This window comes from Apteryx mantelli, chromosome 1 (assembly GCF_036417845.1).
Source record: "Apteryx mantelli isolate bAptMan1 chromosome 1, bAptMan1.hap1, whole genome shotgun sequence".
In the NCBI taxonomy this organism is placed as follows: domain Eukaryota; kingdom Metazoa; phylum Chordata; class Aves; order Apterygiformes; family Apterygidae; genus Apteryx; species Apteryx mantelli.
In genome coordinates, this window is record NC_089978.1 from 173097256 (window position 1) to 173169344 (window position 72089).

Below are 72089 nucleotides of genomic sequence, written 5' to 3' on the forward strand. Positions count from 1 at the left end.
TGTGTGATAATCTTATTATAAAGAGCAAAAATGATGTAATCCTGCTAAAACCTATATAAAGTATTATGGGCTTTAGAAGTAATTAATTTGATTCAAGATGAAACCATTTGCTTCTTGCCTATAACATACATAAATATATATACTTTTACTGCATTGGAGATGGATTCCTTTCAACCCCAGTCTCCAATCCCTATTACAATTCTTCAGCAATAAGTAGCAGTTCTAAATCTTCCCAGTGGTATTAGCAACAGTTCCTGCTGTATTAATAGCAACTTTCATCATTCTTAGTTTTTCTTCGTATGAAGATAAGCTACATATCTGGAGGAAATATCCAACCAGCAAATTGTGGCATCCTATGGTAAGCTGCAAAACCAGGTGACAAATTAAAACATGTCTCAGGACTAAGGAGACTAGCCAGGCTTAGGCCAAGAAAACTTCTATGCCATAACATTATTAATGCATTTTGCATACAGATTAAAAAAAAAAAAAAAAACACTCCAGTCAGGGTTTTGGAATTTCCAATCTGCTCTTCACACCTATTAGTCCATGTATCAGCACTGCCAGCACTAAGGAATTAAGGACTGTTTATTTTAACATATCTTTTAAAGAATCATTAAAATCACTGAAGCTCCTAGAAGCCTCAGAGAATGCAGTATGTGTGTTTACTATTTGACAATTAGTTCTGATGACTGGCTACCTGTCAGCATGTTAGTCAAATGACCATTAGTAGGCCTGTCCTGTAGCTGAAAAGAGGATACCCAGGGAACTGGTAACACTCTACAGAATGATTATGCCGGTAAGGTCAGTTGTCCAAGTAAACATGTTAAGTCTACCAGCTGTCTGGTGTCTGTCAGTTTGAAGAACTGGCCATGGCAGAAGTCAGTTTTGTGTAAATAAATATAAGCAAAATTTTGAAAACATTGGGCTTCTGAACTCAGATCCAGATAATTTAAAAGAGAACATCTGAAATATGTAGTTAAAATAGTCACTTTTATCTTTGTTTTAAGGCTATTCTTGACATTATCGTCATCATCACTGCTCACAGTTTGGGATTCACAGGATTAAAAATGACTGTTTTGAGAATGTGATTAATATGGCTTTGTCAATTAGTACTTTCATGACACAAGTAGGAAATGAACTGCTGAAGAGGAGCCTTTAAAACTGTTTACCAAATGAAGACTCTTGTTGCACTGAGATCTGACACAGCCATACAACCTTCATTCACAGTTTTCAGGGAACTTTCATCAATTTTCTGCTTCCCCTTGCAATTCTATATATGCATTTTCTTCCTAATATAACTTAATTTACACTGTGCTTGACATAGGATAAAAAGGAAGGTCTCTTTTGCTGTAGGTGGCAGCACTAGCTTGTCATAAATGTTGATGGATTTCCTTCTCTTGAAGGAAATAGATAAAAAGATACTTGGGCAGATTATGACTTGCATGCAAACTAATTGCGTTTAAAATTTACAGATGATCAACTCTGTTGGTCATATAGCAGGTTCCTATAATATTTCCAAGTGATTTAAAGATTTGCTGGGCAACAATGAAGTACATTTACAGTGCCTGAGGCCATGACTGTAAAGGTAATATATAGCCAATAAAATTATAAGTTAGCATATTACATTAAGAAATAAACTGAACGCTTAGTAAACTGACAGAAATAAGACCAAAAAATGCACTAAGATTATTCATTTAACAAGCTCAGTAAAAATGTTCTTAGCTTGTTTGGCCTGGAGGCTAAACTAATAGTCAGGTTTTCCAAAGTTATTTCCTTAGGTAAAAGTAGGAACAACATATTTCTTTGAAGCAACCATATTTATTTGCAAAGAATGGATACTGAATCCTGTTTTCTAAAATATCACAGGTTTGGGGGGGAAAAGAAGGAGGAATATTTTTCTTATTTCTCACAGCTTCATGAGCATTTCGCCTAAAAAACTGTTTCTTTTTGCTTTATCCAGGTGTGCTTGCATGTTTTATTAATTGCCTGGCTGACTTCTGCTCACAATGATAGACATCCGCTTCCCTCCACAAAATAATTCCTAATGATACCCCTCCCCAATCCAGCTCAATAGCTCAAAAGTTTTTTATGTGAGCTATGATTTTGGAATGGGTCCTATTGTTTCAAGGAACTCTGAAATTAAATGTGTCTTCTTCTTATATGAGTAATTACTGTCAAACTCACAAGCTTCAACATTGCTCAATGTCTAGTATAATATCACTCCTTATTTCAGTTCCCATCACTGTGCAGAGGCAATCCAAAATGACAGTGTTCTGACCAAAAATCCAAGAAGATAAATATTTTACATATTATGATATTATGATATAAGTTTAGCTAGCTTTGTGTTATGTGACATATCTTTTGGGATATCTTTTATTAGCTCTCATCTCTGTAAGGTTTTTTCTCTCTCTTTTTTTTTCCTTTTTGCTTGTCTGCCTTTCAAAGAGCAATTATATTTATACAGTATCTATATATAAATATAGATATAAATATATCTTTATACATACAGATATATGTATATATACATATATCTGAACATGTACATTGGTTTTTTTTTCAAATTTTAGAGTAGCAATTTAGAAAATTTTAAGTTCTTAGAAAGTAAGCAGCAGGAAGAAGAAAAAGGCCCTATTAATGTTCTAATGGAAGAGAGAATGTCATGTCAATGTACCCTTACTGGACACCTGAGAGCCCATGCAAGAGAGATGTTACATATGTTCTAACTGCAAGAAAAGCAATAAGCAAAGTTTCTACTGTAGTAGCCAAATGAGAACCCATTCCTCAGTCAGTGTTTCTCACATTAATTCTCTGGTGCATAGTAAAATGCAAAATACAACCAGTTTTTTCCTACTAGTGAAGGTAATTGTACTGTTTCCCTCATGTACATTTTCTGATGCTTAGTTGGGGTGATTAAACTGAAATCATGGCTACAGTTTTTGTTAGATTCATTATAAAATATAAACCAATCAGGAGACACAAATCTACTGGAAATCAGACTACATTAGGGGCTTGGGGAACTATTTGCTTTTCTAACAAGAAATTCTTCCAAACTTAGCTTCCACAGCATCAGTTTCTAGAATACTGAAATTCTGTCCTGCTGATATAGATGTTCATTACAGATTATGGTGTGCTTTGTCCTGGCATTCAATTGTGTGCTATCACTGCACTTTTCCAGGTCAGTACTATAAACAAATTCTACTAAAGAAATCAGTCTCTAGTTCCTATTCCTTTTCCTCTTTCAGTTGTGTTCTAAAAACACAGCCTTTCCTTTGAAAGTTTCCTCACCTAATAACCATTAAAGATTCTTCATTGTATTGGAAGTTATTTTCCTATTTCTTCTAGCAGAGGCATTAACTTTCTGAATGTCATTATCCTATATCGCCCAAATTCTTTCATTCTTCCTTAGGTATTTTAAGTAAGAACTATATTGTAGTCTTTAACTTTTGACAAATACAGGACATCCGGGGACACACTGTACCACACTAGGGGCCACTGCTTTATGAACCATCAATGGAAAATAAGTGTTCCTAGTACCTTTGATAATGCTTTACAAGAGTAGAGAACTAAAATTATGACCATCAAAGCCAAGCAGAGAAATTCTGAGCAGAATTCATTTCCTGAGTCACTGCTTGATACTAAGAAGGAAGAAAATTTTAAATATTATTGTTGTCAGACTTTGACTTCCATCATAAACCATGATTTACATGGCTGTTAATTTCCATTACTCTTCTGCATCAGAAAACATGCATCTGCAAAGCAAATACATTAATAAATTCACATTCTCTGCTATTTTTTCATATGCAGTTGCACCTGAGATAGATGTCCTATATACACTAGCAAACCTATGCCAAGGAGATAGCAAGATATTGCCATCACAGAAATTGCTACAGAAAGGCACAAAAGAAGGCTATGCAGCTAAGAGCCAAGATTTTCAAAATTAAATGCCAATTGTTAGGCTTCTACATGCACATTTAGGATTCCTGCCTGGTTTTTCAAAAACTGCTGTGCACCAACGACTCCCATTAACCTCAATTAGAGTAGCACTTAAGCTCTGTTGTTCCCTAGAGGAACAAGACCTTTACCAGGGGGTCCCTGTCTTTTCAGATATTTGTTACATTGTTGCTACGGCTGGCATAGCTCAGTTGCAGTTCTGTGTAATTGCTAAATATGGTGGTTAAAAGTGAATGAAAAAGCAGATGAAATTCAAATGTTCCTGTTTTTCTCTCCCTTCTTTCACTATATTTTTCCAGAGACTAATGATAAAAAAACAAGCAGGCATTTTAGGAGTTCATTTGAAAACTCACCCATAGACTGAGATTTTGATGCAAAACAATGGCATATTTTCATCTCAAAGAGGATGATTTTTTTCTCTGAGCATGTATGTGGTGCATGCAAATTCTGCTATTAAAATCTGAAATGCTACAATGGAGAAATTCTTTAAATACATTCTGGTTTACTGCAGTCCCTGCCAAAATTCTCCTTTGCAGCTTTATACCAGGCTGCTGTCAGATAAATCTCCAACTTGCCTTCTTCCAGAGGGTCTGTGCTGTACCAGCTACATCCACCCACTTTATCCTCAACTCCTTGACTCTGCCCGCTCCTATGACAGTTCCGTTAATTTCCATCTCCACTCAGGCTTAAAGCACTTTTTGTCCTCCAAAAAATTTAGCCATTACTTTCTCTTTTTCCCCGTATTTGTTTTAAAAATCCATCTCCAATCCTTTCTCCCATAGCCATTCTTTGACCAAGCAACAGATAAATTTAGAAAATTATTGTTGCAATTATTAATTAGGGCTTTGCTTAGGGAAGCAGGGAGTTCAATGAGGCACTGCTGAGAATCATTTAATTGACAGTAGACTGAAAACTGCACTAAGGCTAAAATGCAATTGCAGTTTAGGCCAAAAATGAAAGTAATGTTGAATCTCATTCTAGCTTGCCATTCTCATACAGACTTTTTTTTTTTTCCCCAAACCTCAGTGTTTTTGTCCAAGAGCTATGTGAAATGTGTTCTGTTGAGAACTGAGCAAAATGCAGTGCTGGAGCCTTGATAGTAAATTCATTTCTCTTGCCTTTCTGTATTTATTCTAGTCAAAGTTATAAGCCCTTTCAGGCAATGAATTTATTATCTATTACAGAATCACAGAATCACAGAATCACAGAATCGCTGAGGTTGGAAGGGACCTCTGGAGATCATCTAGTCCAACCCCCCTGCTCAAGCAGGGTCACCTAGAGCACATTGCACAGGATTGCATCCAGGAGCGTTTTGAATATCTCCAGAGAAGGAGACTCCACAACCTCTCTGGGCAACCTGTTCCAGTGCTCTGTCACCCTCACAGTGCAAAAGTTTTTCCTCATGTTCAGATGGAAGTGTCTGTGTTTCAGTTTGTGCCCATTGCCTCGCGTCCTGTCGCTGGGCACCACTGAAAAGAGTCTGGTCCCATCCTCTCGACACCCTCCCTTCAGATACTTGTACACGTTGATAAGATCTCCTCTCAGCCTTCTCTTCTCCAAGCTAAACAGGCCAAGCTCTCTCAGTCTTTCCTCATAAGAGAGATGCTCCAGTCCCCTAATCATCTTTGTAGCCCTTCGCTGGACTTGCTCCAGTAGTGCCACATCCCTCTTGTACTGGGGAGCCCAGAACTGGATGCAGTACTCCAGATGTGGCCTCAGCAGGGCTGAGTAGAGGGGGAGAATCACCTCCCTCGACCTGCTGGCAACACTCTTCCTGATGCACCCCAGGATACCATTGGCCTTCTTGGCCACAAGGGCACATTGCTGCCTCATGCTTAACTTGGTGTCCACCAGCACTCCCAGGTCCTTCTCTTCAGAGCTGCTTTCCAGCAGGTCAGCCCCCAACCTCTACTGGTGACTGGGGTTATTCCTCCCCAGGTGCAGGACCCTGCACTTGCCTTTGTTGAACTTCATGAGGTTCCTCTCTGCCCACCTCTCCAGCCTGTCCAAGTCTCTCTGAATGGCAGCACAGCCCTCTGGTGTATCAGCCACTCCTCCCAGTTTTGTATCGTCGGCAAACTTGCTGAGGGTGCACTCTGTCCCTTCATCCAGGTCATTGATGAATAGGTTGAACAAGACTGGACCCAGTACTGACCCCTGGGGGACACCGCTAGCTACAGGCCTCCAACTAGACTCTGTGCCACTGATCACAACTCTCTGAGCTCTGCCATTCAGCCAGTTCTCAATCCAGCTCACTGTCCACTCATCTAACCCACACTTCCTGAGCTTGTCTATGAGGATGCTATGGGAGACAGTGTCGAAAGCCTTGCTGAAGTCTAGGTAGACAACATCCACTGCTCTCCCCTCATCTACCCAGCCAGTCATTCCATCATAGAAGGCTATCAGATTGGTTAGGCATGATTTCCCCTTGGTGAAGCCATGCTGACTACTCCTGATCACTTTCTTGTCCTCCACATGCTTGGAGATGGCCTCCAGGATGAGCTGCTCCATCACCTTTCCAGGGATGCAGGTGAGTCTGACTGGCCTGTAGTTCCCTGGGTCCTCCTTCTTGCCCTATTATTTCTCAGTAAGTTACTATTCATGTGTAGCACTGTGAATATCGTAATCCTATGGAGTCCCCATAGAGTGAGACCTACTGTATGTTATGTATGATGCTACTTTCCCTGTATGCCTAAATAATAATTTGTCTCATTGAAATTTCAGAGATTCAATGAGAAAAATCCCAGCAAAGACAACAATAAAACTCTTATTTTCTTCAGTGGAGCCATGATATTATCCTGTATCAAAAAGAATGGAAAAATCAATGGCTTGTTCAGTGGGGAGAAATGAGCTTTCCTTTACTGATGATTAATATGTAGGTAACTGATCCCTGAAGAGACTTGGGCTGCAGAGTAACAACGCTGGAGCAATTCAGTTAAGATCAGTTGTTAATTCAAGTGTGATAGCAGCCTGAAATAAAATTCATCTCTCTCTGTCCCTTCCAAGGTCTTTTCTCTTATATTTGTTAACTTTCCTGTTGTTATATTAAATATTAGTCATTGTGATAAGCTTCAGCTCACAGTTTCATTAATTATCACCTAAAAGCTTAATCTTGACATGGGTGGAGTTTTTTTCTGCTCACTTTCACAATGCAGGGAGAAAATTGGAGGGTATTGTATTTTTCTAATGCAATATAAAGTGTGATACTGAACCAACCTTTCAGTTTCTCTTCCAAACGTTGCTCTGATTGTTATCTGAGCTCAAAGGGTTAACATCTTCCCAGGTACTTTATCTGAGAGTGTGATATAGGTAAACAATAGGCTAGCACGTTTATATCCTATAGATAGGTCAGTCAGATGAATGAACCGCTGAGATTCATGTATATTTGAATAGGCCTACAAAGGCCATATGGTCAGTGTGATAAAGAAGGAGCCAATCAAGATTAAGTGGCTATAGATTTTGATCAACTGTTGAGACTGATCAAAGACTCATCCGAAAAACTGATATGGTTTGAAGTAGGTTTCACTAGCCACTTCAGAAAGACTGGAAATTCACTGACTACAGGGAGAGGGAACAGGGGAAAAGACAGCTAAAGAGGATGATCTTGCACAGGGGAAAAGACTCTTGACAAAGCCCCATACAAGACTCAGAATTGCAAGGAAACTAGAGAAGAGGAGGCTGTGTAGCTTTTCCATAGATTTTTCTGCTCTGTATTTTTGTTCTGGCTGTAATTATGAACAGCAGTGGTAGAAATTGTTGAGACTCCTGGCTTCCTTGAGCTTCAATTACTCTGTATCCCTGGGGAGGTGTATTGTAAATCATAGTAATCACATGCCTGGACCTCTGGAAAATGAGTGTCCTCAGGTTATACATCTGGAAGAGAGACATTAGTCCCGGGACATTGGTAGTCAGATTAGAAATTCTTAGTCCTCAAGACTGATGTTAGAGGACCTTCAAGAAACTGTTCTCAAAAGGCCTAAGTCAGAGTCAGTGTTTGGACTTCACTGAGATTCAAAAAACTTAAAAATTCATGTGTGTCCAGTGGGAGAGGGAGCCAAACAGCAGCCTCCTGAATGATTAAAAAATGCTGCTCAATGAGGGCTTTGACAAAATGATGCAGTCAAATATCTTTAAAACAAAGTGTAATGATAGAAACATTATTTTAAAAGGAAAAGCAGCAGTTCAGCCTATGATAAAATAACAAAGCCCTTAAGCTCTGGGCAGACACCAAAGACCTCTGTTTCATTTTTTGGCTGTCTTCATTTTCTTTACTGTAAAACTAGCCTGTCTTCTTGTTTCTCCATTTGAGCCACAGCTATTTTAGAAATAATTGCCTCTCATAAATCTCTTCCTGGTATTCTATTTTTGCTCCCCTCCTTCACTGTCTACAGAACCATAGAGAACACTTTCATTAACTCATCATGTAAAAATAAAGAAACAAAAACACCAGCCTTCTGTTTACCAGTTTTTAAAAACTTACATTTTCAACATCAGGTATCCTCTTCCTTTATGACATTGCACTTTTCCCTTCTATCTATCTGCCATATATGGGGGTGGGGTTTGGTGATAGTGTTAAGCAATGGAAAGCAGTCAAGCAGAAAATGTAAATCATAGAAACAGTATTTATGGTAAGGCACTGGTTACATCACTTCGGAGCTGGTTGCATTTCTCCCTTGTGTCAGTGCGATGTTTCCTGGTTGTTTGATAATGTCAGGGAGCAGCAAGGGCTGGCTGCTCCCTACGGGATGGGAAGTCAGGAACCGAGCAGTGACGCCTCCTGGCAGGACAGAGGCCAGTCCCACAGTACCCATGCAAGGTGAGCAGGGCACACCCGGAGATTGCAGCCAGGTTCAACCAACAGTCCAGATCAGCAGGAAAGTCTGTGGTGATGGGTCAGGTCTGAGGTCAAGCCAGGAAATCAATCTGCAGGTCACGGTCAGGATCAGACCTGGTAAAGGTAACCGGGGTCAGACACAGCCCATGATGGCCAGACAGGACCACAGGGATGGGGACAAGCTGAGACCAGACCGGGCATTCAACCTGCTGGTTGGGGTCAACAGGACTGGTGGCCGGGAAGGGGCAGGACTGTGGGGGTGGGGGGTGGAAATCGGCAGTGCTGTGGCTTTGTGGGGCAGGGACTGATGGTCCCAGACTGGGCTGGAATGGGGCCTGGGCCAGGGCAGGGGTGGGGGGAGGCCCCAGTGGAGTCTGGGCAGAGCTTGGTAGTGCCCTCAGGGCCCTGACAGGTAATCCAGATCAGGATACAGATCCAGCTAAAATGTAACTAGATCACAAAAAGAAAAAAAAAAGTTGTTCTCATGACCTTCGTACTTTTGTTTGTACAACTTTAAAATTTGCTTCTGAAATATTACTCTTGGTGTGGCATATACGTATTTGTGTTGCATGCAAACACAAAGTTGAAGCATATTTTTGGGCACTTAAAGCATGCAAATTACCTGTACGTTCATTCCCTGAAAAGAATAAATAAATAAAGTTAACATATAGTTGCTAAATTTCCAAAGACCAAGAGATTCAAAGAATAATCTAAAAGTCTGATTGCCTGTTTTTAAAAGATTAAAATAAACATAAAAAATAACATTGTCAAGCAGATTCTGCTGGATGTCTCACAGGAACAGGCTTTCTCCTGTGTTTCAATGCCTCTTGTTTTAATCTGCTCAGAAAATTCAGTGACAGAATCATTTCCATTGCATTTCTGCCTGTGGCTCTTTCCAAAAAGCAAAAAACATTTCAGAAGCATGTAAAGGACACTTAAAATAAAAACTCAAAACATACACAAGTTTCTATAACGTCTGGAAAGGTCTGGGGGTTACTCTCTAAACCCTTTAAAAGCTTTTAATGTGAAATAAAGATTCAGCAGGCCATTTTCATTTGGGATAAAGAATTTTCAAGGCAAATATCAGAGCTATTTGTACAAGCTAAACAAATATTGGAATGTATAAGAAGAAACAGCCCCAAGGGAATCAAAGTTAATGTCATGAACCGTTACGAATCTGGAGGGAATAATGAGTGAGAATCTGCAAAAGCTCATTAAAGCTAAACATCCTCTGAATGTACTTCTATTGGACCCTAATTAATTCTGGATCTTTCAGAAACTCTCAGGAAACTGTCATCAAGCTGTCATAAAGAGGAACCATAAAGTTTAAAATGTCAACAGAATGATAAAAAAAAAGAAGCAACATACTGGTTCAAAGCCTAACTTAATAATAGAATGCTGGGACCCAGACTTCACCAAAATCTCCATTTTTACTAACCTGGTAAGGTCTGCGCTTTGAGTCTGTGTTCATCGTGATAGAGAAAATGATAGCTTCAGAAATAAAAGTCAGAAAGACACTGTGATTATTTAAAGATTTGATGTCATCATTGTTATTTTCTTTCTAGAATAATTGTACCTGGTATTCCCCTCAACATGCACAAGCAGGATTTTGGATTAGCCACAGAAGTGACTGTAACCATAGAATCCTTTTGTGACTTTACAAAGTCTGTTTTAAGAATTCAGGCGGCACCCTTCATCATCCCTTTTGAAATGAGATGTGTGGGGCCTGAACATGGTGAGTCTGCACTTAAGATGGCACTGTATTTTATACCATAGGTGTATATTTGGGATTTCACAAATGCTGAGTAGATATCTGTGTATGCATCAATGCCTGAGTCATACAGACAAAGCAGTACACAACATACACAATGCAGGCTCTGTCAGTAAAGCTCATGGTCACAGCAGACATCCCACTGCTTAGTCTCAGTATTGAGAGATTTTGCATTTGAACTGAAATACTGGATTAACTCCCTCACTCCAGCAGCCCAAGATGACAGAACTGAGGCTTTCTGCTGCGGCTGAAGGAACTTGGTTGAGACTTGGAGGACCGTGTCACAGCCTCAGAGAAGTTATTCCCAGACACGAGTCTCAGAGAAAGCCCAGACAGCCCAGAAGGAAGGAATGAACCGGGAAGGAATAAACACAACCTGCTCTGGAGAAAAAAGTCTCTCTTTGTTTCATTCTTACAGAGCTGTGGATTGAATTTAAAGGTGCCTTTTGTATTAGGACAGTGCAGTAGCACCTGTATGTGCCTCTGCCCTTTCCTGGGTTTAACTCCTCTAGGACAACTCAGTCAGATTCTAGGCTTGTAGACATCCCTTCCCTCTGTGTTTTGGTGAGAGAATTTGCATATTTCTTTTATCTTGACCCAGGTTAAATAAATGAAAGAGGTGCTTAAAAAAGAACTTAAGTGGATTTTAGGGGTGGACTTACTCTTGGCCCTCTCTGAGTAGACAAAGAAAACAGTTATGCCCAGTAAACTATCAAGGGTGGCAAAGAGCCATAGGTATTTCATCTGTTGTGAAGTCCTGGGACACCAAGCTCACTGTTGCTGCAGCTGAGGGAGGACTAGGTTGGCAGCTGCTATGGGAGAGGAGAGAGTAGCCCCTTTCAGAAGCAGAAGTCACATTCTCACTTCTACCCCTCTAGCAGCTCCTGGATCTGCAAACTCTAATTGCTATTATCTTTACTTCTTTTCTCCATTCTCTGGTTACAGAGACCCCCTCTGTTGTTAGGCAGCAACATTTAGTTCTGTATATCTTTAGAGATGCCTTGGACTACCTCTGAATTCATTGTTTTTGCCATATTAATTATAGGTGTAAGAAATTATCTTGGCTCCCACTGAGTACAATGGAAACAAGCCATTCCAGAGCTTCTATTAAGAGCCCCATCCTGGGGATACTCTGTGGGTTATCTCATCCTAAGGTCACAGAATCACAGAATAATTTATGTTGAAAAGGACCTGTGGAGGTCATCTAGTTCAAACCACATCTCAAAGCAGGACTGGCTTGGAAGTTGGGTCAAGTTGCTCTGCACCTTGTCCAGCAGAATTTTGAGTATCTCCAAGGCGGTGTCTAAGATGGGTGGAATGAAAGTGATGTTCTCTGTTCTGAGTATACAAGGATCCTAGATGGCTACCTTAGACTATATGTTAATTTTGAAATGGCTGTAATAAGACGAATTTCATTCCAGAATTCTAACTCCTTTATTGTACCCCTTGTCTGGCTGATGCAGCGCTCAGAATAGCAAAAAATGAAAATGTGACCTGGAAAAGCAAACACTAAAGAGAACCTCTTTGTGTAGCATAACTATAATAGAGGTGGAGAGTAAGTAATGTAAAATTGATAGGAAAGATAAGGAAGATTTCTCTTCATAGAAGGATTTGGCTTTGGGCTGAAGACACCCTGATTTCCCATTTCCTGGGCAATGTTCTAACAGTTAAGCTGTTAGATAAAAGGAGAGCACCTTCTTCTACATTCTATTTTGAAGACAAACAGTGTAACCAGTTCAGATCTTTGAAGGATTTTTTTGAGCCATTTGCACTAAGGATTCAAAGCTCAGGATCCTTTGTCAGGAATTGGTATTATTCTTTAGTTCTGCCTTAGTTGTCAAAGGCAGAATTTCAGCCACAGTTAGCATTTCTCAGTGCTTCACACTGGGCAGCTTCCTTCTCAGTGTGTAAATTTTTCAGATTGCCATTTTCAAGAATCTATGTTTGCTCATGCTTTTTATAAAGGGTCCTGGACACCTAGTTCAGGAATCAGGATTCTACTCAGGGCATTGCAGCATTAATTTACAGAGATGCTGAAGTCTTATTATATGCAACCCTTGACTATGAAATATTACAGTCTTCAATTCTTAACTACCAATTTAAAGTTTCATCTAAATTTTATCAGGATCATAAACAGTTTTACATTGCTACCATTGTTTTATCATTTCAGAGATTTTTAAAAGAACCTTTAATGCTATGACAAAGTAATTTATTCTCTATTGATGAATTATTTGCATCTTTACCAATGCTAAAGCAAGCGAGTAAGTATTAGAAGGATTCTTTTCTGCTAATCTGTTTCTTTAACTTTAAAGTAATTATCTAAGCTGGGCAGCAAAATGGAACATTTCCTGCAAGGGTCCATAAATGGACTCTGTGTAAGTGCAAGGGCGGATTACTTTGATATAAAGAGGGCCATTATTCCATGCACCTCTGGAAAGCTGCCTAACTTGGAAGTCTTGTAATCTGATTTTTATAAATCCTATTTAACACATTATTATTTTCTTTCTAACAGGCAGCACCTAAAGCTGTATCACTCTTCTCTCATGTTACCCCTTCTTTCTCATAACAGAATCACACAGTTCTACTTATGCATAACTTGTGAAATTGTCACCAAAATACTATATTATTATACATGCTATATTTACTATAAATCTAATCTTACATTCATTTTCAATCAAGAAGAATTAGAATCAAGAGGTGTAAAGGTATAAAGGGGTATAAAGTTTAAATGTTACAATTGTACCGACTCTCATATTTGTGTCAGGGTTCTTAAGATCCTTGGTCCTAAGAGATTCCAATTCTTCTTTTCCAACAGATCGTGCCTCTGTAAGATTTTGGGAGGTTTACTCTTTGGGCTGAAGGGAACTATGGGGAAAAAGAGAGAATGAGAAACTGGTTAACAGTTCATTGCACAAAGGTCCAGTGAACTCTAGTGTTATCAAGGTACAAAGGGCAGGCAAGGGAGGAAAAACACACATTAAAAATAGAAATGGAAAATAAGTTTTACATGTAATTCAAAATAAGTGATTTTTCCCAACTTAAGAATTTTTATATATCCTGAAAAACAGTTTCCAAATGATTTTTAGAAATGCATAGCTTCCTTAATTTTTTTTAAGAATCAAAAGATGCAGACATTCAAGATTCTGCTTCACAAAAATCCTTTTTTTTTTTTTTTTGGAAAATGCTTGAACAAATCTATTTTTAAGTCATTTATTTTCTCTGTGTATCTCTGGGATAGATCCTTAGAGTAAATTATTTTGTGCTTTATCCAGCTGTATTTTTAATGTCATAAGCAAATACATTTTCCCCAGATTAAATTTAGGACTGTTATGCAGTCTATTAAGAATTAATGCTAACAAGTCTCCCTTTATATTCAATGTCAATGTCTTTTGCTTAAGGAATGCAGAGTTCCAGATAGGACTCACAGGGTCTTCTAGTCTAGCTCCTTGTCCAGCTTGCCATTGTCACAGGCTTCATATTATCCCACTCATAAATATAGCAAGCTTCACCTTGAAAAGAGTAGCCCCTCAGCAGTAGGGATGCTTCTCTGTTTGAAAGTTATTTGAAAACTTGTCTTATCATCAGCTTCATTCATCTTTCCAACCTAAAGCAGTATATGGTCTGACTGAAAGTGGTACTTATGTCAACATTGTTTTGGGGGCATGTCAGTTCTTTTCTCACCCTAGTGTTTACCTGGCTGTTTTATTTCTGTCAATGTAAGTAAGCGTAGCTTTTCAAGGCATGTGGTTGTGAACCTATTTCTTTTGCTGGGCCAATTAAGCAGCCATGTATCTGCACTCAGCATGGCATTTTGTCTACGCTAATATGATCTATCAGGGAGGTATGGGCAGCCAGACTATATAGCAACTGCCAAGTTTGGCGAGTGAGCAGAAGACCTCTTTTTTTTACAGTTACAGAAGTTCTCCCTATCTTTGCAGATAATACCTCTCCTAACATGGCCCAAGGTACCTCTTCTACCCCTTTCCTTAACCCCTAACCCCCTATTTTTATTCTTGTTTCAGAACAGATTTGCAAACTACTCCTCGATTTTTTTTGTCTACTTGTGAACAAATTTGTGACTGTGCCCAAAAAATGGAAAGGAGTTTCTCCTTGAAGAAAAAAGAACAGATGCGCAGTGATATTTTGAAACAAGGTCTGAGTTTGCATTCAAAGAAGGAGTCTTAACAATATTAATCTAGAGCTGATAGCGTTTTTTACTCTTCCCAGCCTCCACTTATTTTAATGATAGTTTTCTCACACTGTACAATTTCCTATTGCAACTTCTGTGAGAATAATCCATGTATTGGAGAGGACTTCTCATGAACTGAAGCTTGCAGTTGTCTGTTTATTCAGCAGAAGATGGAGTTGTAGATAGGTTCCTGGAAAAGAAGAAAGAAAAAAAAAGGCCAGGTAGAGGTTCTCCTCTAGGCTTTTGTGACTTCTGAGATATAGTGGCCACCAATGTGGTTAACACAGAGGACAATGCTTTTGTGCAGTCGCAAAGCCTTCTTATTCATTTTCCTGGCATTCCATAGCCAAGCAGTTGCTCTTCTGTTGGTACTAAGAATCTGTTGTTGCCTTTTGGCGAGACCTAATTATTCCCTAAAAAGTGAACACAACAATTAATAACTTACAATGCTATTTTTAACCCTACGTTTTTAGCTGCAAGTTGCTTTTTAAAAATAAGTTTTTCTCTACTTCTCTGCTGACGCTAAGGACAAAGGTAGTTTTTTGGCAGCACTAGCTGAAAGTGGGCTAGAAAATGAATGATTGTGTCATAGCAGATATTCCACTAATTGTCTTTCTCATGTCGGTACAGGATTAAACTCTTGCATTGTGAAAATAAGAACTTAAAAATCTGAAGGATAAAAGGCGTAGGAAAGCATATGCTTTTTGATTTAATCATTAACAGGAGTAATTCCCTTGGCTGCATTCAGTGGCACCAAGTTATATCCTTTAACCAACAGAGTAAATGATGGCTACTCCCTTTTACAGCCTGCTTCCCATAATAGCTCTTTACCTAAGGAATCTCAGTGTTCCCCATTCACTTTACTCAACTGTTAGAAAGAACTCAATTGTTCACATATGAAAATAATTTTTGAAGAGAAACTTTGTAGGTTACTTTAGAAAAATAAGTGGAAAACTCATCAAAGTACTACTTAAGTTGAAAAAACAACTCCTCAGCTCTGAACTTTATATTCTTCAGAAAGAAAGATGAATAATCTTTCTTGAGCTTCAAGAAATACAGAAGTTGTGTAACAGCCATGCTATACTTGCCTATACCCAACTTCTTTAGAGAGAGCTGATGTCAGAACAAAAAACAAGCATTTGTCTTCCTCTCACCACTTTTTTGCTACCTATGGTATTCAATGCCTCCTCCATTAGCTGTCTAGTTAGTGACATCCAACTAGTTGTTGTAGTTCTCTAATGTTAATCTCTTTTTAATCAAATCACCACAAATGTCAATTATTTACCAATTATTTGAATTTTCTTCTGAGCTCCTTTTAACTTGCAATTCTTTTCAATGAAGAGGATTTTTGTAGGAGGCTTAAAATAATTGCACTTGTATTCAGCAGTTATATTACTAATTAGCAATGATTCCTTTTCTGAGGTCTGTGGATGACATACTACTGAGTACAAAAGCATTCACATTTCATAAGAAAAAGAGTCACTAAAGTTTAACTGGCTTTTTTAGTAATATTTTATTTCCATTTTCCATTCAGCTCTAGTAACCATAACACCTGGACTTGCATACACTTACGGAATATTTTTGGTTCTGCGACTCATGCTACTTATGTGCATATATTTGTAGCTTTGAAAACTTAGATATATACTATCAAGATTTATGATCAAGATTTAAAAAAAAATGTGGAATGCAAACCTATATGAAATAAGTGTCCTGTTTTTCAATAAATACTGAGTTTTCATGAAATTATTTTACTTTGATGCTTAAATGGGGATTATAAAAGACAAAGCCAGATATTCAGAAGAAAGCTATTTGAAGAGAACAGATGTGAAACTTTCACCTGAAATATTTGCCTTTTCTCTAGTTGACCTTGCTAACTTCAACTACCTTCTGCTGAAACAAAGTTCTTATTTGCTAGATTTTGATTTTCCTCTGTACATATATTTATAGTTTGAGGTCAGCCTTCTCTACACAGATTTCAGAAGTCTCTCCCTGCAAATCACATGTCTCAATGTTTTTGTCATTCTTGTGGTTAAGGTCTGAAAACTCGTTGGCTTTTTCATTACTTTCCCTGAATTGGGGATGCAATGAAGAGTTAGACACAGGATTTTGGACTAATCCAAAAGCAAGACAGTATAGTTTCCCTATTCTTCCTCAGTATCAGCTTATAAATTCAAGGTTTAGCTGGACTATTTTGCTGATGGCTTGCATGGAGAGCTCCCATTCAGCTGACTATGTACCAAGACCCAAGATATTTTCAAAATCACTGCTTCTCTGGAGAGAGTTCCTGGGGCTGCTCGCGTAGCTCACCCTTAGAAAAGAGCTGTATATAACCGCACTTGCCAAGACAGGAATGTGAGTGTGTGTGAACGGAATGCCCAAAACTGTCTAAAAGGGTGTTTGCCCCAAACTGATCACATTTAAAATGACCATCAGCCAGACTAAAAGGTACCTGGGGAATTATTAAGAGACTTTTGAAACAGAGAAGGAGTCAGTTTGAAAAGAAGTATAAAGGAAGCGTGAAAATTTGTAACAATGGGGAGAGACCTTGCAGAAGTAGTCAAAACTCAGATTGGCACTGCCAGAAATTGCCCCGCCAACATTTTGTCCTCTGTCTGGGCCAGACAGGGTTTTCTACCTGTCAAGCACTATGAGTAGCGCTCCAGCTAGTCAACCGACGGTACGGGGTGCAACAAGTAGAGACACACACGTTGGGTGTGCATGTATGACCTCATGGGGTGCTTTCTGACTGGCACATTCATTAGTAAATTGTAGGAAGCAGCTTCTGTGCATGTAAAACTGGAGAACCCACATGTCCAAGAGGATATGGATGCACATAAGGGAAGCCACAGGGGCATGTGCTTGTCACCCGCACTTACTGTGAGGGAATGTATGCATGTGTGTTTGCCTGTGTGTGCGTATGACTAGTACTTTTTGGGATTTGTTATACAGAAGGGTGTTTAGAATTTTGTAGTTTTGTATTAACAATTTATAAGCATCTAGTAATGTGGTCTGTATGTTGTATTGCTAATGCTGATCCTGAATGTATAGGGCACTGACTGCTGTTTAAATATGTGTCATTAGTAAATCAAGAAACCACTTTAGCCATGATTTGGTTTAAACTAAACTCAGGTTAAACTGAGAAGATTTTCCCTGAAAGAGTCTCTTGTTGTTACTGTTCCTAGATGTATGGCTTTACATTTTTGGATATTTAAAGACATATTTTCTTGCACTAAAGCAACCAGAATATCCAGTTTTTCTTTTTACAAAAGGTCTAGTCGTTTGCCCTTTTCATTATTAATTTTCCCTGCATTATGCCAGTTGTCAAACATTAAAAGATAAAAGTTTGCATACATTTTATGAAAAAAACAGGTTTTTTTGGCAATATAAATATGGCAATTTATCAATTTTTCCTTCAAATGGGAAACTTCTAAAAAATTCCAAAATAAACTACTGCTGGGAAGAAACCAGTGAAATGTTAGCTCGTATAAAGTTAGTAAGTGTGACTATGTGTGTCCCTAATCATACTACACGGGTTCCTCCTCTCCACTGTCTGAACTCTGTTTGCTTTTTCTGTTTTCAATGATTTTCTTTGTTCTTTCTTGTATGCAAGGACAGCATTCTGCCAGTGACTTCTCATCCCTTTGTCACAAAACAGCTGCAAACACATATGTTATGCAAAGCTTTCCATCTGTAGAGATCTCGGGGCAGACTCTCAACTGCTGTGAATTGCCCAAGTACCAGTAAAGTGTATAAGACTAGGCTGATTCATGCCATCTGGCCCTTTGAGCTACTCTGTGTTTATTTGCATAATTTAACTTATTGTTTCAAGCTCATGATATTTAATAATAATATTTCCTGGCTAGAGGCTTTTATAACAGCATACTGTACAGTTCTCAATAAAGAGCTATATAAATAATGATTGTGATTGTCCATTTTCTTTTACCACTTCCTAAGTCTACCCCCAAAGAACAGAGCTTTCTGTAGACAAAGTTAGGAAAGACAGGCTTGGGGCAAGTTCCTAGAACAAATAATAGCACGGGCTTTCTCAAATAAGAGGAGTTAGTGCCTAACGTAGCAACTGTAGACAACAGAGTTAAGACCAATGTTGAATCTATTGCCTGTTTTTTTTTTATACTTCTTGCTTTGCTGTTATCTTTCCTGTTCAACTTGGTTAGATCATTGTCTTTACTGGAATGTGTCACGCTCAGTATCTTTACTTTTTCCAAAGGGCTTCAGAAGAATTTTACTACTCAATAAAAAATTAAAGAATGTAACTCACCATCATTAGCTGATAGAGAGAACAGCCTAGAGTAGGGAAGATGAGCATACTTATCTTCCTGCCGTTTTATATGAGGTGAACAACACCACCACCAAAAAAAAAAAAAGCAAAAAACAAAAAACAACCTAATAAGAATTGGATCCTGTGTGGTTTATGGGTTTTAGCCTTCCTAAACAAATAAGCAGCACTGTCAACTTATGCAAGAAGAAAAATTATAAAATCTGGGAGACTTTATCTGTTTTCTTTATTCTACAGAAAATGCCTGTATTGTTTGTCCCCTATCTGTAGTAACGAAAAATGCCCCAGTCGCTTTCTCCCCTTGTCGTAGCACTCCCTGTATGGGTGCCTGTCTGGGAGCAGGAATGGGAATTATAGCTGGAGAGCAATGGATGCTTCTTACATGAGCTTCGTACTGTGTGCCCAAGTGCACTCCTAGGAGACAGGAGACCGGACTCCAAACTGTTCTCAATGTGAGGGATTAAAACCCACAGGTCCCACAATACCCTGATCACTGGACTAAAGTATCTTGTTTTTCTTTTAAAGGTATGCATACATCTGTAACTCAACTTGGTGTTACTAGAATGTATTCTGGTTAGAACACTGCTTAGGTATTTCACAGTGTATTCATAGGCTTCTCATTTGTTCCTTCTAAATAGTGGTCTCACATAAATATTTCCTTTTCTTGAATCTAACTAATCTAAATGGTCTACTTTTTCTTCTCTTGCATCTATAAATTAAATGTTTGGTGGGTTTTTTTTGGTGTGGCTACTTGTGAGGCACCCTGAATTTCAATCCTTTTCTCCATAATGTCTCTAACCATGTCAGATGATGAAACGCCACTTCACACTACACAGTGTCAAAAAACCTGTTAAGATAAAGACATGAGAATCAGCAAGTTTCTCCTCAATCTATTTGCTTAGATGTTTTTAAATTACCTGCATATCTAAGGCACAGAAGATATATAGAACATCCAGACAAGAATATGATATGAAAAGACCTATATAAAGTAAGAGTGCTACTGTTTCCTATCTACATTTTTTTCAGAAATCAAATTTTATTCAGAAATCAAATGTTATGGGGTCTGTAAGTACAGCTGTGATTTTCCAGTTATATGTATGTGTATATATATATATATTTTTTTAAATATTTATTTTCAGGTAATGGAAAGATGAAAAAAATCAGAGCAATACAAAATGATTTGGAAACATGGTAAAAATAAAACTGAAATAAGTTTCAAAACAAAATTGTTTCAATTTTTTAAAATCAGGATATTGCATAAATTATGATAAAATTTTCCAGATTTTTTCCAAAAAATACAAATTATCATTGATAATTGTAATAATGGTGATTTGTGTTTTTTTTTGGCAGGGAAGAAAATTATTTTAATCCAAATAAGTTTGATGAATAGCAAAAATTAATGAAAAGTTTGGTTTGTTTTGCTTGCCTTTTTTTTAACAGATTCTCTGGCAAAATATTTTACACAGGTCAGCCCAGCTCTCCATATTAAAATCATGAATCCTAGTATTATAAGAATGTATGTATGTCTTTAGTGTATAATACACGATTAGTCTTATAGATTTCAATAGGACTTGCTTCTTATGCTTTTAATGTATAAAATTCTGCAGGACTTGAAGACAGTGAAGGAAAAAAAAAAAAAAGAAGAGTTTCTTTGCCAGGAGAATTCGTTCATACAGAATGAAATTATCTTATATTGTTATTTTCTGTGTAAATGAGGTAGTTATAGGGTAATATCATCCAATTCTGTGTTTCAGACAACAGGAACTAAAATATTTTTCCATCTCTTTATAATTAATTTTCCACGCAGCACATGGCAATTGCATCTCATTTCTTAAGCATTTTTAATTTATCACCATTTTTTGAAATACCATTTACTGAACATAAATGGTTTACAAATGGCTACCTACAATTCCATGATTTTCCCTGTTATAGCCACCATCTTATTAATTTTGGACATGATCAGTTAATTTTGGACATAATTTGAACACAATCAATATTGAAGAGAATGCCACTGAAAGGAATGCAAGCACCAGGTGTGTTGTTATTCTTTTTCAGCACATCTGTGAAATGCACCAGGAAAAGTAAAAAGACTCCTGCCACCAATTTCTGTTCCTTCCTGTTTTGTATCAGCTCTTTGATGATCTTCAAGGCATACATACAGCTTTTTCTATTTTGCTGTAAGGGAAAGAAGACCATAGAAATGATATTTCCATGGGTAATTAGGACTGTTTTGAGACCTAAGGTGAAATCTTGCTCTGTTAAAATCTTTGGAGCCTGGATTTCAATGTTTTAGCTGTTCCACAAAGTTTTAATTATCTGTCCCATAAAGACACAGATCTACATAATGGGGTACTTTCGGATGACTTCCAGCAATAACTTGGCATGAAGTTGAAGACAGCATTCATCTATAGCTTCAACAACTGCCCCTCCGTGTATGACTCCATCTCTGCCGACTGCTGCAGATGATGGTCAGAAGAGAGAATCCTTCACATCACTGTGCCCCTTTGGACATCATGGCACTTGTCCTCCAATTTAAACATTTTGTTTTTGTAGGAATTCTTCTAATTTTCTCTGTTCAGTGACTCTAATGCTGTCAAATGTCACAGAGTGTACAACTCTGGGATTATTTCTTGATCCCACCATCTTTTTCCTTAATGAGACAAGATACAGTTGTTTGAACAATGGCAGTTGCTTAAACAGCTTCTCCCAGGTACTGTCAGCTCAAACTCAGGTTGCTGCTTCTTCATCCTTGAAGAAAAGGGATTAGGATGCAAGTCCTATAGAGCTCAGATATACTGCTGGGGGGTGGGGAAGTAGAGGTGTATGCTTCCTGCACAAAATCCCTGAGCTGTTGTTATTATTCCCACAGCTAGAGGAACGGAGAGAGAGAATTCCAAAAATTTCTTCTAATGCCAAGGCTGGACTGCCACAAAGCAAGCTAGATTTAGTGCCTAGCTGGTAAAACAAATAAAAAGAATGGTATTTTTGCTATCCTTTGTAGGATATAAAGGATATAAATGCACTTTAGCATTTTTGCTTGGATCTGGAGCACACTGAAGCAAATATCCTATTTGTCTCCGCTTGCTGGGCTTTGGTTCTTATTGCAGGGAGTACTCAGACACAAACTGGATTCCTTTTGGATGAAACCAAGCCAGAAGATGCATTCCTAGATTGCAGCTAAAGTGCTCTAGCTGCTGAGGGCACTCAGTGCATGGAACTAGACTGGAGAAGGTTCAAAGTGAAGCATCCTGAAATATATATACATGTACACACACACACACACACACACACACACACACACCATGGACATCATGCCCTCAGCACCTTCTGATGCTCTCTACAGATATGTTCCTAATATTTGCTAATGCAGACATAACCAGTGAAAAATCATCTGGACCTCTCCCATAGCTTGATAAGAAGAGTCTTCTTTGACTTTATGCTCTGATTTTTTCTTCAGAAATATGGAATATAAGTGAGGAAATATTGCCAGGCATTTGTATATATTGTTTCTAGAGTTCTCATCTTTTTTGGAAACAAGGAAAGGCAAGATAATCTTTAAGTGAAAGCCCTGGCTGCAAGGCTGTAGGGCCAGATTCCAATTATAGATCTGTAAAATGTTTTAGGTGAGGGACCAATTGTTTGACAGCACCTGAGTTTTTCATCTATAAAAAGATTATAATACTTGTCTTATAAGGATTCTGGGAAGATGAATAAATGACTGTTAGAATGACTGTAATGAGAGACATAGAAAAGCCCACACAAAATCAAAATTTGAATTTTACATTTCTCTTTCCTCATGTGTGTTTAGGCAAACTTGAGTAGGAAAATTTCTATCTGCAGAACTGTTAGAGGAAAACAGATCATTTGGATGAAATGGATTTCAAAGAGAAGAACCATTTCTGTCAGATTATGTTGTAGAGAGAACAGTTAGAAGTCCACAAAATAAGGGATGTTCTGGCATTAAGAAATATAGGAGTAACTATATTTTAAAAGAAAACAGTGAACACTGCTTAGGTATTTCACATAACAGATGTGCTACCATCAAGAATAGATTCGGGGCTCTAAAATTCCATAGCATAGACATGTCTACCTATGTCTTACCTAAGCCCTGTAATTGTTCAGAATTTCAGGCACAACTCCTGTTGTATCTTATTATTGTGCTGTTTTGGGGGTATTCCATTATGAGAGGCCTAGCATTTCCCAAATATGTGACATGTGGGAGAAGTTCACATGGACAAGCAGAAGCAATAGGGCATTCTTTGCAATCATTTTCTGTAGGTTAGATAGAAAACAGAACTACTGAAGAAGCCATTCAGCAGGGTTAGCACGATGCTGTCTCGGAGGTTATATGCTCTGCAGAGCTCAGAGCTTGGCTGAAGGGAATACCTGACTGTCTGAGGCAGATATACCCCCATACAGAACCTGGGCAATTCACATATGGGCTTTTGATCCTGCTTTGGACTGCACGCTTGATAATTAGGCACAGTGGTGTCTGAGAAGTACATCAAAGTTCTTTATGAGACCTAGCCCATATCTTCCTGGAATGAAAGACTTAAAGGTGCCTAGCCAGTATTAAAAAGTCAGCAACTACTACTGTTTGAAGCATTGTTTTGTTTGTTTGTTTGTTTGTTTGTTGTGGGGAGGTGTAGAGGATCTGCTCTTTTGAAGAACAGATGCACCAGTTGCATAGTAATATTTGACAAATGCCAAGTTTCTGATGACTTCAACATTAAGAAATTATTTCTGAATGTATTTTGTTATGTTATTGATGGAGTTGAACTGACATTCTTACTGTGATACATTTGAGCAATATTCTTACCTATAAATAGGCTTACTATTAGCCATTCTTCTCTCCTTTTATGACTCTGAATATAGTTTTCTATGTTTGTTTACATTTTTTCTGAGAATGTGATTGATTGCATTTCATAACCATATTAATCTGGAAATACAGTGCCCTAATGCATTCCTTTTATGGAGCTTTTATGCACCAGCCTCTGTTGGCATGAAGACCACAAATTGTAGCAATGAGCGTTGTAATGTGCTGGAGGCTCTATTGCACTGTGGGATTTATATCAGAGTACATGTGGTAACATTCAAGGATAGCTACAGCTCTGGGGAAGTCTGGATGTAGAAGAGTGCCCCTTGGAATATTAATTAAGTTTTTAAAGTCCTGCCATTAATAATGAGAACACTGATGTTATTTCAACTGTCTCTTACTCTACAGATGAGTACATCTAGCTCTGGAAAAGGCAGGCAAGAAAGGAGATAAGACTGTATTTTTGCTCTCTGAAGGGTATTAGCACTTCATTATTTTTTTGTAAGAGGCTGCTACGTTGTAACTCTGAAGACTGAATTTCAGCAGTACTTGAGGTGGAATAAAGGTAGGGTGATGTGCTCCATCCCTCCCTTTTTCAATAATGTTTAGGAAGAGGGGTATCACTGATCCCTAAGATCATCTGGGCCTTTATTACCATGGTAAAACAGATAGATTCTTGCAATAAAATCCATCTTATTTCAGTGCCAAAAATCAGATGTGGAAACTGCAGGTCACCATCCTGTCCTGCTCATAGGTTTTGTCTACCTCTATTTCTATGAATGGAAAAGAAGAGAGAACTGGGCCTGTTTAGCCTGGAGAAGAGAAGACTGAGAGGAGATCTTATCAACGTGTACAAGTATCTGAAGGGAGGGTGTCGAGAGGATGGGACCAGACTCTTTTCAGTGGTGCCCAGCGACAGGACGCGAGGCAATGGGCACAAACTGAAACACAGACACTTCCATCTGAACATGAGGAAAAACTTTTGCACTGTGAGGGTGACAGAGCACTGGAACAGGTTGCCCAGAGAGGTTGTGGAGTCTTCTTCTCTGGAGATATTCAAAACACGCCTGGATGCAATCCTGTGCAATGTGCTCTAGGTGACCCTGCTTGAGCAAGGGGGTTGGACTAGATGATCTCCAGAGGTCCCTTCCAACCTCAGCGATTCTGTGATTCTGTGATTCTGTGAAGGAAAAGGGCCTGTTATAATAAAAAGTATTTGCATGCCAACACTTATTTGATGGTATTAAAATAACAGGTAGGAAAGGAAAGTTGCATTCACTTAAATATGATCGTAAAGCAATAGTAGAGGTCAGATTCAGGAAAAGGTGAAAAAACATTTTTTAAGGCTGTAAAGGCTGTTAAAATGGAGAAAGAACTGTGGCTGCTTTTCAGTGAGTCTTACAAAGGAATAATTTTTAAATTTTCCAGTGTATGACAATCAGAAATATCCACTCTTTCACATGGAGAAGGTGTTGATTATAGTTTCACAAAAATAAAAAGGCCAAAATTTTATAAAACCCAAAGGTCTTTTTTTGACTGTTTGATAATGCAAAATTAATGTTAAAAAAGGAAAAAAAAATCAGGTCCTGCACTTTCTTTATGTCTTGCTGTTGTTGAGAAAAAATTAAGGGCAGAAGTCTCTTGTATCTTGCAAAAGGCTTATACCAGATGCATTGTCAAAATAAAAAACTTAGACATGCCAAACATACCTAATATTATTATTTAATATCTATCATATAGTCTAATACTGTTAAAACAATCTCAGGCAGAAATTTCATGAGAACTTTAGCAGGATATTGGGTCATAAGTACTGGGTGGAAGATTAGTAAGTTCTCCATCCCCATCATTTCTGTCCCCAGAAAAATGTTGGAAGTGTTAATGATTCACTAGGTTTCACTCTTCTTTCTATGAAACTGCTGATAGCAGACTACTCCAGCATGGTAGCAGACAACATTCCCTGCTGGAAATGCGATCTCTGTAAATTAAATCGAATATTATTTATCCCTCTTTCTTTTGTGCACTGGCATGCACAAACAGCTGCACTATTCCACACCCAAAGGCACTCATTTTGAAAGGTCAAAAAGCCTCACTCAAAAGAGACTGTAAATCATTTAATAAAGCATTAAAAAATGTAACCTACTGAAAAATGAGAAGTTAAACGTAATAAATACTGTATAGGAAACTACAAGAGTGACACAGGCATGCCCAAGAATCTGGCTGTGGTTGAAATTGCCACTGAGATACTTTTTTCCTCTTGGCAAATAGTTCTGAAACCTGCAACAGACTTTAGAAGAATGTAGCTGTTCACTTATGGGTTCCCCCTAATCCTCCACATATACACACGAGTAAGAAGATGCTTTAGATCAATAGCCTCCTGCAACTGGAGATGGCCTTGGTTTATCCAGTGGGTCCATTCTGAGGGAACTCATTCAAGACAGAGGAGACACAGGTCAATTCCTTTCTCTTACTGCACAGGTCAAAACTCAGTCTCCCACCTTTCAGAAGAAGAACTGTATTAATTCTCACTGTCTTCTGCCAGACCTGTTTCACTTTCCATGCATCCACAGAGGATACTTCTCTACCTTAGTGTTTAGAACCATTATAAGGAAGGTGAGGCCCAGTCCATTCTCTAATAAACCTCTGAGCATTAAGCAAGACTGAGAAAGACCCTTCCAAAAGTGCATTCAGCTTTTGGTTAAGAAATGTTTTGGAAGTATGGGCTCCAGTCTCCCCGTGTAATATTGAGAATTGCACCAGTGTCTTCCACAGAACTGTGAATGCTCTAAAGGACTGATCACTTCTACTGTTACACTGTGAATTTAACCTTTTACTTCTTTGGCCAGTATTAGAAAGACTCCAAAATGACAGATTTTTCCTTTTAATTTTCATGAAAAAATAAAAATAAAAAACAAGAAAAATAATTTCTGATCAATGTGTACATGTGTATTCTTAAGCAAGATAGCAATAAAGACAGGTTAGGTTTGGCATCAAGGCTGTTTTGTCAATTATTAACGAGGCTTCAGACAGAATATCCAACCTTATATTTGTCCATTTTTAAATTCTTACATGCATTGGGTAATTTTTGGACTGAGAAGAGAGATTTATATTAGGTTTATACAGTTTTAGCTTATTACTTTTTCTAATCGTGGATCAGGGTGCATTCCTGTGATAGGAAACAGATTTGTGGAGGAAAGCAATCTACACAGTAATAAAGGTAGGACAGTATTACAGGAAACCAGATGGTTATTTGCAGAAGTCTTCCAATAACATGGCTGCACTATTGATTCTCTTGAGACAATATCCACAGAGCCTCTTAAAGATTTGTGCTTCTGTCTCTCTGTTAGTTGCTGGTAAGAAATAAATTGTCTGCCCCAATGCTTAGAGTCTATGAAAAGCTTAAAAGTAGAAAGAGACAGAAAGGTAAAGGTTCAGGGTAGGGTTCAAAGGTAAATGATGATGGGTACATGTCTACTTAGTTCTGGTTTCTCTCTTATTTATTCTTTTAGGACATGCCTACAAACCAACAAATAAAAATGTAAAGACCTGGAGTTAGAGCCTTTTTAGCTGCCTAAATAAGTCTGAATATTTTCATGGGTCTGTCCTATTTGTCCTTTTATGTTCTTATTGTTTAATGTTACGCTACTGTTCTTGCCACCTAAAACTCTTTAAAAAGCAAGTATTACAACAATAATCCGGGAAAAAATATAGCACCTTTCCTCTAGCTCCCTGTTAGAATGAGTGTAGGAAGAAGCCTTTATATTTTAGTCTTTTAAGAACTGGTTAGAGAGGATTTTCATGGGAAGAGAAGTCATACCTCTGTAGATGAGAGGGAAGGAGGAGATAAGAGAGTAGCTGTATCTTGTTCTGAAAACTCTGAAAAGTTTGGATTTGGGTGTTTTCAATGAAGCCAATGATATATGTGCTAAGGGGTCAAGCTGTGCTTGGAGGATGGGCTTCAGTATAGAATGCAATGACACAGAGGAGCTGATGAACCTACTCAGTCTGCAGTGAATCAGATCAGTTCACTCCCTTTTAGAGATCCACTTTCAAAGTGAGTCAAGACCATCATCATGAAAGTTTTGCCCAGCTGCATCAGTTAATATAGCAGTTTATTTAATTAGGTCACCAGTAAGTTCTGAGCTACTTATTTCTGTAAAATCATTCATTGCACCCATTGCAATCACGCACCTATGTTTTCCATTTGTCAGACATGGAATGAAAAGAAGTTGATATTTGTTTAAACAAATTTGAATTTTCCAGAGTCTGTTTCGCATCAAGTATAACAGATATTTTAAAATAATTCAGTTGTTAGCTTGATCTTTTTCTGTAAGATTCTGGATTCAGGGAAAGCGGTAACAATGTCAGATTCCAGAACCCCATTGCTTCCTCCTTCACACTGAACACTTACAACTTAAAAAAAAGGGTTCCTTGCATAATTATTTCAGTTATTATTATGATCCTAGACAACATGTTATGTACTAACATCACCAGCAGTACAAATCTGTCTATTGCCAAGGATGTTTAAAGACTGAGAACCTGTATTAATCTGTTGCATCATACCGTTTAATTTCAATGGATGCTCTAATAGTCTTAAGAAATAAGTTTCAAAAATAACTGAGAATCTAATTTAAGACACCACACAGTAATCTGATCTTTAGAAAATGCTGAGCATTCAAATTCATAAAATCAGGCCTTTTGGGTGGTGGTCTGTAATCAGTCACTTTGAAATCTTGCCCAGAGTCTTTCATTGAGACTTTATGCTGTCTAGTTCAGACTCTGGTTACAATGTAAACTTTGAATAGCCATGGTTTGGTGCCAAGAGAGACCATCACTTACAGAACAGGTATGTTCATTTTGGCATGAAACTCATTAAAATTTCCTAAATTCATGTTGTAATCCTGGTAGAAAAAAAAAATTGAACAAATATAATTTTATGATTAAGACAGATACCAGGAACAGGAAATTAGAATACAGATCTTTTAGGAAGCTAAAGAACAAAAGTCTAAGACACATGTCTCCTGCATTTCTTTACAGACAGCAATTGTGATGTTTATATCACTATAGCATGAGCACAAGGACATACCTCAGCAGAGCAAGACGTGCAGCATTTCATCAAAATCCAGCCAGTGGTATTGCACACCAGCTTTGGCAGGAATATCTTTGAGTTGCTGAGATGTCAGATCTGGATGATGAATCCCTCCCAGTAATACTGTTTTAGGATTTAATATTTTCCTGATTGAGTATTTCCTGGGAGAACTCTGATATTCTCAGTGTAATGGAACAAATCCAGCACCTGTCAAAATCAAAGGAAAAGTCCTTCCTTGCTACATCAGAGCAGCATCAGATCTGATGTGTTACATTCATTACACATGTAGTTTCTAGATCAATTTATTGGAAAGTCATCCTTCTGTTTATTTAAATTTCACATCATCTACTATTCAGAAAAGGTATTCACACTGTATAACTGCAAGTGTTTGAGTTAGGAAGCTGGTTTCCTTTGGGTTCCTGTATAGTCAGTGATGACAAAGCTGGCGTTCCCCTCTTGAAGGAACCTCCATTAACTATAGAAGAGAGAAGGAAACACTTGACTTAGCAGGAAGTTGGAAGGTCGATTCTGAAATCTGACACTGTGAATGCTCACATGCTAAATATCCTTCGCTTGTTTAAATATTTGACAGTCATGATTGCATGATTTTGGCTTTGGAATAGCAATAAACATATGATGCCCACCAAGAGGTTGGTTTGATGAGTTTAGCACCTTGATGTGTTTATATGCTTTCAGATTAATTCAAATTACTTATTCAGATTAGAAATATTTAAAATTATTGATAAATATATTTTCAAATTTATTACATTGCTCATTCATTTTTCATCATATTTACAGTTCATGGATAACTGTGCAAATAATTTCTCATCTCAGTATTCATATGTGTACTAAACACTTTTATCAACATAGTAGTCATTGCTGTGATTTAAACTTCAGTTTCACTGAATATTTGTGACAGAAAGTTCACTGACAGAGAAAAAAAAACAAAAAATAGTGTAACATGACCAGAGTATTCATTAAAAATGTCATATGGATACTGCCAGAAACATTTTTCGCTATTTGCCCTTCTTGACTGAGGACTTGCTAACGACTATTCTTATTAGAAATATGCATTTTTCCAAGCACTTCTCATCTACTTGAACTTTTTCATATATGCCGTTTCTGTTCTGATAAAACTCTCATGCTGTGACTCACTGATATCTCACCCAACTGATGTGTTACACTCTTACATACTGGTGTTTGTTTTCTACCACAGAGAGAACAGTAAACTGTTTAGATATTGTTAGAGGCTTTTCATGGCAGCAAACCTTTAATGATTGAACCAGTTCCTTTATCTTTCCTGTTTTACAATGCAGAGCACAGTTTACATTTAATAGAATATATTTGGCATTGTTTTTCTGTTCTTAGAATCACCAGCTCTGCCAAGAATTTCTTGAAGCTATTTTAAATCATAGTGTAATCTCATCCTTCCTTTCTGTTATGCCCAAAATGAACCTCTGCCTTTCTGATGAACACACTAGACAGGAAAGTATGTCATTGAGACATATGGTTGCTAAGAAATTTAAAATGTTCTTCATATATAAATTTTATGCAAAAGTTGATTAAAAATATAAATACTGATTCAGGTCCTTAACTTCCATCTTACAAGTACGGTAACGCCCAGCTAATCAGCATATTGAGAGTAATTTCTTCCAACATCTCCTGGAACTTACTGATGAAACAACTTGGATAGCAATAAGCTAAGTTCCTGCCTCCTTTGCTCCTACTGCTGGTGTGGCCAACAAAATAACTTTTGTCTGAAATACAGGTAGTTAAAAGTTTTTGATTTTGCTTTATCTTATGGTAAAATATTTTATTCTGTGAAAAAAAATCAGTAACATCTAAACAACATGAAATTGTGCTCATAAGTGCTGCATTACAATAATACAAACTTATACTGATCAGAAAAGCAATACAGTCGGTATGTGTTCCATGTAACGTGAGTAAAGAAATGGAGGTATCTTTTCTATATGCAAGCTTACATTAATAAAATCTGCATCACTAATATAATAATTTGCAAGCAGGGGGATTGGAAGCATTATCATTGTACAAATAAGTCACCTCAAATTATAGTTTTAGATCATGATTTTTTGTTTTCACAGGTTAGTTAGCTATATTCCTAAGGAACCTGGGCTGTATGTAAGTTTAAAAATTGTCCAAGGACTATGAAACAGTAGGCCAGTTTTTTTGAGATTGGGCTTGGAGCAACTGACTGAATTTCCTGTCTGAAAATTTTCCTGTATCAGATCTTCCTAGAAAAAGAATTCTAGACTGTGATGTATAACTAACTGTTTTAGTTGTTCGCTAAAGGCTTATATTCTGAATACACTTTATTATGTTTTAAACGCACAGTGGCTGGGCAGCAGAGTGGGAGGTGGCCCTTTTAACTTGTCTGAGAGTGACAGATGAAAAGAGACAGGCATGGCAGGAAGGGAAGGTGTAACATAAGCAGAGATGAACCTTGAGAGGAGCCAGGGGCTGCTTGGAGTGACATGTAGAGCACAGCCAAGGGTCAGATGTGATAGAGAGAAGGAAATATTCCATAGGAATTGAAAGGATTTGTGTACAGTTTGTTTCAGCTGAGAGCCGCTGGAAAGCCAATGGTTTAGAAAGCAAGACTGGAGGAGAGCAAGACTGCTGACAGCAGTGTTAGTTTCAATTCTTTAAAGTCCTCGCGTTATAAACAAGATCTAGACAGTTTCAGCTCAAAGCTTGGGCTGATTTGAAGTCCCCTCACAAAAACTTCTAATGCAATATTTTTATAGCACTTGGATGATTCTGTACCTGGGCTGTTATACTGGTTATTGGCACAGAAGGCATAAAGGAATATTCGGAATAATGTTTTCAAGGTTTCATAACATAGGAGTAATAATTTGTAAAGTGTTTCAAAGTATTAATAGTGGCAGATAATAAAACATATACAAAAGGTTTATTTACTCTATTAAACATTATATCATATTTTAAACTTTGAACAATGATAATATATATGACAATGAGGAAGACTGAATTCTCCCACCTATTTCATGTCATTATGCTATAATATTACTTATTTGCATTGAGATAGAATGCATATACCCTGAAACAAGAATTTCAGCACATGAGGCAGGGATTAATAACTTAGAAAACAAGTGTTTTAGACAATACTAGCACAGACGGACAGGCATATAGCAGGTCTCACCAGAGAATCACAGACTGGGAGCCTCAGTCGCCTGAAGGAAGATACCACACATCAGAGAATGCCAACACCTTTTTACTATGAGTGACAGCATCTGTTGGTTCCCATGTAAACCCAACTAGGACACTTAATTTCTACTTTGAAAGAGAAAATTACAGTGTGATAGCCCACCTTTAAAAGTTTGCAAGAATTTGGAATGGGACATCAAGTAAAGACAATTCCTATTGTAATTAGGCAAAACAGAAGTAAGAAAATTAGGCAGGAGAAAGAAAATTTTGTTACCCTTAGTTTATGTTTAAAAAAAAGCATCAAATGGTTATTTAACAACACCAGAAAATGAAACCGTGTCTTCTATGGCCAGATCAGGACTGTCATAACAAGAAAACTTTCTTTCTCTGTAGTCTTCTGGCCTCCATTCTCCATTCTTGTGACTGTATAGATTTGAATGTGATTATTGTATAACTAATATATACGTGTGTAACAGAGGTGGGTTAAGATTGGTATCCTATGCAAAAAATGTAGGATTATAGTCAAGATTGAGACTTTAGAAGAAGGAGAAAGCTGGTATTCCAGTAAAGATATAAAATATCTGAAGAGCATGATCTCAATCTTTAATTAGGTATTATTTAGCATTCTGATAAGTTAATGATAATGATGATGATGATGATGAAGCAAGAGCTATGAACAAAACACTCCAGGAACATCAGAGAAAAAATATTAAATTAAATGAAAGTATGTATAAGAACATGCATTGGAGACAATTTTTACTGAAATCCTTCACAGAGAGACGTTTTGATAAACTACTTAATGCTAAATGAAGACTAGAGAAATAATGCTCTGTATGGGTTTCCTCAAAAACAGTTGAAGTAAAGATCAAGAGCTACTTTTACTCACACTGAGAAAGTCCTTAATTCATGAGTAATCCTGCTGGTTTCAGTAAAGCTTTTGTTGGCATGTGATGTGAGCAGAGGAGGCAAAATTCTTATTAGGCAATTCAAAGCCAGAGGCAATACCTGGATTCCAGCTTATGCTGAGGAGCTTCTCTGGAAATCTCCTTTCAGAATTATGATTTAAATATTATGTCATAATTACATCAGACCTGCAAGAAAATAGAGTTAGTTCCTTTTCCTGTAGCTTCAGATCATTTTTGCTTTCAAAAATGCTTTACCAATATTTGTGTATCTGTTAACATACAGTATCTGTCAACAAACAACTCAATAGATTACAAGAGGCAATGGGGAGAGGATCCCTAATTCAGTTTTTTAAAGATGTTGCCATTTCACAAGGTGCATCGCTTAGGAAAATTAGTTACTGTGTATTCCAGTATAAAGTAAGGCACAAGTATGCAAAGTATGCAGCCACACATTCTCTTATACAGCTTGAAAGAGCAAGGACAAGCCCTAAAACTTCTGGAATGCAGAAAGAGTGGCAATACATTCAGTTCTAATGTAATCCTAAAAGTTTAGGAATTTCTGATTCCCCATGAGGGTATGTAGTATGCTGTCTTTCTTTTTATTACTGATGAGTTTCATTTTTATTTCTTTTTGCCTTTCTTTTCTGGTTCTGTTTTTTCTAACCATATTTCTTATGCACATTTGTACTTCTGGATATGGAGACTGTCCCAAAAAGTACTATGCACCACAATCCTGATCTGTCATTACTCACTCTTCCCGTTTTGGGCCTCTCTTGAGCAAGTCTAAGTGTGAGGGCCTGGGATCTAATTAACAATGAATGAGATTTATGTGGTTGAATTAGCATGACATAAAAAAAAATCCGAAATGAAACAAAACAAACCAAAAAAATGAACACAAAAGCCCACCACAGTTGGCAACGAACCCATGAGAAGCAAAACCAAAGAAATAGTCATTGAATCCCTGTCAAACAAAACAACATTTCACAAAACTCTCATTAACGGAAGTTGCACACATATACATAGACAAAGAATTGGTGCTTTTCTTCCCTTTTCCCTTCCTCTGTGTTGTTTGTTGGGCAGCTCATAGATGACTGTGGGCATGTATTCCTTCTTTCCCTCTCACTGTGATGTACAATACTGTTCTCTATCCCAGTGGATTAGAGCGAAGACTGGCAGGGGATGATTGCATCACATAATTTCATGCATCTCGCTTAGCTTCTTCTCCAGTCTCTCTGGGCTCTCTTTGTCAATGATGGGGAGAAAGAGGAGCTCCTTGAGAGGGCCATTCAGTGCCAAAGCCCAGCTGAATGCTCTGCATCTGGCTTTGGAGAAGCCTCTGTACTCATTGGCTATTTTTGGAGCCAAAGAAAACCAACTTTCTCCTAACAGACTAGTTTGTATGCCTTGTCTTGCATGGTATGAATTCTCCCCAGGTAAAGAGAAGCATAATTTGAAGGTTTAGGAATGCACATTGGAGCTTGATTCTTACCTGGGATAAATAAGCCAAACATCACAGCAGCTGAAGAGCTACATTGCAGTATAGCTATAAAGGACTTGGCCTAGCAAAGTATTTTTATTTTGCCTTTTTAGCCATTATTTAAACTGCTAATTTAACCATTAACAGTGGAATTTTTCACTGTGACTACTGCTTATATTTCAATATATATTTCAGAGCTTTGAAGTGGTTAATATGGTTTAGACTATCATACACTCACATTTCACACCATTTAACATTATTGTAATTCTCTTGGGTTCAAATGGCTACTAAGAGATCTACCAATCAGTGCTGCCTGACAACAGATAAAATAGTTACCTGCAGTAAGAGATAAAAGTAGATTGCAAGATGTGAAATTTTGAAAGTAATTCTGCCAGAGAGCATTGAAAAATTTTACATGAAAAAGCTGTACTTTTTTTAAAAAGTCCTATTTAATTGACTGACTTGCAGGTTTAACAATGAAGTTCCATAAAAAGCACACATACACATTTAACAAAACCTTTTAGAGACTATTAATGTTTATGAAGTTTAAGGCACAGCTGCTCTAGAGACTGACATCTCCCAATATTAACAGGGCAAATGTGGCCTCGATTTCATAATATTATCCCCAGAAATCTATCACCAATTTCATTATGGACTGGGAGCAGTTAGATCAGGTCACATTTTTTGTGGCTGCTTAGGCTATTTTATAAATAATGTTCTGAGTAAAAGCTGGCGAAGCCAATGGAAACTGTGATTCAAAACTCTGATTCTAGAAATTACTAAATCTTCCCACCTTGCTGGGTTTGTATTTTTTTAGACCTCAGAGGAGCTGTGGTAGGCACTCTGTGAAAGCAACAAAATTACAAAGAATTTACCAGGGTCACTCAAAGCTGACTCAATAAATGAGGAACATAAACAAGAAGCCAGGAAAATTACAGATGATGAGAAGAGAACAAAAAGGTTGTTGGAAAGACGCCTGTGGTTATCCAGCATGGAATGCGCACATCTTTGTAATTGTGTTTAATTACAATATTCCTACTAGTGTTCATTTTAGTCCACAGAGTAGAACTGAATTTTGGAAGGCATTTGAATATGGAAAGGAATGTAACTGAAATCCAGAACTCTCACTGGTTGCAAAGACACAGGATTAGAGCACATAATAAATAGTTTAAGAAAACACATTTTGGCCTTCATGCAGCAAAACAATGATGTACATGCTTAATTGTTAATGCTTTTTACCATGTTCGTACTCTCCTACAATTAATGTCTCACTCAGATCAGGGAAAAATGCATACTTAGAATTATGCACTTTTAAATGCTTTGCTCAGCCACAGTCAAAAATGGTGAGCATTCTAGCTCAAATGCAGCCCAACACTTCAACTTCAATTAAGTAATGTGTAGTCCCACTGAAGGCAGACCCATGTAGATACTGAATTCTTTGTTTAGCTGGTGCAAGAATGTGGTACACCTTTCATGAAAGAGGTAAGAGTAAGAGTAAGAGGTAAGAAGGAAAAAAAAAGGCATAAATTCATGGTTTCTGTGACACTTGGTGATACCTGATTTCTAGCACTGTAAGCATAAGTTCTAGAAAAGGTAGGGCGGGAATCCAGTTTCCCAATATAATCATTTTTCAAAAGGCTTTATATGCAATTTAGGAGAATCGTCTTGTCCTGACCTCAGATTTCAGCTCCATCCCTCATGCCTTCTTTTTGCTTATGCTGTTAATAACCAAGATGATACTTTTCTTTTACTGAGATGTGCACCATGCAGCAGAACAAACTTATCAGTAGAACAAACATAACTTTGAACAGTAACTGTTAATTCTCAGAACTTGAATTTTTGTGTTGCCAACTTGACAGTCCCTAGAACTTCCTGATTTGCAGTAACTGCATCTATAAATTCCGTCTCAGTGCTCATTTCTTTACAGTTTCTCAAAGACAAAGATCTTTTGTAGGCAACAAAACAGCTACGATGCTAAAATGGCTGTGTGTTCATTGCCAAAACAGACTTTTTTTTGATGAAGGAAAGAAACTGAAGTCATTTCTTCTACAAATATTTCCATTACATTAACCATTGACCTGTTAAGTCAGCCTTTTTTAAAATGTCTAGACAGACAAAATGTATCTAATGTGTTTGGTACCATTCAGCCTAGCAGGGGTTGTTTAAATGGTACTGTTACGTTTATAGAACACAGAAGTTACTCATCTACTGTGCAAAAGATCTGTGTAGAAAGACTGTAACTGCATCTTGAGAGAGGAACAATTTATTTTCCCATCAGGTTGACTGTGAAGTGCAAGGCTGGATCTGTACACCAGTAGATGAAACCTTTACAAGGCTGGGTTGCATGTTGATCCTGCATAAAGGATTACCACAGCCAGCTCCCAGTACCTGATGCAGTGCACACAAATTCCCTCAACTGATATACCCAAGGGAAATCTACATGCCATGTGCAGACAGTCAAGCCCTGAGCACCTCAAACTTTAATGCTGTTCTATTCTACAGTATTAAAAAGTGGAATTAAGGAGTCATGAAAATATATAGATTTCAGAGACCTCCTCAGTGGGACTTACATGGGGAGTCTTTTCCCCTAATTGTAATGTCAGGTCAGATGTAATGTCAGATACCTATCTTAGAACAGAATGAATCACCCTTTGCATTGATAATTTCTGGAGCCTGAGAAACTGAGTTGGCCATTTAGATGGCCCAAAGTTTGGTGGGATGAATTCCAATGCTTATACTGAATTCCATCCCTTATACTGAAGTATTGGCTAAATTCACTGACACCTGAACATCAGATGCTGAATACAAATAAGTGTGCATATTTTTGTAACATGTCTTGATACCATATGGCTGTACAACTGAAAGAAGTATGAGAAATCTATCTCAGTCTAATTTCTCCAACCACATATTGTGATCTAACTTTGACAATTAGATGCCTGCAAATTGCCTTGAGGATGTTGCACAGCCTGAAGACGAGGCTGCCACAAACAGGCAAATTACTTTAGATTTCTTGGATTTTTAAGACCATTCTTGCATTTTTCCTTTTTGATGACTATTATTAGATGATTCTTTGAATCCTTCTGATAGTGAAATTCCAGTTCTTCTTTCTACCAAATTTGTGGGCAGGTTCCCTTTAATCAGCCCACCCCCATTCTATACCTGGACTTCGAATTTTCCTTGAACACTGCTGTGAACTAGCAAGATCTGACTGTCACCTCCTTTGCACAACTAATCCGTGCTTGAGGCCTCTTGGGAAGGGAAGACAATACAGGGATTTCCCACTCTTATTTCTGCCCTTTTTGCCTGTCCTGTGACATACTGCAGTTCTAGCAATTTAAAGTAACTTTAAATTGGCGTGTCTTTGACTCCAGACTGTTACCTGTATGCAGTATGTATGTGGTAGTGATAAATACAGTGAGCTATGTGCCTAAGCTCCAGGCAAGGCATAACTGGGGAAGGCTTCAATTCCCTAAACACAAGCAGTAGTGCTATTTGAGATGCCAGGAGTACACATCCACACAGGACTTACAAGAAACTTGCACATTTATAGTATGACTTGGAGGCAATGTGGCATGTACCATAGCACCTGCAACGACACTAGCTGAATTTATTTAGGCAGCAGAATACCACTCCAACTCAATGGACCTATGCTTGTGTTTTTCAGTCTCAAGCTGAATAACATTGTTGGTGTAGCTGAAATATTGACTTGGGGCCAAAAACTCCCCAACTAAAGTGCATAAGCTAATTCTTACTGTATTTGTCTGCATTAGATGTGCTGTTACCCTGGCAAATCAATAAAATTGTTACTACTTTTCAGATTTTTTTTTTCTCTGTTTTTACACTGTGATGCTTTCATGGGCCAAAGATAAGAGATCACAGAGCAAGCAATGCCCATTTTTTCTTCTGGTCTTTTTGTTTATCTATTACTAATGAAAAACAGTTCTAAAATATGCATTGCATTGCCAAACATGATGTAGCCAGGCAAATTGCAATAATGGCTCTGTATATTTTAAACTCATAGAAATGTGTTTTTTTTTTTATAAAGAAATTAGTTCACTGGTATTTATGAATCCAGTACATAACAGACTGAAAGCATAAAATATCTCCTATGCACATATGAGCACAGCAACCCATGTGCTAAATGTTCACTCAGCCAAGAGTATTCTTTGTCTGAACCCAGAGGAACTACTCAGGTGTTATTTTAGTTTACAATGCTTCATAACTTTCTCAGTATTCATGCCTGCTATCTAGTCTTAATTATAGCACAATATACGCATTTAGTTGTTGCTTTTCTGTTGACTAAGCTTTATGATGAAAATTTTTGAATAAAAATCAGCAGAACCAGATCTTCGGCATAGGTTATAGACTTTCTCTCACTCATCCATGTGCTTTGCAAGAAAAGTAATAACTTCACAAACCATTTTTCTTCATGTCCAGAAAGCAGTGAAATGTATCCATTTAGAGGGTTGCTTTCTTCAAGATTGTCAGGTTTAATGACAACAATAGTACTTACATATAACGTGGTGAAAGAAGGCACAAGTATTCTAATCAGCATATTTATTTATTTATTTATTTATTTAAAGCTTTAGTAAGTGGTTTTGACTGGTTATTAAAAACTGTTTTGAGTTCTTAGAACTTATTGTCAAATCCAGTCAGCAGCAAAATCCAGTTGGTGCTTAACATAATTCATTTTAGGACTGTAGAGATGTCTCTAAACCTTAAGTGGCTTATGTATTTATTTTTAAAGCAAGCAAGGTCATGTGTGGTCTGAAATCAGAAGTGATCCAAATAAACTAAAAAGAGAATACAGGACAGAGGGGGACAATTTTAGTATGTTTGTCTTTCAGTCTTGCATATTTTTATGAGCTCAAAGTGAATTTTTCCCTATTGTGAATTCTTCTTACCAAATACCAAGCACCAAAATAACATGCCTATTTACTTTCAAAACTGGACATCTGGTATACACATGTTCTCCTATGAAAATAATTTAAATTAAAAGCATCTAGAGATTTGTACTGACAATCACATCACATTCTTTCCTACGGTTAATTATCCATTGATTAATTGTACTACTACTTCTAAGGGACAAATCATCCATCTAGCTTTTACTTAGCATTATGCATTGGTTTCATCTGCCTTAGACTCATGAGACTAAGTCCGAGGTCTTTTCAAAAATAAATACCGTCATGACTGGTTAATCTGTTGTGAGACTGAGCGCCACATAAGTTAGATGGTTGCCTCCACACTGCATTCTGAGCTCAGCAGAGAAATCTTGGGTTGTTCCTAAGGTCTTTCAGTGTGTACTCACTGGAAGCTGCTTCAGTCTCCAGGGCATAATATACAAGTCCTTTCGCTGCCATCCTTACCTTTGCATCCAACCCATTTAGTCACCATTCTGCCCCGTGCAAAACCTTCCTGTTATCCTTCACAGAGGATGGAGATTTTGGAGTAAGACATAAGGAAAAGAGGAACGTGGCAGAGAAAGGAGTTTGCTTGAACTAAACAGCTTTTCTCAGTGCTTCAGGCCCTTTAATATTGCCAAGTCCCAGAGGAAGCATGATGTCTGTCCTTCCCTTCCTGTCAGCCTGCATACATGTGACAGCAGTGTGATGAGCGGCAGGACACCTGCTCGCTCCCTGCGGCTCTGGCAGTGGCACAGGGTCCTGCTCAGATGGCTTTCTAGGTTGCCAGTCAGGGCTGCGATTCCAGGGTAGCCAGTGCTCAGTCTTCCATGGCTCCAACCATGCAAACCACAGACCGTCTGTAGAAAACAAACAGAGATGCACAGAGCCTGAGGAGGGAGAACAGGCCCAGGTTTCTCCAACAGCATAAGCAAAGGTGTTTATGTTTGCTCCTGGAACTGCCTTCCCTGCACCTCCCCTTTCATTTTGTCCTTTGCTAAGACATTGCCCTTCTCTTCTTGCTTCCTTCAGCTGTGAGACACCAGTTACTTTCTTTAGCACCCAGAAGATGCGAAAGTTAGGCTAACTTTTGGGTTCCATGAGCAGGCTGGAGAGGCATCAGGGAAGTCTGCCACATTCCCAGCCTCAACATCATCTGCCTTCACAAGCCATTGGACTGACTGGGGTGCCCCATGGCAGGGCAGAAGATGGATTGCAAGAATGTTTTGCTAAGTGCCATTTTGCTTCCTCACACTTGCACCTCACAGTTATTAACTCCTCTCCATATTGTTCTTCTTACTGGAAACAATAAAAATAACATATTCTAAGCCATGCAAGGGAAGACAAAAACTTCTTAGTCAAGAAATTTTGCATACCTAAAAGCCTCTGTTCACATAATCTAGGTCAGGACAGACTAGGGACATGAAGGAGTAGCTCTGCATCAGAAGAGAGAACAAAGGTGGCATTGTTTAATGAAAACTATATTTATTTTTCTTTGTCACTTTTGTTTATCTAAGAACAGGTAAATGGGATATGCTTTTTCATATGAGCTGATCTACAAACATCTCCAGCCTGCATGGGATACATATTTTTGCGTTTTATCTGTCACTGATACGAATTTATCATCTTCACAAGTAAGTCCATTAAATTGTCAAAATGTAAGTATTCAAATAGAGTTGTGGGTATGGGGTTTGTTTTCTTTAACTCTTTTTGTGATTCTCAGTTTAAAGGAGCTTTCATTATTAGCTCCGTGTTGTATCCTTTTAGATTCTCACCTCTGGAACATTCATACATGGTCCTTTCCATTAAGGTGGTAAATCTCTTTCTTTGCTCAGCAAAAAACAGCTTCAGTGGACTAGAAAGAAGGGAATTTCACATCAATAATAACTTAGTGGAAGGAAAAATGAGGGAAAAATGAGATAGATTCCATGGAAAAAGGTATGGGATAATGATAAAAAGCATAATTATGTGGATCTACATCAACATCTTCTTGAGAAGAAGGAAAGGGAACATTGATGGTGAAACAATCATGGATATCATGCTCCAAAAAAGCTGTAGAGAAACTTTGCTGCTTAGGAAAGGATGCCAAAATTAAAGTAAAAAGTAGTATTAGAAGCAGGGCTGACCCTGCAAATGACTTTGCCAACAAACATACAGCTTTATCAGACACAAGTGGTCCTGAGCACTTTGGAATTCCTCCAGCAAAGCCTTCAGTCATGTGCTTAATTTCAATATGTCCCTTGACAAAAATTCAATTACTCATACAGTAAATATGTGCTTAGGTGCTTTAATGGATGAGAACCAGAGTACTTTGCACCTCTCAGGATCAAGCCCTGCGTATCTTCTGCTCTGAGTTTCCCCTGTACTATGGATAATCACATGTTACTGAAGGGAGCTATGCATAGTAATGAGCACTACATGCAGTAGTAACTGTTTGCATGGTAATCAAGTTAATGAAACAAGACAAAATGTTTATAACTCAACGGCTAAAATCATTATTAAAATTAACTAAAAAGATAAATAATAGTTTATCAAATTTATCCTTACTATAAAGTACTTCATAATGGGAACGACTGGCAGTCTGTGGATAGCTGAAACTTTGGATTATGATATATAAGAATACAGATGAGCACATTGTAGCCATTACTGGAAGAAGCAGGAGAAAAACTAGAAGAACAATAGACAGATGTTTTTGCCTAGAATTTTGAGGACAGAGTTAATACTTCCTTTTTGTCATATTCTTGCATTAAATTTTCATGACTTTTCAAAACTACCCTGTCAGTTGTTTGTATAAGTTTGTTTACTAATTACCTTAAGATGAAGAATGTTTGGAGTGACTGGTTTGCTTGGGTTCACATTTTTTAACTACTCCTTGGCTACTCCTTGTCAACAGCTACTTTTGCAAACTCTTCTTTATGTTGCTTGTTAAAGTCAGATTTTAAACAGCAGTATTTCACCAATTTTTGAATTCTACAGATTGAAATTATTCAGAATTGCAGCTTTTCTTTAAGAAATCCAGTGTCTCAGACCAGAAATGATTTACACAAGAATACATTATTTCACACTCTTTCACTGGCTTGTCATTTTTATCTTTATGACCATAGCACATTCTTTCTTAGTATGATTTTTATGCAAATCACAAGTACAATTATTCTATTTTTGGCTGTTCTTGTTGTGTGTGCCGCTGAACATCAAATAGTAATTTGCTGCTTTAAATTACATTTAAAGTTGTATTAAAAAACATGCAGAGCTTCTTATTAAGTGATGTAATTCTCATGGTTTTGAAATAGCATACAGCTCAAATATGTGCCTGACTTTAAGCTCGTGTTAAATCAGAAGCCTAAGAATCTAATTCAAAGGCAGCAGAGAACAGTTTTGTCCTAAAGTAACAGATGCTCTCATGTGAATAGACTGAGCTGATATATCTATTTTCTATGGATTGTTTTGAAAGTCAAAACAAGGAACCCAACACAATTAAACTAGTGTCTCAAACACCTGTTGACTTTGGGATGTTCATGTTTATTCAGTATCTTGTTTTAAACTGCTATTAGCTTAGTTCTTTTTCTCTCTGATATCAGATTAGAACCATGCCCAGTTCAACAATAAATTAAATGATCAGTTTCATTTTTGCAATTAAAACTGTAAGAACTGTGTATTGAAAGCAGGTTGTGTTACCCTACCAAATGTATGCTTAAGTCTAAACTCCTGACAATCCATGTTGACCCATACCCTAATGTTCAATAACTCAGAGCTTGAAAGTGGATTAGGTACAAGGGTGTGGACCCAAGCATGAACTTGTCATTTCTGTTTTGTCAGCTAGACATCTGCTCACTAAGCCACAGTCTCACACCCAGCTCTCAGCATGGAAGAACAGTTGGCTGAAGAAAACATTTCTTCAGACCAATGAACCTTTGTTTCTTTCGACAGCCAAAACGCTCATAGGTAACTGAGGGTGGGACAGCTCTCGCTGTCATTAGCTTTAGCCTTTGAGGATCAGTGTGGGGAAGGAGCAGGCTCTTTCCGCCCTTTTTTTCCTCATGATAAAGCCTGCCAATGTACAAGTGTGTTTGAGGTAAATGACCTGTTTCAGGTGTATAAATATTCTGAAAATATGTGCCGCAAGTTCAAAGACTCAAATAACCAAGGAAAGAAATTTAGTACCCTTAGGTTTTTTATTTTTATTTTTATTCATATTTAGTGTTTGGAAAATCCCACTAGGCACCTATTTACATTTTTCAGCACCAAAATATTTTTTCTGTCTCTTACTTCGTAAAGTTTATTTTACCTTGTGATCAGAGGAAACATCTTAACTTTTGTACAGCACCTTAGAGAGTTTGTCACCATACTACTATCCATAGCATTGCTGTGTGTGGTAAACAACTTCAACGAACCTTTTTTTAAATCTATCTAATTTTTTTACTTCCATGAACATAATTAATTAAATCCTCATATAAAATGGTGAAGAATATGCAATTTACAGGACAATCTTACATTATCAAATAATTTTTCAGAGGAATTGACAAGTTCTTGCTTATGTAAGATCTCCTGATAGAAACCAGTATGATGCACCAGGATTTTTTTGCAGGAAATAAACCATGACTGAATAGCTGTTTTTCTACTTTGCCAAAAGCTTCTTTAGAAACATTTAAAGATCTTGTCCAGTTAAGAAATTCTGATATTTTTTTCTAAATGTTTGTAAACTGCACTTTACGGAGTGCTTATTATGGCGGCACCAGTTTACGGAAAATTCTACTGTATGTTTGCACTCTTGCAGATTTTCCAGATTGTGGTGAGTTTGTACCAGAAATGTGACTCATAGGTATAAGGGACTTTTCCAACCCCAGAAAATCAAATACTTATTCTCACTTCAGCAAAAGATGCTTTCAGACATGTCAGTTAAAACAGAAAGTTTATGTGTGGATATTTTTCTGAACCTCATAGGGTTTAATTTCTCACATCTGAAGTCAGAATTTGAGCAATACATTAGAAGCACTAAAGAACATTGCTCTGGTTAATCAGCCTCTCATTTTTGCTACTGAAAGCCCTGAGGATTTAGCAGTACTTTGACTAGAGGATTTATGCATGATGTGGCTCAGCATTACAACATCTAACTTTCAGGCACGTGCTCTGAGAGCAGTCTTCAGTCCCGAGGTAAATACCAAATCCCCTGTACACTGGGGAATGCATGGGACTTAAAATGAGACTCACAACAGCTGGTGTGTCGGGTGAGGAGCCACCAAACCTGGCCAAGAAAAAATGCTGAACGTAAGAGTGACTCTTAATTACCACTTTTGGTAGTACCTACTATACAGTAGTACCTACTGGATGCCTAATTATTGATCTTTAGATTGCAAGGAGACAGATATGTCATACTGGAATTCATAGACCCAGCCTCTTTTAGCACATTAAGGCCAGTAATCATTTTTAACCAGTAAGGTTCAGTGTGAAATGCATTTGAAATCTTTGAAAGGTGGAGGTGCCTTTCTTCTATACAAGTGCTTGAATGCCTGTGCTACAGCATTTTGACCCCTTTTGCTTGCTTATTGGCCTAATGAGTTTCTGAACTCACTGTACAGTGTCTTCAGCAGGGTGAGCAGTGATTTACATACCCCAGCCTTCCAGAACAGTTTATTCCCAGGTAATTAGGACACTAGCCTGGGAAGTAAGAGATATGGTTTAGATTTCTTCAAGCTAAATAACAAGTCTTTGACTTTCTGGGAGATAACTCTTATCACTCAGCTGTTGGACTGTCTTTCCATCATCCATCCTAAGGGTGCCATACCACGAATTCCCATTCCATCCTTCTCCAGATCCCTTTTTTTCGAGCTCCTAACCACCATTTACTATTCCCCTTACTCTGCTGGTTCAATTGTTCATCTGAAAGTTCTGTTTAGTGATCCAAGTTAGAAATAAGAAGCACCTTTTGAGGAGACCTTTCAATTTAAGCTAGGTCCATTTTAAGCTAGGTATATTTCACTGGTCCGTTTTTACTGTATGACCATGTGAGGAGTTACACTGGCAGTGCTGTGTATAATAACAAGTGAGGGGACACTGTGAATAAATGGCTTTGAGCACAAGAGAGTCTCCTAAAATATCTCTTCAGCTGAAGGATTAACAGTGAGGAAAAATGTCTTAGAAGATATCAAGCAATCTTAGACAAAAGAAAGAGACAGTGATGTTCAGGCCTATCTAAATGACAGCAGTTCTGAGCATGTGGAAAGCAGGGATCTTGTATTAGCAGAAAGTCAGTTTTCTACCTACTTCAGCCAATGAAAGCATTAGGGTGAGGGTATAATGTTGAAATTAAGCCAGAAGTTAAGTCTTTTGGGTCTTATTTTCAAAGTTATTGTATTAAATATCCAATTAGAAGAAACAGCATCTGAAACTGAAATATATGTGTGTGTGTGTGTGTGTGTGTATATATATATTTGTATGCATATTAGAAGAAAGTCAAGTACAGATTCCTGAAGATCAGTCAATACGAATGTACCTTTGATTCTTCTTTGGACTACAACGATGCCTTATACTTTCAGGAATCCTCCTTTATATTATGTACATCATACAGCTCTCCTTTGGTCCATTCAGCTCTATTCAATGGGTACTTTAGTGATAACTTTACCAGGGTCTGCTCCTTACTTACTGATACATTCTCTGTCATCAGTTCTCCTGGGTCACTTCACATCAGCTTGAGGATTTTCCCTTTCAGCTTTTGCCAGGTTTTCTTATTGCTTCATGTCAGTTAGCACCACCCAGTCCATTACAGAACTCAGTTCACTGACTTTTAGTTAATCATTTGTCTTTTGTCTTCAGGGCAGGTTCAGGAGCTCTCCATTGCAGCATACATCTTGACACTTTAAAATGCCAGTGGCTAATTAAAAAGAAAACCATTGCTAATGTTGTTATTTCAAGCAAATATAAAAATATATATTCTGGAACTATTTTTTTTACTAATGTTGTACTTTGGCACACTGCATATATTTAGAAAAGTTGGTAATGCTAGACTGTGCAGCACATAAATAATGGATAAAGAGTGGTTAACTTTTCTAATTTACTCTGCACTCAGAGATCTGTCAAACAGGAATTCATATGCAAATGAGAAGTGAAGCAGAATAAGTACCTGTATATAGCAATCTTTTGACAGAATTGCTCTGAGTTGCAAAACCTTTCTTCTTCTTTTTATGTTTAGTACACAGAGACAAATTAGAGGCTCTCTTTGACATTTCTGTCTATTTGATATCCATACAAGTGATATAAAACAGATCCAAAAGAAAGGGAAGCCAGCTTGCTTCCTGTTCTCATAAAATCATTTTTGAACAAGCTGCCACAAAGCCTTGAACCTTACAGTACACTTAAACGTCAATTATGCATTAAAATAAGGATGTGATTCCTTAAGTTTTATAGAATATGGAGATATGGATATAACTAGGGTTGAATGTAGAAAACTTATTGGGCCTATAACAACATATGTAGGGAGATTTTGCACCTGCTGAACAATTCAAAGAGCATTCAGTTAGATTAGCAATGGGATATATTGGCCAAAAATTTACTGTGAGCTAGGGTCCCTGAAGAAAGATGGCCTGAAAATGTCTATAATGGGATTATAGGAGGTTTGGCTGGATTTGGACAGTGTCTGCAGCCCTCTATTTTATAATCAGTAAAGACTTCATGAGGAGGCTTTCCTCTAGTTAGTGCCTGAATCCTCTGCCAGATGGAGGTTCAATGTGAGACTTCTGTTCAAAACAGCCTGTTGTTCTTTTACTTTCTAGTGCTTTTAGATAGATTCCTACAACACAGGAAAAATGAACAGGTCATCTGATCCCTCTGCTCAACCCAAGTACCTACTACAAGTCACTGCAGTGAGTTCAGATTCCAAACCTATATGTTTAGGAGAGTTTGTAATAGAGATTTTTGGTTCTGGTTATTAAAAAGAAGATGATTTGTGGTTACTGATTCCAGAATTAAGATATGAGGTTTAGACTGAGGCCTTTTGCTAGGAGATATATTACACAATACAACTAAAATATCATTCAGGTGATAGTGCTTTAGGCAACTGATTATTTGTTCAAATGACAGGGGCTTATTCTTTTCTTAAATGTTAACATATGCTGAAATTTTGCTGATAGAGACAGGACAAAATTAAATGGTTTTAAGACAGACTAATGACATGTAATATGATGTTGTTTTATGCAAAATTTGTTTTAAATGTCAAACAAATGTAACTAGTTGGCCATATAGATCAGATTTCTCTGTTGATTAAGTAACTTTGAAGTCATTTAAAATATAGTGTAAAATTTTATTGTTTTTCCTTGAAAACTCGTTATTACTCTTCATTCAGAACTTTTCTTTTTTTTGGAAACCCTTGCAATTAAAAATTACAGTCCATATTCGGAACAGATTATGCTGCATATATAAAACTCTCTTACTTCCTGGTAACATGACTAATTCCTAATTTTACTACTCAGCCTACTGCTTCCTCAACAGTAAAAAGTCAAAGCATTAATGACATTGTCCATGCAAGAGCCTAATATACAGAAGTGAATGCTGTCATTAAGGCATGTAAAAATGATCTAATTATCCAAACTGACATTAAATTATCATTGCTGACAGGAAGCTGGCTCGTGTTTTAAGGAATACTACAAATGCGAAGTCAGTATGCACCTTTTATAAAGTGCATAATACTATATATGTCTCTGCTTCCCTCACTGTCTAACAGGGTATCAATAACAGGCACAAGACATTGGGCTTTGAAACTTTGACTGTGTCAAGCTTTGTGTCTCTATAAACAAACAGATTTGCATTGTAGCCATCTTAAGGATCCATGGGAACTCCTCTCCCCATCTCCCAGCCTGAAGGTTTGTGAAGGGAGCTGCTTTTTCAGGGGTGGTGGAAGAGAACAGGATGGGGTAGATTTTGAACCATGCCCACCGTTTTCTACAGGCAACAGCTGTGATGGGTATGCCTTTTGAGTCAGTTTGCACAGGAGGTCAGGTTTCAACACAATGCTTGTTGCAAGCACAGTGTTCAAAAAGGTCAGGTTATGATCAGAAACTTTCTTTTCCCAGTCCATAAAATAGGTTATCCATAGGTGAAAAGCACTTGTTAAGTGTCAGACTTTCAGCTTGCTGGGCAAAATAATTAGAATTTCTTTTAAATGTTCATTACATTTATATATTTTACAGCTTTTGTTCCCCAGCAGTCTCATATTACATAATCCATTTCAGGAAACTTAAGATGAATTAAGTGCTTTTTTGCTTGTTTTGTTTGGTCTATTGCAACACGATATGGAAAAGAAGCTAATGAACTGTGAAGGGGTTCCCTCTTCAGGAACAAACACTCAGACTTCCACTGGGAGCTAATTTTATGATACCGATATAATGATATGAGTACAGTTTAAATACTTACTGTTGAACACACTTTTGTAAGCAGCCCATTTCTGATGGAAGCCTGAGGGTCTGAAACGTTGACAGCATTTCTTCCCCTCTGCTTAATGGCATTAAAAAAAAAAAAATACAAAATAGGTTAAATGTAGGTAGTAGAAGGGCGGGGGGATTTTTTAATTTCCCTTGAGATACAATTGACTGTTCCTCAAGGCTGTTTGTAGTTTCGTCTGTGATTTGGAAGGAGTTCTGCTGTTTAATGGCAGTAACTCTAGTCAAGACATGGCTTTGTAAAAATATATGCACAGCGGTGTACACTACAGGAGATGAATAAGGAGCTGAGGAAAATTGGCTGTGGTTCAATAGTGAATGGTAAATCCATAGTTGAAAATGCTTACAATCCAGATGGGAAGGTTACTGTGAAAATGTTTCGAAAGTAGTCCCCCTACATGCACATTTTCTAAGGTATCATTTACTACCGTAAGACTTTTTTGACCATATATATAGAATTTCCAGAGGCTGGGCAGCTTAGTGAGAACAATGGTAATAGCTGGCGGGATTTGGGAATCCTGGACCATGTCAGTTGTGCGTGTGTAGCATTACTCTCCCCTGTGTGTGCGGTGAGGTGAGGGACATGCATGGGTGGCACACTGGGCTGGGTATGCTTCGACAGCAAATCTAATCTAGTCTAACAGATCAGACTTATTCCACACATGGGTATTAGAGATGTGCTTCAGATGTGATAGATTGCATCTATCTTTTTTAGTTCCATACACTGCTCACAAACAACTTGTTGTTCAGGCAGAAATATGAGGGTTACAGCTTTTTTTTTTTTTTCCTATGTCAAATATTGGCAAGTATGTACCTCCAAGCTGTAAGGTGCAAGGGCTCAGCCAACACTGACACCAGGGGAACCTGAAGGTGCTTTGGACTTCACAGGCTGACATCTGTACCATGTAGACAAGGTCAAAAAAAAAATGCTGAAAGGCTGACAGGCTGAAAAGGTTGCTGTGAGCAGGGAGGAAAAGAACAGGAATAGAAACAAACATAAGGCAATTTTAGAAATACACAGAAACAGGAAGGAGGAGAACTGTAAAGCTGATGTGCTCTTTTCTTAGCTGAAGCAAAGTAATAAACGGACCAGTTCTGCAAACCCTGCTCAGGCTGAGTAGCCATTACCTGCAGTTAGACATCTACTAATACAAGTCCAGCACAAAGTAGAAGAAATCTCTGCTGTTTTTAAATCATATTCTTTTACCCCTATTGGAAATACATCCACCCTATCTGTCTTTCTTTTGTACTTTGGAGATAGTGCAGGAGGCACAGAGTTAGCTGTGTTGGGGCAGCTGGAATTTTTCTAATGTGCTGAATGCTGAAGCAGCAAAATGCTTCATGAAGAATGAAGCTGTGGTTGCAACCAAGAGTGAATCCAAATGACTTGAGTTAAATATAGTCAGAAAAGCCATTTTCTCTACATGGCAATTGCCAAAAAAAGTTCATGTTTTTCTAAAATTTTCTAAAATGAGTGTTTAAAAACTTAATTTTCATTAACCACAATCAGCTTCAGAATGTAAGATTCTTGCATTTCTTTCTTACTTTGAGGGGCTCAGCACATTTTGTATCTTTTTGATATTTTATGTCCCTTGCTGAAGACAGGAAACTTTTTTGACAGCATGATAACTTTCTGTGAAGTAGAACCTCCAGTCCATGGAAAAAATAGATTTTTTTCTCTTCTTAACCTTAAAATATTTTCTGCATTTTGAATGCTGATGTTAAAGCGTTTTACCTTACCTAATACCTACACAAGACCTAAGTCACACTCTTTTCCTACAGCTTCTGAGATAAATTATAGAATATTATCATCACTTCAGAATTTTCTTCAATAATTCTGAGGCAGAGTTCTGTTTTTCAGACAGAACTTATGCCTGTGTGAATGGGAAATATTCCATTAATTGCCATAAGAAATTATGATTCTACCAGCACTTACCATTTAACACAAATGCCACTTTTCTAACCAGACCTTTGGGAAGAGAAAAGCAGAACAAAAAAACCCCACAAGTTGCACCCCACAAATGCAGCTGAAGTACATTGTAGTTAAAAGTAAGACACTGAAACTGGGGTCTGCGTGCCACCATTCCCTAAATTGTGCAGCTGTAAAGACAGAGCCTGTTCTTTGGAGTTCTGCTTGACTGATGGGCCTCAGCATACCAGCTCCATCCCATGCCCATGTACTGCTTGGCAAACTGTAAACTACCTATGTTTCTATTATTTTATTGTTTTCTATGTTCCTTTGCAAAGGATCTGAGAAACTTCCTGTTGCATAGGGACGATAACATAAAAGCCAATCAAAAGAAAACTCAAAAGAAATGAAGAAACAGAAAGAAATGCTTTGCAGTTTTGGGAAAAAAAATGTGTTATTTTTGCCTTACTTAAGATTAGAGAAGAAAGTAGTTTAAGAAAAGAAAATGTTTGTTCTAATAGAGACATCTCGGTTAAGACGCATCTGAAGTCCAACTCTGATAGCTATTTAATATCTTTACACGAGAGGCAATAATTTGTCTTATTGTGAAATCCATTAGTGATATTTTGAGATAGGAAGCACAGTTTTCTAATGTGCAATATTCAGAGAACTTCTCTATAAGATATCTGTCAGGAAACAGGCCTTATGGTCTAGACTGTGAAACTTCAAGCTCTGCTGAAACTCTGGCATTTTCCCATTTGAAAAGCTTATCTTCACAATACGGTTTCAAAGCTTTAAGCATCTAGATAAATAACCGTTATCCTAGATGGCTAAACTACTGAATGGTACAATATTCTGCAGTTGATTTGGGGCACAAAGTAAAAGAAAAGCAGCTGTACATTTATTTACAGAATTAAAGAAAGTGTGAAGTCTTTCCTGAGGAGCATCAGTCTTCTAACATTACATACCTGGAAAAAAGTCAGCGGGTATCATTTAAAATGCTGCTGAATGCTGAAATGCTAAATAAATTAGATACTTAACACTTCTCCTTAGTTCCTCATTTAATTCTGTGCTAATTTTAAAGAAATTCTAATAAACATATGCAACATTTATTTACTTTTAATAACCTTGAGCAAAATGTTTCCTTTTTGGCCTCACTTGCCAACCCTTCCAGATTGTCGAGCTGCATTTGTAAGGTTCTTTTCATCTGTCATCCTAAAATAGGACTTTGAGGCGGATCTCTCGAATTATGTAGCCTTGAGTCAAATGATGAAGTGATCATGGAGATTTTTCTTATGAGTTTGTACAAGAATCTCTTTATCAGCCTTGTCATAAGTTTGTTATCGCTACAATTGTCAGACACAGCCTGTAAATATCTGATCAGATTTGTCAGGAAAATGATTGCCTTGAAATCCTCTTCCCAGGCGATGTGCCAGACCATGTTAGGTCAGTAGGTTTTTATACCTTAGTAAAAGCCTAAGCCAGCATAAAGAAAATGTTATTCTGCCTGTGCACTAGAAAGGCAAGTGTGTATTAATTAAAGATGGGGACAGAGGAACAACATAGGCATGTATCAAAATTCTTAAAATGTGTCAGCATCTTGGCAGAACTGAGGAATAAAGAGAGGCAGATTATTTAAAGTGCGATGGAAGAGCTTACTTCTATATCACTTTCTTAGAGCGAATAAAAGTTGACAGAAGCATTGCTCAGTCCCTTTTATTTTGTGTTATGCTGCCTACTCCTTTTCAGGGGGAAGAATTCTATATCGTTATAGACATATAGACATATGATGAAATAAACACTGAAATTAAGCATATGTGTTTATATATAATGTATTATCATAGACATATGTATAAATATATGTTTAATTTTAAAAAGTTTCTCAAGTGTAAGATATGAAGTTTATCTCCATTTCACAAAAAAGGTAAAGGTACAAGAGGTCTGCTCTCAGCCACCAGGAAGATGTAAAAGTCACAGGACGTTTAGGTCAGGCCAGGTTATGGTGAAGAATGCCATGATAAATATATGGGAAAAAATCATCCCTTACCTTTTAAAAATTGAGTATATAGGCTAAATGTATTTGCAATTATTCTAGGTAAACTAGAGCTATTCTGGAAGTATTTTTCAAGTATCACTAGTGATTAAGTAGTTGCTGAAGACAAGAAGACATTTTCTTATGAAGTTTATAGGGAAAAATACAGATGTTATGGTTTTAAAGATGCTTCAGATTACGTACACTGGAGTGAGACAGCCATCAGCAAAGGTAGCTCAGAGTCAGTCACTCAGAAGCTGGGCAGAAGGAAGGACTCTCAAGACTTTTCTCTGTCATTCTCACTTTGCCTAACTCTGGTCTGGTTCTTCAGTGTTCAAGTGGCAGTCTCCATGCAGGACTGAAGACTTTTCCTCAAAGAGTCTCTTATCCATTCCTTGTTCTAATTTCAAAGTTCATTTCAATTTCTGTCACAGGACTCTGAAGTCTTCTCTCAGAAAACACTGGAAATGCATTCACTGAAGCCCCATAAGGGCACGAGGCCTCTTTCCTTCATGGGCTGCTGAGACTGGGTGAAACACTGCAGAGTTTTGTGACGGGCTATCCATGCCCTCATAGATTGAGCTGCCTTCGTACCAGTTTTTGAAGCCTTCCCAAGCAGGTGGGACTTGCTGAACTTTTGCAGAATAACCAAGAGAACTCATATTTAGTAAGCCTTTGTGTTTTCCACAAAGTTTAGTGACATTTAGCATAAGTTCTTTTGTTTTGTTTTCCTTAGCATAATGTTTCCTTTTCTGGGTTATAACTGCAAAGTTAGCAGCCTAAGGTAACATCCCATTTCAGCAAATAAAATCTCAAGCAAAAAGCTATATTCTTTGCTTTTGTTTTGAGAATGTTGTTCAGTGCAACCTTAAGATAGTGTAAAAGGAGGATCTTTTTATCTGGGCATTAGTGATTATTTTTGTGGAAAGACTACATTTTCTTCAAGATGAATTCTACACTGAAAACAAGGTTCATTCAACAATTACCTTGCATACTGTTCATCCACAACATATTGATTGAACGACTGAGTCAGTCTTCCCCTCATTCATGTGACAAATGACTGCACTAAGGGATGTATAGTCATCACTTGCATAGTCCATTCTTTTCCAGCTAATAGGATTGCACCAAGAAACCCTGACTTTCTTGCCAGTTCCTGTTTTTGACTGGAACAGACAGAAAGTCTCCTGGGTGAAAGGGGGGAACTTACCATTTTAATTTGTGTTTCAGGTATCATCTATTAGTTAGGATGGGAGCATAGATATGCTCAGCCTTTGAAGAACATTCAAATTCTGCATAGAGAATCACTGAGTAAATATAAAGTATGATAAGCAAAATAAAAATAACTGCAGCCATTTATTGTGACTCTTCTTGGAACAAAAGAGCATGAGAGAAATTAAATTTGAAAGTACAGTCACAATAAACAATTTATCACAGAGGTTACTGATTTGTCCAGACCTTTGCTGGAGGATATAATGTAACAAATAAACAAAGGAATCAGATGCATGTAACAATGTTGTTTCCATAACTCACAGAAGAAATAGGTGACAGTCAACTGGTATAGGGACTTATGAAGTCATCATATAAATAGGATTTTTCATTGCTGAGCCTGATGGAGCACCAAGGCAAAAGGGATGTCATGTCACACACACCATGTGAGGTTTAAATGGTCCCATGCGAGGTCTGCCTTATGGAGAAAAGCACATGTGGAAGAGGGTAAAATATATGGAATACTGGCCCATATATTTGTGGAAAAGTGAGTGTATATTGAAAGGGTAGCCCCTGAATTCCTAGAGGTAAGCGACTAAATAAAAGCTAGGTGTATAAATCCCAGTTCATGAAGTTACTTAAGATAGAATAGGACTACTTATGGTTAAGGAATCAGGCAGCACTCGTATGCCTACCTGAACAGGAACTGTAATTTGAACACTTAATTCAAGATCCCCCTGCAATTAGTAGCATTAAGAGTATTTAAAAATGTTAGTTTAAAAAAATGCAGTTCAGGCCAGACTTTCATGACAAAATTACTCTACCAGTTTTGGATGCCTGCCATTTGTTACAACACACACTATATTGTTTTGTCTGATTGGGCGAGCAGAACAGTCTGTGGGGCTGAGCTGGCTTGAAAACTGGAAATAAAAACATGCGGGGTCCTTTAAAGATGGATCGATTCTCCAGTCCAGTCTCAGTATTGCCACTGTGTGGAGAAATGGTTAAGTGAAAAGGGGCATGATCTCTCAGAAGTGAGCAATCCTGCCTTCACGATGGAGGGAGGATCCCACAGCTATGCGAGCTGTCCTTGAACAGCACAAAAGAAAGAAGCTACAAGGAGGTAAACAAGTCGACAGACTTCTCCGCGTGGACAGCAATCCTGCACCAATCGTATATCTGCTTTAGGCGCGTGAACAGAGGCTGTAAACCAATCATATAGCTATCGCTAGCACATGCTTATTGCCTGTCTATATATACTCCGTAAGAACTTGAATAAAAGGAGAACGATCATACTCATATTGAGACTCCGTCGTTACTCCGGGCCCGCCTCCCACTCCGACACCACTGAACACTTTGTGTTACAGAAACACTGCCTAAGCTGACCCGTTGGAGCACTTTTCAGAGATTGTACTGACCCCATGGAACAAAAGGCTGTCCCGCGTAGGGAAACCATGAGGAGTTGGTTCCTTTCATACCATAGAGACAGGCTATTCAGCAGAAGTAGGTTGTTTGAGGTAATAGTAATAATTACAAGTGTTTTGAGTTGAAATTTAATAAATAATGAGAAAAGTAAGTAAACATCTACCTAAAATCAAAACAAAAGTATTTCATTTTTATTCCCCCCCATCTGAGTATTTTTATCTTCATAAATGCAGTAGATGATAGAGAAAAGCAAATGCTCTACAATATTAAAGAAAAAAGTGTGTCTTGAAAGAGTATGTCGGGTTGATTTTTGGCTTTTGTTCTGTATTTCATTGTTACAACTGTATTAAATGACCTGGGTTCAGAACTCTGTGATATTTTTCTGTGACAGACAGCTTTCTACACCTCTCCTGTGCTGCAAGGTGTTTACTTCGTACATTTGTTTCACCTTGGCCTTTTTTTTTTTTTTTTAACATGAGTCACTATACTCTAGAGACTGATTAATGACCTTGGCAGTGAGCAAATAAGGTGTAATAGATCTCAGGAAAAGAAGCCTTTGCCCAAGTTCTTTGGCTTCAGATGAAAATCACTGGTCTATAGGAAATCAACTTAACATTGTGAGTGAAGAATAAATACGTGTTGAGGAGAGGACTGAGAGAATCATATAAGCATTAATAGGCTTCGACACATTTGATTGCAATATGATTGAAAAATGTATGTACATACAATATTGTTTCAGCCAATCCATTTCTACCATTATTTTATTTCAGTCAGCCTCATAATTATTCTCAAACAAGAAAACATTTATGTGATTAACTGTAGTGATACCTCCTAGTTCTACTGAAACATTTAGTCCAAATTTTCCAGAGTAAGTAAACATGAGTCTAGACAAACAAATCTTTAGCTGAGCAAATCAAGATCTTTATCTTAAATAAAATTTCATGTTCAATTACATTTTATATCAGCATTTTAATAACAGCATGTTTTTGCCATAAAGCTGGCTTTTATGCTTACTGCATTAATAGACACATAAGGAAATTGTTATGAAGAATAAATAATCATGAATAGTTACTTTTCTAAAATATGGTATGTTGATTTCTCTCCAGGTCTTGATAAATCCAAAAATATCTTTCTATACACTCTTATCTAGTAGACTGACTTCCAAAACATGTCAGGGCCTTTAGAAAGCTGTGTCAGAGAGGTGATACTATTTGACATCCAGGATCTTACTCGTGTGATCTGGCTGCAGTTTTGAAACAAATTTCTCTGTCATAGGACAGGTGCAGTGCTCACTGAGCCTAACTTTACACTAGCTCTGCAATGTCAGTATATTAACAGATGCATCAGGAAATGGGAAAAAGGGTGGAAAGAGGAGTAGTTTTTAAAATGATGTTTTCTTTATCAGAGGTTCGAAATGCAAAGAACTCCTGAAAAATTGGCTACTTATCTGAATATTAACTATAACATCTGTATAAGATGTTCCACAGAAGGTACTTTCAATATAAAAGGATTGTCCATTGATAATGGTTGTGGAACTTCATTAAAAAAAGAAAAAAATAGTGTGGTTTAGCTGGACTGGTGGCCATACAAGCTCCTGCTCATGTCCAACACTAAACAGGTGTCCACCACATTTTCCATCACAAACTTGCAGCAAGAGAATTTAACAATGTGACTTACAAAATTGCAACACACCCACCAATTCAAGTTCACTTACATTGTCTTGGCAAGTGAACCAGAAAAGCTTTGAGGCAAGCTTTCCATCCAGGGACCTGATATACAGAAAATTAAGAGCAGAATTGCTCAGACTCCATGGGTAGAGGAACCAGTGTTCTTTGTCTTTTTGTCAATACATGGAGAGCCTGAGAAAAAAAACTACAAAATCTTGATTAAATTCCCTTGTCCCTGTCATCTTCTTACTGATTATTGTGCCATAGTTCATGATGTTATCACAATATTACAAACAGCCCAAGGCATGAAGCAGGACTCCATAGTGCAATGCAGTGTACCATGCTAAACAAGCTAATAATTCATAATACAAAGGCAAGAAATAATAAATAGGTTAAGGGAATCCAGGAAAACAATAGCTAATGTAATATACTCTGATCTCCGTACTGGACGTGAAGGCTGGGATTCATTTACCCAATTCCAGATATCTGCAAAGGAGACCTTTGTCTGATACAGTATCATCAACTTCCTTTAAAACCCAGGGTACAATTTATTGAATATAAAGTAGATTAATGAAGTAATTCAGATGAATCATGCCTAAAAGTGTCTATATTTCTCTGTTGACAAAAACAGAGCCATTTAGCTCTTGTCTTCATTGTAGATATTTACAGTTAGGTGAGATAAATCCTATTCCAGTAACATAACAGTTATGCTGTTGCTGTTCTGTGTTTGGAGGTGGCAGAATGAATCACAGAAAAGAAGAGTTTTAATAATGAATGGGAAAGAAAATAATGACTCTTATAGCTACAGAACTGTTTGAAGGCCAAAAAGTTGTTGAACATGGTAGGAACACACTGGAGTATGAATAACAGTGACTCTCATTTTTTAATGCTCAGAAGAGGAAACTAACTAAAATATGCTCTTCTAAAGGGGATTTCACTTGGATTTTCTCTTAAAAAAAAAACAAAAAAAACCCTTTTCTCTGAGAACTTTTCTGTAATGGACTTGTCCAGAAGTACTGACCCTGTTAGGCCAGGCCACCATGTATTCCCAAGATTAGCTGAAACTATACAGGCTTCCAGGAGAAACCCAGCTGATAGGCAGAGTCACAAAGGCCACCTGTGACGAAGCGTTGGACCACCTCTATTTGGTGAGTCACCACCTACTTGGTGGCTGATTTATACTTTTCCCAGTTGTCCAACATTGAATTGGTTACCTGACAAAGTCACATGCAGTCAAAGACAGTAATCAGCTGGATAACTGCTAGATTAGCTAGATAACCTAATATCACATTCAAATTCATGTTTGCTTGTTTTTCTGTCAATAAAATCTCTTCTTTAGTAGAAAGTCTGTATTCTACTTCTTACTCAGCCTGTTCTTGTTCTGAACATGAGAAAAAAGCTGAGAAGGGGAATATGACATTGCCAGTTCCAGAGAAAGGATAGCTGCAACATCAGAGACTCACACTGGAAAGAGTCTTGCTAGAAAGGATTGAGAGGTTTTAGAGAACATGAAATGGAATGTATCCCAGGCATGAAGACCCAGAAAGTCATTTGAGACAAAGGAAAATTTTAACTGTCAACAGGAGGATGGCATCACAGCTGAGAAAGTTAGGAAGGAAAGATTTGTGTGGGAGACATTAAGAATTATATTTTAGTCATATTGAGCTTCAGCTGACATGAGATTTATATAAGGTAATGCCAGAAGGCAGCCAAGATGTTTTTGGACACAATTCAGCTATGAGCTGAACTCATAGGTAGTTTGTATTTGGAGATAATAACCTGAGATGATGTGGTTCAAGGACAGTGCCTTGTGAAACAGCTACAGAAAATTTTAGGGATTATCTCCAAAAGATCCCCTAAAACAGAAAGGAGAAAAACTGAGGGAAAACTAAGCCAAAGGAAAAACGGAGTTCAGAAGACTCATCATGTCAAAGGTACATGATCACTATGTTGGACAAGGGTATAGGGTGTAATGGCAGACATTTCCAGACAGCACGCTCATTCAAAAAAGGAAGGGAAGTAAAAAGAAGAAAAAAGATGGCTTCATAAGATGCAAACAGGGTGAAAACAAACTGTAAACCTTAACTAATAACATAGAATATTTTTCATTAAATCTCTTCCTATATAGCACAAATGACAATTAACAAATGCTGGTCAGCTTTTGTCTAGGATACTAAGCACACATGCAATATCAAGTTGTAAAATTTGGTTTAGATATGTCAGATTTTCACCTGTTACTTGAGATATCAGTTTCAACTGCTCTACAGTGGAAATCCTGTAAAAATTATATAAGTAAATGGTGATCTCTGTTTCACTGTAGACCAACCATGCTGAAATTAATACTCTGGGGAAAATATATAAATCCATTTAATCGTATTGTTTTTCATAAAGTTAGTGGTCTCATCCTCCTGAACTAGGAGACTTCTGTGCATCGTATAAAGCTACCACAGATTTTCATCAAACTGAATGTGTCCATTCATTAGTAAATCCACATTGCCAGTGCAGTTCAGAAATAAAGTAATTTTTCTGACACTGGCAAAAAGATTAATAAACATAGATTTAATGCAAGTTACTATGTCCTAATGAAGTCATTAAGTGCAAATGATGATGATGATGACAAAGAAGAGGAGGAGGAATGCTATAGGTATTGCTATATATATATATATAGGAATATGATTTTAAGTTATGTCTCAAATTTGGTTTTATTTCTTTTGCCAAGTAATTGGGATTAAGCTATGTGACCATAAATGGAGAATAAATGAATGCTGTTGGGCTGCCAGAACGGTACCTTTGTGTCTCTTTTTAGATTGTTATTTTGTTCCGCCAGTTGTGCTTTCTGTGGCATATGTAATGGATTTGCAGAAACGCTTGACAAATAACTGCAGGAATTGATAGGAGCAGCAGGCTTCTATTTTTCTGGTCCACATAAACCTTATTCTCACTAAAACTTCACCCTTCAAGGAATAATTAGCACTGTGTGTCACAGTAGAACATTAAAACTGAAAAAAACTGTCTCAGAATTAGCAAGGCCCTGTACCTGAATACATCTAACAGCTTGATCGCTTTAAAATTCTCTTTGGTAAAAGCAAAAGCAGACAGCTGGACCACTGTCTTCCCTTGTGGCTAGGCTACTTCTGCAGACGCAATTTTCCTTTTTCTGTCTTCTCCTACCAAGTCTGTTTTTATATCAAATCTGCCCAAATTTCTAGTAAGAAACTTCTTTTTCTAAACTGCCCTCTTGCCCTTTCCTCTCTTGTCTGTGCTATTCTGTCTTACTCCTTTCATTATTCAGAAGAGCTGAGTACCATAAAAAAACAGCCATGCGAATACAGAAAACATTACTGCTATATCTGAATGAGCAGTTGTTTAGAATCCCTTGTGGATGGATATACTTTATTTTGAAACACTGCATGGCACTAAACAAAACAGTTTGGATGACAAATTAAGTTATAGTTTCAAATTCACTCTTTTGGCTTAAAAAAATAGTTTTGAAGACTAATGTGCTGTAGTTTTGCTCTGAGCTCAAAAATGTATAGGCATGTGCATGTGCTAAGTGCGTGTTTGTACATAAGGTGAAGATATATATAGATAGATATAGATATAGATATAGATATAGATAGATATAGATAGGTATAGGTACAGGTACAGGTATAGGTGTAGGTATAGGTGTAGGTATAGATATCTGTAGAGAGGAGGAGTGGAAGTAATTGCTTCTTACACATTTTTCAACTAAGTAAATGGGAGAGAAAATACATTCCCATCTTTTGAGGATAAAGATCCACCTCATACAAAGACTTAAAAATGGATAAACTTAATTTTGTGTAAAATCCAGGATTTTGATTACCACATGACTCATAGTAATCTTTAGAGAACAACATGATCCTCTTCATTGGAATGATCATTCTTACATGGCTCTCTCTAACAAATGAAAGCATCAATTTAATTGTCTTACATGTTTGCCTCTTTTCAACTGATGCTTCCAAAACCATCCCCAAATTCCAATTATATTCAGCAATATATAAACAATTGTTACAAGACTATTGATTTTTACTGGATGCCACTTTTCTCTTTTTACTAAATATAGCCAGGCCTGTTGGTGTCTCACTTGTGTGCTGGAATGCAAGTGTTTGGTAAACATAGTTTACTTAATTCCCTTGTTGTCTGAAAAGTCATTGCCTAAATGAACGTAATGACCAAATGTGAAACTGCAGCATAGATCAAGATAAAATAAAGCAAGTGTTAAAGTATTTCCCTTAAGAGACTGTACATTTTTCTTAAATTGACTTGTCTGTGATTCTTTAAATTCCCACGGGAATTCCTCACTTGCTTTTGCTTTTCTGCAGGGTTTATCCCTTCCTCCTGTCATGGGTCTTTCGTATCTGCGTGATGACCAAGAGTCTGATCTTTGCCTGTGGTTATGAGTCAATCATAGGGCAAAATCCATATATCTGGATGCCATTCCCTCCTATTTCTTTTTTAAAGATAAGACCAAAAAGAAAGGTTAATATTTTGACTCTATGTGATGTGTCCCACTCCCCAGTATGAATTAGACTTCTGACATCAATCTATGCTATGTTCTATGTTCTATGTTCTTTAATTTAATAGATCACAACAGGTCTCAAACTAGGCACTATAACTGTTTTCACAATAGCGGAATGCCCTTCTAAAGAGGAACAAAGGAAACCAGAACATCTGGTTCTTATTCAGAACGTCTGAGGGTCTCATTCAGAAAACTTCTGTTAAAAGAAAAACAGAAGATAAGAAGCTAATTTACAATATATCTTATACTTTAATATTAAATTTAAAGTGTGTAACACAATAGGTCAGGGGTTAGCACGTATTACCTCAAGGAGACAATCTGTGATTTCAGAAAATCTTTCATGTTTACTGAAAGCAAAGGTGTCTTTATTAATAAAAAGCTCACTGGCATGAACCTAACAGGGAGGCATGAAGGATATACAACTTTCCTTGCTAGTATAAAACATTCACAGATTCTGCAGACATTATCTAATCTGACAAGCAAGGAGAACTCCAGGCAGCCTGACAGGAACTAACTGGAAAAAATTCTTGTGTGTGTGTGTGTGTGTGTGTGTGTGTGCACTCGCTTATGAGTGTGCATGTGGGAGAGAGAGAGAGAGAGATCACAACCATCTCAACTTTCAGGAAGTTCCTCCAGGTGCAGACTTCTGGCACGCGGTAGCCAACTAATATCTGATGGCTTCTCACATATAAGGAAGCTTAACAAGCTCTTTTCTTTCCCGACTCTGGGTATCTGAATTCCAGACTAGAACATCCAGAGAAGATAAGAACATAAAATAAATAAATACATAAATAAAATTAAAAAAAACTCCAAAGAGTAAAAACTAACTCATCTGAACATTTTCTTTGAAGTATAGGTCTCTGCACTGGTATACAGTAGGGAGCAGAAAAGCATTAGCACACCTTCTCTCCCCTTCAGTATTAACTTGTAGTAGGATAGATTCCCAGGAACTGCTTATAGTTCTCCAGAAGTCTAATTGGAGGATTGATGAGGTAATATGTAGAATGAAATACACCATGTACTAGGAGATTGCGATATTGTTCCTTTTCATCTGGGAGCTAGAAAAAAATGGAAGTAAAATGATAGAAGAAAATAGGTTGAGAAGAAAATTCATTAAAACTTGAAGAAGAAATCTAAGGCACAGATAAAATTTTATATTATCCTGTGGCTGACCATGAACTGGGACCTTTTTTGGAATAAATTATATATTTGGGTAGATTTTTGTAGCAGGAGCAAAGTGTATTTGTAACTCTAGAGTGCTTCAGTTCCGCATTTCAAAGTGTGTAGGTACCACAGTGTACAGTGACATTTTCTGTGACATGGGTAAATATTGTCTGATACTAAAATAATAGAAGTGTTCTAGAGGAAAAATTCTAATAAAACTGAGCCTGATTCTGATTGCTATTATGAAAAACTTCAACCTGAAAAATTAAACTTTAGCAAAGTTTTAAGAAACTAAAAATAGGATTTTACAACACGAAGCATCACATTTTTACTATTGGCAATGGGTTAGTTCTAGCTGCCATATCATTGCATATACACTTTCTTACACACATACATATATATACATAAGACTATGCTGAATTATTAAGATTGCAAGAACAAATACTGTAGTTGGAGTGTTAAAGAAAGTGAAGCTATTTTGAATTGCTTCACACTAAATACCTTAGAAGAATATTCCTATAAACAGTTAACACAAATCAACTAATACATTGCAATTTGTTACCCTACGATCCCTTGTTCATATGGCTGTGGTCAGAATCTCAAGCCAGCCTCAGAGAATGCCTGAAACACATTAGTGGCTGCCTTTGGACTGTTTGTCATACCCAGCACCACATAGTTGTAAGTTTGAGTGATTTTATTTTTTACTTGTTTGAGGAGGGGGTAGGTATTGATTCCCAAAGTTTAAATGGGAACCGATACAGTTTAAGGAGTCTGGCCAAAAGTAACTAGGCTCTCACAGTAACAAATAGTAGGAATTTAGTCTCAGTTTTACTCTTAATTTTTTCAACAAAATCAATAAAAAGCAACATAATACAAATAATTTATAAAAATGCATTTATAACAATGATGAGACATAGGTTTATGTGTGATAAATAGAAAAACAAATAATGGGTCAGTCGAGAACTTAAGTTTACCTTGAAGATCATGGGTGGGTAGTCAGCCTATAAGGAAAGAAATGTTACTTAATTTATCTACATTCAGAGACTTAGTGGAGTTCACCTCACAGGTTAAGACATGTAAACATAGATGTCTTCTTATAAGCCAAGTGCTTAGTATCACATTTTAGTTAGTGGTGCTCTAGTCAATAGTGTCAAAGGAGTCTAGAGAGTGATTTAGCCCACCCTAATCCAGAAACCTATGTCTGATCAGCCGAATAATTCTAACATCTTCTTTTTCCTCATTTTTGTGATTTTTGTATGCAGCTGTCTTTATTTGGAACCAGAAATGGAATGTTGGTGAGAACTAATAACATGTTCAAGGGTCTCTTGTCATGTTGCAAGTCTGTTGGCTTAGCACATCAATGACAAAAATCTCTTCATCCAACCAGGCATGGGAGGGGCAGATAGTTTCAATTGACTGTAATAACATAGAGGCTTTTCTACCACATGGATTTTTTTTGAATAATTTTTATTTTTGCTCTGGCTCAGGGGCCACCAGCGTTAACACGAATATATCCAGTACTTCAGGATGTTCCATTCCTCTACCAGCGTTTCCTTTTTAGGCCTTAGCTTGCCATGGGAAGTTCAAGTGTCTCTATTACTTTCCCTTTTGTAGTATCAGAAAGTTCTTAAAACTTTTCTACTCCAAATCAGACATTCTTCCAAAAAAAAACCCAAACCAACAACAATAACAAAAAAAAAAGAGAAAAACACCAGGATATGTTTGCTTGGAAAGCTAAATTCAGTCTTCCAGCTGAGGTAATGCACGTATGAGCCAGAAAAAGTATGTCACATAAACAGTGTATAATAGTTCAATTTTCATTTCCTTTTCACTCATGCATAGTTTTCACAGAGGTTATTCCAGGGTTATCAGCCTTTCTTAAAAGCACCAGAGCTTTTATTTTTTATTTTTTTTTAACTAGGAGAAATTCAGAAACTAAAATAGATTTGTGGCTTATTCTACTGATTTTTGACTTTTATATTTCATCAAAATAAATTATTTACATAATTAAATTACCTCAGTTTTTACAATATTTCTTCAAACTAAGGGGATCTCCTCCCACTGCCTTTACATTCAGGTTTGGACTGAAGGATTATTTTCAAACTTCTTGGGATAAGGGCCTTTTTTTAACCTAAGAATAGCTAATATTAAATAAAGAAATTGGTCGAATTAGCAATTTTCAACCTTTCTTCAACAACATGCTGATATACCATAGCTATCTCATGACCTGAAAATCAAAAAAAAGGAATCACAGAAAATGAATGAATATAAAAAACAGCAAAATGTAAGAGCAAAATCCATAAGAGCAATTAAGAGAATGAGTTTCAGCTAGTAAGAGGCATAATAGGCATTAAGAAAAGTTTTCATAAATACATGACATTAAAAAAAAATGGAAAAAAAATTATTTAACTGTGACTGGACATAACACATGAGACAGAAAAGGATATTACATTCAATACTTCTTTTCTGCTTCAATGCTGTAAAAAATAATCAGTTGTAACTTGACACAATGCTGTTAATATCAGTAACAATATATAGTATATCTGATGGAGAGATAACATATTTTTTGGGGCTAGATAAAACTTACTTGTTTTAAACTTACTTGTTTAAACAAGAGCCATGGATTTACCGAACAATTAGTTTAACTTTGGTACTTGAAAAAATACAGAACCTGTTTTACACACCTAAAAGGTAATAAGAACCCAACAACATGAATTTATCTACTCCTTTGACATGGTTGCTAGTTTGTGAATACAGGAGAAGTGACTGAAGCATCTTGATTGCAGTAACCCTTTGGACATGGTTCCATCTGTCATTGTAGTGAGCAATTCAGGAAGTACAGAAAAGATGAAATTGTTTTAAAGTCAATGCATGAGTAGTTGAAAAACTGCATTTTGAATGTAGTTATCAAGGGTTTGATGTCAAATCAGCAAAACATAGCTGGTGGGATGTTGCAGGTGATTTTTCTGAGTACAATTCTGTTTAATATTTTTCTCAAAAAATTGGGTGAGGAAATAGAGTACACGCTTAGAAAGTCTCTGTATGATGTTGACCCAGGCAAGATTTAAAACATTCTGAAGGATCAGATTTAAATTCAAAATGTTGTGGGTAAACTGGAGAAATGATCAGATACTGGTAAGATGATTTTTAGTAATATCAAGTGGGGATATCACATTTAGGAATGAAAATCAAATGCACAAATACTAACTGGGAATAATGATACAGAAGAAGAGCTGAAAGTGATGAAATACAAAGTCTGGATGCATGTTATCAACTTAGCTGCTTTTGCATGATTACATGTCATTGTCAGATGCATTCACAATATGAAAGTAATTATTCTATTCTGTCCCACACTGTAAGGTCTTCCTGGTGTTAGAAGTCAATTTCAAGCATCACATTTTCAAATGAATTAGAGAGAACACAGAGAACAGTAGTAAGAAATGGGGATTTGGAAAATGCAATCTGTATAGTCTGGAAGGACTGGGCTTGTTAAATCTAGAGAAGAAAGGGTAGGATAAGAGTGTCAGGGAGAAAGTCAGAGGGAGGAACATAACAGTCTTCAAACATATAAAATGTTATAACAAAGAGGAGAGTGATAATAGTGTTTCACAGTCTTGGAGCACAGGACAAGAGAAAAAAAAATTGAATTTGGATTTGTATCAACAGCTAATTAGATGAGATACTAGAAAACATTTCTAATTGTAAGGACTGCCAAACAGTCAAACAGGGCTAGTTTGGGAAGCTGTCAAATCTCTGAGCTGAATGTTTTTATGATAAACATATAAGACAAACATCTGTCAGGGACTGTTCAGTTATGCTTGACCATGACTCAGAGCAGGGAAATGGACTAGCTTATTCCATAATGCTTGAATATTAGTGTCCTCAGGATGGGAGCCGTGTAGATTTCTAAAAGGAGGGAAAAAAAGCAGATTTTAATTGTATCTGTGCAGTTCACAGAGGAGCCATTTACAAGTCAAAATGAAAAAGAACCTCTTTAAAAATACATGAAGGGCAAATGTGTTTTCTTTATCAGCTTGAACAATTTGATGCACGTTCTAATTTCTTTCTGTTGTAGCTTCCAGGGTTCCATTGATCTTGTGGCGTGGGAGGACTCTTACAGTGGGAGTCTGTTACCCTGAGCAACATGACAGTATTAATTCAGTTGTGCTCAGGGAAAATGAAAGTAGGCTACATGCATATTTGCATCTCTGCCAATAAACACATTAGTGCTGCAAGTGCAGAAATTTTTGCCGCATTAATCAGTTTGATTCCCCATTAGTATTTTTTAATGCTACCTGTCTTCCTTGCTCCTGTCATCTGCTTGATGAGAGGAGCAAGCAATGTGTTTTTTGCATGTTTTATATTGAACCTTGCTCAACTGGTCTGCTCTATTGCATACATTTGTTTTAAAGTTCATAAATGACAAATCCAATAATATACAACTAGAGGAACCGGATGATTTTGATGCCATTTCAGGGAAATAATTATTTTTGTCTTACCAAAACACAGAAAGTTTTATTATTTTTAAGAATAGTTTTGAGACTTGTAGAGTGTAGCTTGATTCATACTCACTGCTAAGATGTTTCTTCCTCACACTCTGTTAGTACATCCAATGGCTGTTTAATTCACAAGAAATCTGTAGGTATGCTAAGTAGAGTCTAGCTGGGATTCATCTTGCCTAACTTTACCATGTAAGAGTTAGGTTTCTAGTCTGAGCTAGTCATCTAGATTCTCACTAGAGTCCTTGGGGAGAGAAGCACCTTGAGATGGTGATTCATCCCACCTGCAGTAGGTCTGTAAGTAAATGGGAACCGAGGGGTATGGGAGCAGTGCGGCTCTGGCCAGTCCACAAAGGGCCAAGGCACTGGAGAAGTGGTAAAGTGAACCTTTACAATTCAGTCTAGGTGTTGTCTCAGTCTTTCTAGGGGCAGCTCTAACAGACTTTCCTAGATCAAATTTAGGAAGAAGGTCTCTAGTAGAAAATTTCCTCTCCAAAGACAAATTGTAAGGTTTGGATTCCCTTGATTTCAGCCCTTTTTTTCTGTGCTGAAGTGTTCCCACGTGAATGTGAATCAACCTTGGACTAGGACTCCTGCATAAAACAGCTGCTACCCACAGTCAGGCCAGAAGCCACGGCACAGCATCACAGCCGCTGAATAGAGCATTGCTTCAGGATAGAAATATCAAACATGGGGTCTAAATATTCAACATAGGGCATCCTCCTGCTTACTCAGAACTCTAAATCCTCTGAGGTGCTGCACACTGGAAGAGGAGGCAGATTTATATATATATATATATGTATACTAAATCCTAGTGGTGAGAACACTTGTCTAGAAATAAAGAGCTCACGTTCTAATCCTATATGAGTTTCAGGAGTCTTGAACCCATTGTTCCTACTTCTCAAGAAAATGGTCAAATCTCCATCTTTCTGCTTAACCTGGGTCTCTGTAAAGAGGAAAATGCAAGATTCATGTGTCAGAGAGAAGCAGCATGGGTGGGGGGACCTACTGGGTAACCCACTGAGAAGGGAAGTCTTGAGATTCCCATTGCCATTTACCAGTGACTTTTTAATGCATAATCACTCTGAATTTTCTGTGTTATCTTTTAGTATTCAATAAATCACTTTTCAGTAACTCAAATTATACTATATAACTGGCATACATAGTATGAACTTTGGAAGATATAGACTATATATCAAAATGAGTAGTACAAGGTTCTTCTCCCCTCTTTTATTTATTTTCTTACTATCTCCAAAAAGATGGCAGCAGGAACCAGGAGTCTTGCCCAAAGCATGCTTCATCTGAACTAAGCATGCTAAGCAAATAATATTAATGATTTTTTTCTAAAATTTATGCCTGCTTCAAATAAGAAAAAGAAGTGTACATTGAGTTAGAGAGTATTTAAAAGACAGTGTGCTCCTAAAGCTGTGTGCTCCTATACCCAGAGGAAGAAAAAAAAATCCACACATAGAATTTGTTTTTTATTTGAAATCCCTACATATATATTGTAGTCTTGATGACTGCAAAGCAGAAGAATCAAAGCTACTGATCTCTGTTTTCATTCATCATTTTGAATGAATGAGAACTATTATGTGAAACTAGCAGATTCATAAAGCAGCTTGCTAAAACCCATGTTGTGCTTGCATGTGTTTGTGTGTGTAACAGAGAGAGTGAGTGATAGGGAGTAACACAATGTTAAGACAGAAAACTCAAAACATTACAATATTCATTTATAAAGAGTAAATCTCATTTTCCACATCTCCAACCCTGTGAGCTTGCCCTTCAGCTGTGAAATTTAAAACAACAAATGTGAGTAAGCAATAGCCATGTAAACATGTCGGATATGTCTCCTACCAAGATGATTAAACTCATGATGTTATGCCTAATTTCATATCTGATGTTGATAATTTTTCAGAATAATAAAGGTTATTTCATATTGACGAAATTTCCATTTTGCACAGAAAGCTAATTCCTGTGCTATTATGTCAATGCTATTATGTCAATGCAGAGCTTGCAGGTAAACAGCAATTCCCTGAGCTCCCTGAGCTCTGAGACTTGTGGACTCAATGCAGCTCTGAACTGTAAATCATGTAGCAGTCATTAGCATAGTACTCAACTAACAAGCCATGCTGAGAGGCAAGATACATTCGCTTGGGCTCATGACATGATAATATGGCTACATGTCTGTGGGCTAATCTGGAGCGCAGATAGCTTGAGGATACATCTGTCTGCATAACAAATGGAGACATACCTTTTAGTCTCTTCAAATGAATTTTGAAGGCTTACTGGAAGCTTAAATGGTATAAATAGCATTTTCTGCAAAGCTTCCCTGCTCCTTCTCTTCCCTCATGATGAAGGTGGATTTTTTTTTTAAGAAGAATTGGCATTGTAATACAGTTTTCCTTGAGGTTCCTAAATGAAAAATGATTTCTTTCTCAGTTCATCCAAAGGAACTTTCTTGTCCATCAGCTGTTAACAAGTTATTTATATTTCTTTTCATCTGAGTATCTCTGATACTCTTTTGCTGGGGTTTTGTCCATCTTTAAGCATCCTAGAATCTCTAAATTCCTTTTGGGCCCTTCCATTCAATTCAGCTGAAAGAGTCTGGTATGACAAGACCTATTGCTGCAGTAAGTGGAGGTGACCTCTACATATAGCTTATAGAAATAGCTCTGGTGTTGGTACTCAGACAGAAACTAATTAAAATAGACACAACTACATGGAAATATTATTCATTTTAATAATGCCAGATGGTCCCAGGAGTATGATTGGTAATGGATTCCATCTGGTTCAGTTGTCTCTGTTCTGCCTCAGAACGGCTTTATAATTAGCTTTGAATCCATTAAATGGTTCAATTTCAATCCTGAAATAAGTTAGGTGGTTTCAAAAAAGCTTAAAGGCAATATATAGACTTAGACTTTCACTTTAGGATATGAATACAGGAGGTCAAGGACTGACTTTAGTTAATTGTACATCCTGAAACTTGGCCCAAAAGATCAAATAGATGAACTGGATATGAGCTAAGGATAATGGCTTCATTTAAAATATGCAAAAAGGTCATTTGGATAAGTAAATCTTAATGGGTCTTTTGCCACTAAGAATTCCTGAACTTTATTTGCTTTCCATTGCTGTTACAAGACATTTACTAACAATTCAAAGAAAGAGATGGGAGGGGCAAGATTCCTTTATGGCTCTAAAAACAAAAATAAGGATTGAGAAAGTTACTAAATCCTTACTGAAGGTGTCATTAATGAGTTTGACTCGTTATGCAGTATTTTCGCATCTCTTACACAGAGGCTTCTGGAACAATTTCCCCACAAATGAAGCCTTGCCAGAAATAAAATTCCTGTGGATACAGAAAATAGAGTCCCTTTTATGAATTCTTCAGCATGAATAATCATTTAAATTAACTTGAATTGGCATATTGTCTTCAATTATACAGCTCATATACATCATTCCTGTGTGTGACCACTCAAATGTAGCGGGATGAATACTGTTAGGCAAAGTCTTTTCTTATTATAAAGCAAATCATTGACATCAGCAAATCATTGACTCTCAAGCAAGAAGAAATGGGAAAGCCATATCATAAGCATTAAAGAGATTTAGAGGTAAAAAATAATAGTTTCCATCAGTCTTACATAGTCACTACAACTAAGCAATATCTAATAGATGGTTAGCTGCAATTTATAAACTGGTCACTTTAAACATCATAGAGTTGTTTCTGTAGAATATCAGGGACTGGACTTGTAGCTGTTTGAGTTGAATTCCTGTAAGAAATCAACATATCAGATGTATTTCTCAAAAAAAAAAAAAAGTATATTTTAATTAAAATTGCAGAGAAATTACATTTTGAGGCACAGTTACATTTGTAAGCAGATCAATGGCACTGGTTCAAACTGTTGGCAATGACAGAAAAGTGGACTGGTACCTGCAAGAGTGACTTACAGTGATTTTGAAATAAACTTGACACAAGATTCCAGGAAGGTTCCTCATTGCTGCTAATAATTCTGCACTCCTGTTGAAAACAAAGCTATTTCTGTATCATATTTCTTAGCAAGTAGATTTGTATAAAACTGTTGCTGGACAAACGTCACTGGTAGCAGTTATTGGCATCTGAAAGTTCCTAGCTCACAGCAAAGAAGGAAATCCAAGAAAAATTATAGTAGATGACACTTCTCAGGTTCTAGTGGGAAAGCCAGCGATATTTACCATAGCAATCATCATGCTATCTACAAGCTGCCACTTCAAGATGTTTAATAATGTTCTCTGATAAAAAGCAAGTAAACAAAGTTTGCTTTTTAGCTGGAGGAAATATTTTTTCCTCTTAGAGAAGTTCTGACAAAAAGATTCATAATGAAAGTTCCTGGTGATACACTTTCAGTGCAGTTGTGCCTTTTGATTTATTGCTATTTGTTAATGTAATATGCCAAAGGGCCAAATTCAAACAGCACATATGCAGCATTCTTTTAATTCACAAAATCATAAAAACAAAAAATATACGCTTAAGACATTGGGTCCAAAATAATTAAAGATAAATCTGGGAGATCACAACTGAGTCCCAGACAACGGGAAAAAGCCTCTCCATTTCACTGTACAGTCAGAAAAAGTCTTAGTCCAGCATGGATCTCATCATCGACCATAACATTACTCAGTGTATTGATATTGAAAAATCCTGAAAGGAAAGCAATTCAGTAAAAATAAATAAGTGAAACTGACTGTAATGCACTGAGCTCTTCTCAATCCTGAAACAGAAATGTACATTTTTTTTCTTTGATCTAGCCTTAAGTAACCTTGAAAAGGTAAAGATGA